This window comes from Mugil cephalus, chromosome 18 (assembly GCF_022458985.1).
Source record: "Mugil cephalus isolate CIBA_MC_2020 chromosome 18, CIBA_Mcephalus_1.1, whole genome shotgun sequence".
Taxonomy (NCBI): domain Eukaryota; kingdom Metazoa; phylum Chordata; class Actinopteri; order Mugiliformes; family Mugilidae; genus Mugil; species Mugil cephalus.
In genome coordinates, this window is record NC_061787.1 from 16,433,395 (window position 1) to 16,505,483 (window position 72,089).

General features: G+C 44.7%; 1 protein-coding gene and 2 long non-coding RNA genes across 5 annotated transcripts; 2 read left to right on the top strand and 1 right to left on the bottom strand.

Annotated features, from left to right (window-relative positions):
* Nucleotides 1-5,506: 5,506 nt before the first annotated feature.
* LOC124995882 lies at nucleotides 5,507-38,520 on the bottom strand. 2 transcript variants are annotated; one of them, XR_007110769.1, is made up of 4 exons: nucleotides 38,463-38,520; nucleotides 28,879-28,989; nucleotides 27,186-27,291; nucleotides 5,507-6,084 (listed from the first exon to the last, which is right to left on the bottom strand). It is a non-coding gene; the product is annotated as an uncharacterized LOC124995882 (long non-coding RNA). The 2 variants fall into 2 exon arrangements; XR_007110768.1 differs by lacking the exon at nucleotides 38,463-38,520 and adding an exon at nucleotides 38,294-38,430.
* slc35b3 (solute carrier family 35 member B3) lies at nucleotides 38,177-46,778 on the top strand. 2 transcript variants are annotated; one of them, XM_047568615.1, is made up of 10 exons: nucleotides 38,177-38,328; nucleotides 39,833-40,069; nucleotides 40,177-40,298; nucleotides 40,385-40,539; nucleotides 42,343-42,450; nucleotides 43,279-43,376; nucleotides 43,472-43,564; nucleotides 44,260-44,371; nucleotides 44,888-44,957; nucleotides 45,827-46,778. In XM_047568615.1, exons 1-10 carry the CDS (start codon nucleotides 38,311-38,313, stop codon nucleotides 45,975-45,977), a joined length of 1,164 nt encoding a protein of 387 aa, XP_047424571.1. In that variant the 5' UTR covers nucleotides 38,177-38,310; the 3' UTR covers nucleotides 45,978-46,778. The 2 variants fall into 2 exon arrangements, with proteins under 2 accessions (XP_047424571.1, XP_047424572.1); XM_047568616.1 differs by lacking the exon at nucleotides 38,177-38,328 and adding an exon at nucleotides 38,547-38,777.
* Nucleotides 46,779-63,485: 16,707 nt separating this feature from the next.
* LOC124995910 lies at nucleotides 63,486-66,538 on the top strand. Its single transcript, XR_007110771.1, has 3 exons — nucleotides 63,486-63,702; nucleotides 66,035-66,302; nucleotides 66,430-66,538. It is a non-coding gene; the product is annotated as an uncharacterized LOC124995910 (long non-coding RNA).
* The last annotated feature ends 5,551 nt before the right edge of the window (nucleotides 66,539-72,089 follow it).

Here is a 72,089-nt window from a genome sequence, read left to right on the forward strand (position 1 = left end):
AGACATACCCGCCTCCATGTGGCGCTATATATAGATAGATGAATGACATCATCTCTGTGTGATGACACTGCCGCTGACTGACACCTCGCTTCTGAAGATTTACTAGGGTGGGGGGGGTTGAAAACCAAAAAAGGCCACAGGGCCATGTTTTGAGACTCATATTGTTCGTCATCCCTCCTTCTTTCCATCTTTATTACTCTAACTGCTAAGTTTGGGGAGCTAATAACATCAGCTCATCTATTTTAGGTTCATATTTAGTCGGAGAAATCTGCTTTTTAGAAACTGATTAAACAAACGGCAGAAAATCAAGCTTTCGGCCACAGAAAGATGCACAGGAACACGAACTACACAGAAGTAGCAGCATAAAGTCTGATAGTTCTTGTCGTTTTTTAACGCTAAATTAATGAGCCAACCCTGGACCAAGTTTGCCTTCTGGAGGAAACTATTAATTTGCGGAGTTGGCCTGTAAATGTTTTTTTTTTCCTTTAGCTTTTTCTTTCTTTTTTTTTTTTAAACACAGCTTGTCACAGTGGCTGGCTTGAAGCTCGCTAAACCTAGCGCCGGAGCCTGTTTTTATCATGGCGCTAATCCAGAGCCCCTGGGTCCCCTTGCCACATTGACCAGATGAAAGGCCTTGCCCAGATGTTTACAGCCTGTGAAAGTGGCAGGGAGCTGGTGTCGGATGCTGGCACAGCGCGCCAACAGACAGAAAACAAGGCAGTAAAGCCCCATGCTGTTTATGTAGAGTTTAGGAAAAAAGGAGCAAAGAAACCGTGTCAAGGGGAAATGATGGAGTCGTAAAATTTGAAGAGCGCGCAGGTATGTGTGATCTGTGTAGGCGCACATGCGGAACTGGTATTTTCCCGCATTGTAAACCGGGATACAAAGCAAATAAAGAGCAGGCGATATGTAAATCCAAAGGACCGTGCTATAAAATCTGCTCTAGACAAACACGGTTTAGTGAATGAGCAGAGTTGCTCCAGGTCACAACTCCCGAGCGCGTAACCTTGACCCCGGCTCGCCAGATGGCTCTCACAGTGGCACCGCCATACTTAGCGCACTGACCTCTGTGACACTGTCGGGGATGCGTGCATGTACCTGCTCGAGTGGGCACGTGCGTGCGCGCATGTATACGTGAATGTGACACTGAGGGGTCTGTCCATCCATGCCAGTCTGTCGAAAGCCCAGGCCATCTGGTGCCCTCTGTCAGAGCGCTTTTATTTTAGCTTTCCCAGATAAAGCCTCGGCAGCGCCGCGCGTAGGAGGGCCAGGGCTCTCGCTGCCAAGGTCGGGTCACGTGCGATGCAGGCTGCAGTGCTGAGTTAATCGTCATTTCGACCTGCGACGTATGACTCGAGCATCAAGTTATATTCAGCGAAATCACGAAGACGAGTTGCCAGATGCATTCTTCAGCATTGTCAAGGGAGATACATATGAGCGGACTAAAGAGACACGGGGGACGAGTAAACATTTCGCGCAATACAAAGATCCTGGATTTATCGGATCCTGCTCCAATAAATCATTCCCTGCTTTGTTCAGAAACTTACAGCAGAACTTTTTGGTACATAATTACGGTATATATCACTTACTGCTATTTCCATTGGGTTTTAAGAATTAAATCAATGTATTAAGGATAAAAATCTCCTTCCTTAATTGCTGCTGAGGGGTTTCAATTGTGCTGTTTCTAAGCAAGAATTCCAAACAGACAAGAAGTCTACCGCCCTATTAACCTCAGAACAATTGACCCGATCTTGCGTTTAAATATTTGAGTAAAGTTTGGCCTCGGGGTGCCTCTGTTAAGCGTGGAATTATGTAGATGTTACCTGATTATTGCAATACTGTCTTGTGTACACCCGGGTGCTAATAAACAAATGAATAAATGGTTTTAGGGAAGGGTTTCTATAACTCGGGAAACAAAGCAGCATTTGCACCTCTCGCCTCGTCTCCGGCTAACCCCAATTAGAGGGCCTCTTTAAATGAATGCGCCGCGTGTTTCTGGGGCCGCGCTGTCTCGTGACTTAATCTGGATTGAGCAGAGCGCTCTCTTATTAGGTTACGAGCGGCCGCAATGTGTCTTGTCACTTTGCGGAGACAGCGGCCGATAAAATCCGCTGAACGGAATTAGATTGTCATTGATGTGTCGGGAAGATCGTGAGAACAACAGATCGATGGCCGAATCACCGAGCGATATTTGAAGATGCAGACGATGGATAAGTGAACAAAAGGAATTCAGCAGGGAAAGTTTGAGCGCCCGTCAGCCCGTGTCTGCGCCTCGCTCTCTCCCTCTCCCTCGCGCACACACATGTGGGGAAACATACGCGCGCTTGCGCACACGCGCACATAAACAGGTCTTTTCTCACACTTTAGCTTGGAGCAATCTCACAACGCTGAACAACAGAGTCAGTGGGAAAGGGAGAGAGAAGCCAAACCAATTCCAATACAGCACTAATGGGCCACATCATGCCAATACAATAAATAATGGCCCTTTCAGCTCAGTCAATAGTGAGTAAATGAAAATTTAACCTTTCATTAAATGTGGTCGTATTATTTCCCCCACTTGCTTCCCGGCTCTATTTCCCTCCGACACTTTTTCTTCCAGTGCAAAAGAAACATGCGCAAATGTTATGATGTAGGCCTGTGCAATGGTGTTAAGTGCTGTATTGTAATATAGTTTACCGCAGTCATATGTTGGAGTACATACTGTGAGATCAGAGGATCAAAGAGGTGTATTGTTTCCTCGCTAATAAACTACAGGCGGTGGAAGTGCGCAGCTAGTGAGCTGACAAGACATTTAAAAGTACTGTCTATCTAGAGCTAATTCCCCGTGTGCTACAGTATTCATGTGTAGCCCGCCCGTGCCTAAATCTCCACTGATTTCTGCCGGCGGTGGGGTGGAATTATTGGGAATAGAGGTGATAAGTCTCTAGGCATCCTGTCTGGTAGTTCCAGGTAGATGAAAAGGCTCTGGGCCCGCTCTCCACTGTGGCCAACCTGCCCTCTTAATTAATTAGCGCTAGCAGGAAGTGCTGGTCCACAGGGGAGAGGAGGGCCCCCCAGAGGACTGGACAAGGTGATAATGTCCTAAAGGGGAGACCAAGTCCTGTGTGCTTGGGTAGCTAGCGGTCGCTATCTAGTTTTAAATGCGGAGAAGCGATCGTGGCTGGCGTCTCTTGTCGAGCATGTATCCTCTATTTGCTCGGTAGGCCTTCAGTTCAAGATTTATTTTGAGAAAGATGATTTTGCTTTCATATCAGCACGTGACAAAAGAAGCAGGGCTAAGCGGGCAGTTAGCTTAGCGCTATCGAGAGTCGCCCAACCTTTTTGGATAAAACAATCCCATGCACAGAGCACACATAAAGAGAAACACCGGAACCAACAGATTTGCTGAAGGATATCGGCATAGTTGGTTGCACCAACAATACATCCAAACAAAAGAGGTCGGCAGCTAACATGTGTTTGCAGCTCTGGTGCTTATTTGCCGCTGTTCCAACTGTGTGCTAATCTGCCATGTAGAATCAAGATGGATTATACAAGTACAAAAATCCCACCTCCTGTAACTAATTTTTGTCAAGAATAGGTTGTAGAGGGACCTGGGTTCTTTGTAGGCTGCTAACAATTAAAAGACTGACTGAGCTGCCGTTCAGGCTGCAACTTTGCAACCTAGCATACTCATTGTAACTGAAACATTTTTCTAGTAATTTGGGAAAAAGTCCAAAAGGCAAATATAGATGATGTCTAGGACACCTTTAGCCATTAACTGGAGCTGTTGCATCATCTTGATTCTGGAAGACTTTTTAATACGATTGCATTGTTTCATTCTGCTATGAAAATCATTGCTGAGTGTGGAGCAGAGATGCAGAGATGTTTCCCAGATGGGGCCAGTCAGATTAATCATTTTCATCAACAGCTTTAGCACATTACTACCTGGTAAAACCGCAAACTGCCACTTTTAATTCACATTAAAATTAAAATATATTACATGTCAGCGAGCTTCAGATTCAACTTTGAAGATTAGCAGTCTTTACACAATTTATGTCTGAAAGTTGTACTTAATGTTTCGTGTTTTTTTTAATGACTTTCTTTATTGGAAGCAATTACACAACATAAGCAGCAACATAGCTGCACATAAGGACAATGTTTGACAGAAGACTTCCATTCAATAATTTCCCTTTCATCCATCCCACAATCCCCACCACACCTGAGATTTTCAATGTGCCACGTTTACAGAACGCACACAACACACAAACAAAAAAAAAAAATCAAAACAAGCAAGCAAACCAAACAAATAGCCGTCGTCACAATCTCACAAAGATGTCGGAAAAGTAAATTCTATATGATGGCGGTTGAGGGTGTTTCCAGTTGAGGAGAATGAGTTGTCTGGCCAACAGGCTGGCAAAGGCAAAGACAGTCCGCATGAATTTAGAGGTAAGAGGCTGCAGGAGGACGCCAAACGAGGCCAGAAGAGGTTCGGGAGAAACAGTAGCATGTGTAAGACTTGGATTTGTTTGTAGGCCTGCGCCAAGGTATAAAAGTTTACTACGTTTGATAAGAACATTAACCTGTGCAGTAGGTTTAGAAAATAATGGAAAGTCTTACATTTCGAAAAACCTCTCAAATATCGCTACACGTTTACTTCTACACTTTACACTCTCAGGAGCTGGTTTTGCAGACGTATCCATATAAAAGTGCATCTCAAAAGGGCAATGGCGACGCTTTTTTTTTTTTTTTTTGCATTTCCTAAATTGCCGGGCCACTGGATATGATGCAGGGGGTCATGTGACCGGTTCATTTGATGAACTGGCATGATGGGCTTTATCAGAGTTACAGCTCATTCGCAAAACACCTTTCAGAGGAAACACGTACAAAGCTCTACCGAACTTTCATAAATATCGCTTTTATGTTGCGAAAAACTGTAACGGAAACACAGCTACAGTGTGATTCTTTCCACTGCATGGTGCCACAGAGGCCTCCACTCAAACTAATGCGGCTAGCTGATTGAATACGCTTTGTATCCGCGCTTATTGTAACAACAGTTCTGTTATGTTACGCTTAAGAGGAATAAAATATCACCAAATAAGTTCTCTGCTGATTTGCGTGTATCAAAGCCAAACACACAAATCGAGCCGGTGGGAGAAGCATTTACACGGATCCTCATGACCTGTGTACTCTTAGCATATAAGTGGTGTTGCGGTTTATCCCTGTTTTGTTTGAGTGTGTACGCGTGCGTGTGCTCGAGCGCGCGTGTGCGCAAACTTCACTCTCTTTCTCTCTGTGTCTCCAATAATGAGCATGTGCACCTTTTTCCGCCCGGGGCCTTCATACACAATTTAGCCAGAAAGCCATAGCTGATCATGATTTAGCTTTTGACACAGCTCGCCCCGAGGCGGGGAGGGTGGGGGTGGGGTGGGGGGGACTAATACAGATATCTGACTCCCAGACCGCGATGGAGGGAAGGAGAGAGAGAAAGTGAGAGGCCTTTTATTGACTAAATGATAAAGAGGTTGGTAATGATAAATAACAGTCATTTTATTGTGGAATTCCCAGAAAAGACACATTCTACACAATATATAAAAAGAGAAATAATAGACGGGGCAAGTCGCTCGCCGGGGTCTCGCCGCGCTCGCTCCCTACCGAGGCGGCCATTGTTAAACTTCAATATTCCTCTGCTGGGGTGGAGGTCACAAATTGTGTTAGAAGGACCTGCTGCTATGAATACTACATAAGGCTGATGCAGAGTGGCAGCGTCATCCCTGTCTCTGGCACTAGGAGGAGGGCCAAGGCAAGGCAGAGCCAGTCTTGCCCATGGGCATCGCTCGCTCGGCCCTCTCTCTTCCCCCGTGCGCTTAATCTCGCTCTCTCCCTCTCTTTCTTCCCCTCTTTTTCATTTGCTCCCTTTCTGTCTCTCAGCATGGTCCTTCCACTGTTTTCCCAGCACATCAGGGTGGCAGGGGAGCCTGTCTCTGCCGCTTTCGCTCTCCGCCGCCTCCGAGTCTCCGGGCCTCGGCCATCAGTGAGACAAGATGGCTGACCCTCTGAGGACAGATGCCCGCGTTAATGTAATTTTTCCGAGGAGCGATTCCTCTGCTTCGGCGTAAAATATAGAGGGGGGAAAAAAACAAATAAAAATACAGCTTTAAAACATATTAGGCTCTTATTACCTCATATCTGTGATAGATTATAATCTGTCGTGACCATCTGAATTAAATATCTTAACCTTTTGTTTCAGTCACGTTAAACGCATCTCAAGATCTACTCGTCCACGGTCCGATCCAGCTGTTCTGAAGTCTGTTGGTGTGAGAAACTGGTGGCAGCTAGTGTGTGTGTGCGTGCACGTGTGTGTGTGTGTGTGTGTGTGTGTGTGTGTGTTTGCCTCAGGATAACTCCGCAGCTCTGCAGTTCTTGGATACTGAGTGGAGAGTGGCCCAGAAATGAGCAGTCAAATCCAATTAAATTACTCAAATTAAATTGTACAATGGTTATGGAATACCTGATCGAATTACTCACATTCAGGGGATTTCGACAGCAACCAATTAGTTCAAAGTATAAAGTTCACACGCTCAAATTAACACCAAGAGAGGACAGGGCCTTTATTTGAGGGAAATGATACATCATAATTACATCACGTTGGGAAAAATCACAAATTATACAGCGTGCATTTAATAAGAAAATGGAAACGGTTAATAGGTCTTGATAAGACAAATCTAGCCCTGTCAATGGAGCGGCGTGTCTTGGTTGGCTAAATTAAAGAGGAGAAGTTATTATTGTTTCAAAGGAGCTTAAGGGCCGATGCCGATGTTGCACATTCAAAACACGGGCGCCCAGACAACGGTCCCCTTGTCAAATACAACAGTTCAAACCAACGTGAAAGGGGGGAAAAAACTCGGAGGAAATCGGAGTTAGATCCTCTGGTAACTCAAGAGGCTGGTCCGACAGTTAACAAGATTTCATTTTGCAGGAAGAAGGTCTTTCTCCTTAAATTGGCCAAAATAGACACTCTGTCATTCCCTCACATTGATGGGATCCTTTAGCAACTCCTGGCTTAATTGTGCAAGGGACTTCCTGACCTTTTTTACATTTTAAATTTAGCTCCTCAAGGTGCCTTTCCAAGGTGATACACGTGAGTAATGAGATACAAAATCAGCCCGTTAATTGACTTTCAGCAAATTTAGATCCACACGACCAACGTATACATTTTCCCTCTTTTAAAAGTGAACCATTTTAGCTAATAAAGTTATTAATCTTGTCCATACAGTAATTATCTCTCCAATTATGCTGTAATTGCACATACATCAAGGCCACCTCATATAGCGGGCAGCCCTGAGCTCACTCCTGATCATTTTCCTCGTATCGTGTAAAGACATTACTCTTTCTAACTGGATGGATGGAATTGACATTTCTATTCAAACCAGCACTGTTTTGGATTTGTTTTTATGTTTTTTGTTTTTTTGTGATATGTCGACACACACACACACATATATATATTTATATATATATACATATATATAATTTGTACTAAAATAGACCATAGTCTGAAGTTTAACTGGCACTAAGTGAAAAAAGAGGATGATTACAATCCTCTTAAACACTTTTTGGATTCATTAAAGGTTTGACTATCTAAAGCAAACACCTTGACCGAGGCTCCTTTCCTGCATCTACTGTCTTACTTGTTGCTAGTGGCTGCTTGAATGGACAGCATAGGGCCACAGAAGTACCATAAACGGCGTAACATGATAATGCTGCTTTAATTACCCCTTGGTCAGCCCACTTACAAACCTATTGCCGCAGCAGTCAATATCCCCAAAGATCCATTCATGCCTCGGCTGATGGTTAACTTGGGAGCCTTTGCTGAGTGCTTTAGCCTAATTGATATCCTTATTTAGCAATGAGCCAGTGGGAGTCGGAGGGGAGTTAAATGGAGCAGTTTACCAGGCAGCGAGCACGCTAAACCAGATCCCTGACACCACCAGCCACGGCTTGCTGCAGCCCAGACCATGATTTATGCCGGCCAATTTACAGTCTCAAACTGATTAACGCCACTTTTGTTTTGTTCAGCGTTCACCATTTGTCCCTTTTCTTCTCCCCCCTAATAATCACCACCCGGAACAATTTTAGCCATAAACATTGTTTTTTTCTTTTTAACCAAATTACGCAATTTATGACAGCTGACTGCTCCCCAGCCACTAACTAAGACCGAGGGCCAGGTCACAGGAGAGACTCCTTAATGCGTTTAGGCCCACCGAGCACAGACACGCGCGCGGAGCAACAGATTACAATAGCGAACGTAATCAACGGGACCGCCTCCATTTCCGCACGTTGTCTCATTTATTTAGGCATGATGCAATATTAGAGGCACGGTTGCAAACGCCTCGCGGAGAGCTCCGCAGAGGATCCCGCTCTGGTCAGTTCGGGAAAACATGAGGCGTAACCCAACCTAGACTCGTCCGAGAAAGAACAATGCATGCCCAACAGGTCAAACAAAGCCACCGGGAGCAATGGGAAAATCAGATTCTTCTTTTAAACTGGGTTTGTAGGTCTCTCCCTCCTGCCTGTCTCCCCAGATATGTCTCCCTTAACAGCTCAAAGTAATTAGCAACGACCACATGCCAAAGGTAGGGTAGCTACTGTACACAGAGTAGGCAGACCTTATCTTTAATTTGAGACATTGAGATGCTCTGTGGGGGCTTGTGGAGAGCTGGGAGCTATAAGGTAGGCAGGCTCCCCCTCCCAAGGTCGCTTCAGCGAGACAAAATAGTCTAGGGACAAAGGATACCCACTGTATGCGAGCGTGCATCGTGACAGTTTAATTATATTTTTTTTGTTTGAATCCAGCAAAACCAAAATGTGAATCATTTTAAAACTTTAAAAGATCTGCTGCCAGGGCGCATCTGTAAACACAGCTCCCTTCCTGTTTCAAACTTTGTTTTTGAGTGATGCCACCGACAGTCCTCCAGGGCCTCCCATTAGTCACAATGTTGAGCACAGAGCTCAGCCACAAAATGGCCTCCACTCTCGGAAGAACGTCGCCAGCCCATTCTTTATGCTGTCAGGATGAGGAAGCGCGTAAAAACTTGGGAGTCAATAAAGTCACATGAAATGCTTGGTATCGAAACGCGGCGCGCCACGGTGACTGATTAAGCGGCCAGGTCCTGTTGAGGTGCTCTCGCTCTCGGAGCGGAGAGGAAAATAATACCGGAGCCGCATAAACTGCTCTGCAAAAATCTGCTGTTTCTGAGGTGTTGTTTTTTTTGTGTTATACTTGATATTTGACTGGAACATTATTATTTTGCTTGATTACGGTAATTGGTGTAGTCGACTGGCATCTTTGAAATAACATCCAAGTGAGAAGGAAGTACATTTGGCCAAGTTCACACTCTCTGGTTATAACATACCAATTACTTCAGCCTCGCTTCCTTTGTCTGAAAAATGTCTGGGAACGGAGGTTGCAGTACTGTTTTTTTTTTCTTTTCCCCCCCTCTCCCCTAGCAGTGAAGTCAATACCGACTCAGACAAAGACGGAGAGATGAGAAAAAAGGGAATGACAGAGATTAAAAATGAAAGAGAGTGCCACTTTTTTTTTTTTTTTTTTTTTTTGGGCCCAGATAGCGTTTTTTAGCCCAGAGCACCTGAGTGGCTGAAATACTACCCGAGCTACTCTTGCAGGCATTTGTTCAAACTGAAGGGTTCTTCAGACAGATCACGTAAGTAAAAAAAAACAAATAAATAAAAAATCTTCCAAATAAATGCCTAAACCAGGGGTCTTTAACATTTTTCAGGCCAAGGACCCCCAAACTGATGGAGAGATTAAGTAGGGACCCCCTACCTACTATATGTGTTCTATATTAAACGCTAATGCTATTTATAAATATACATTATTATAATTTTGCATTGACTATTAAGCTGTCCCTTTACTAAAATATTTTGGATTCATGTTAATGTGTATTTAAAGAAATTTAATTATGGGGGAAAATTCAAAAAAATGCATAAAAATTATATATAATCAACCAAAGATTTAGCGACCCCCATGCAAAGCCTCTGCAGACCCCCTAGAGGTCGCGGACCCCCTGTTGAAGACCTATCGCCTAAACTTAAGTAAAAAAGGCTGACGCTGGCACATATTTGCTCCTCTGTTATTACTAAAATAAACTGACATTTTTGTTGGGCCCAAACATGACAGGAATTTTACTGTTTTAATGAGCCCGAGCCCAGTTCAATTTCCACCCCAGAAAGTTGGAAACCGCAGCTGTAATTTATTTCAACACCGATGCTACGAGGCGATAGCTGAGAACTCGGTATCACCTTTTGCTGTTCCCCACAGAGTATTTGGACGGCATTAAACCTCTCGCAGTATTGTATACAAACACTCTCTGTCAGGCTGCGGCTCCGGTTTGACATTAACACACAGAAACATTCCTGACTTGAGCAAACCACCAACTTGACATGAATGTTTTTTGCACATGCAGGAGGAATGGGGGAGAGGACGGGAGGGAGGGAGAGAGAGGGGGAGAGAGCGGTGCGGTTTTGGACAGACCGTGTTAAGATCAGTGCTCGGGGCTAGGCAGGTTGCTATGCGCTGAAATGCTAATAAGCTTCCTGGCTCTCGGTGCAGGTCGACTAGCCTGTGCCGACTCGTCTTGACACTTCACACACATGCTGTCTTCCACCCTTTTTAATCATTTTTGATAGGCCTCCCCGGGATGCCATCCATTTAATTTGAAAGGGTTGAGCCACCCAAACATTTTCACCATCTTTAAATAGAGGTCTGCCTCGACTTGCCTGCTACACTGTGACCTGACAAGGCGAATTGCAGCGCAGAGTAAAATGCTGTTTGGGTTTGGGAGGATAATATTAGGGCCGATGCTAGTAGTGACTCGTACGAAAGGCAGGTCGAGAGGGGGGTAAATGAAAGGAACAATTCACAAACCCAGAAGTGGATGCACGGCACTTTGGTATCACTTCATTAAAAAAAAAAAAAAAAAAAAATCACAAGAAATGTTACATAAAAAATAAACTCTGCCCTAAACCCTCGTAATCCAAGAGGAAATAAATACAACATGAGTCAAATATAATAAAGGCAGCATGAGGTATCGGTTAAGCTTCCAAATCGGTTTGCAAAATAGTTTTTGTTTTAGATGAACAGTCCGATAATGTGAATTCCCTAACAGAGTTTTACAACCGCTGTCCTTACTCTGTGTATCTTATAATTCTCTCTGAAAAATCTCAGAGCCTCCAGCCAGCGGCGCACGGTCAGAAACGGAGCCCTGGCCGTGCTCCATGATTCATAGGGAAGAAATCACATATTTTATTGGAGTCTGAGAGATTTATTTACTGGGGCCGCGTTGGATATGTAAGGGACACAATCACCGGGGGATTTCACCGTCCAATCTACCGGCGTGCTCGTCTGCGGACATCAGTCAGTGGGAATGGGCCGGATTCTGCGGGAAAATAATCATAAACAAACCATTACGTCGCATTTTGGGAGCTGTCGGGAGACGCTCTCGACTGTCCGCTCAGAGCGGGGAAAAGCCCAAAAGGCAAGCGGGGATGTCTGCGTGCTGTGTGATATTACCGTGACTCTCAAGATAAAGACGTCGTGCATTATTGGTTTAGGTTGGCAAAGGAGGCGCGAGGGTGAGAGCGATGTAAATGGATGGAGGGGGTCAGGGGCAGACACGTATAGACGGAGAGCGTTCGAGATATATTGCCTCTCAGCGAAGGCGCAGACAGCTCTGAGCCACGGCGGGAGCTTCTATGCGAAACAGCTGGAGCCCTCGATGAAAACCACACTCGACTCCACAACAAGCCCGCTTGTTAGTTCCTAACAGCGGCCGATCAGCAGCTGCATACCCCTCCGCCCCTCCGTGCAGCACGCACGGCAAACCGTCGTTTTCTCCGGTCTAATTCGTCCGCGTGCATTTTCATGCGGAGAGGTATGTTTTTAAGACGCAGCAAACCGACTTGTTGTGCGCGCTTTGATCGAAAAAGGGAGAAGAAAAAAAAAAAACAAGAAAAAACTTGGTTCTGATCATGGCCACAAACCAGCATGTAACCAAAAGCTGGAAAGGGGGAACTGACATAATTATTAATTAGTCAATATTACTGAATGGAAAAAGTCTGCCTTTGGTTTCCTCCCTGGAGCTTAATCGAACGCAGCCAAGATGAAGCTAAGCTAAACAACACCAGGCAGTTAATCTCCACTACCATACACTTCAGATGCTGATAATGTCCACGGGTTTTAAGTGAGCGAGCGGGGCCCACGTTTTTTAGATTTACTTGTTTGCTGTTGTTTGCCGTCTTTAAGTGGTCCTTTATTAAAGCCAGCCATCTTCCATAGAGCCCCGATGCGTTTCACTATTCCGATGCTAATGACGCCCTAAGAACACATTATTCAGCATTAGTTTCATTTCCCTTTGAGCCTCAAATGGCGACAAACTGTCTTGTAACCATTAGAGTTTTAACTGGCGCAAGGCACGCCACCCGCAACCCTCTGGACAACGCGCCGCGGAGTACGGCGGGACTACTCCGACTCACTCGACAGGACGGCTTTAGGGGGCATAACGGTGATAGGGTCAGAGGTAAACCGTCATAAAACTATGAAAAGCTTGCTGCCCGTCTACCTGACGTGAACGCTCGCGCGTTTTTTGCGTGCTCAAGCGCGTACGCAGAAAACGTTGTGAACGCGAATATGTGATCTGTGTTGGTACACGGTGTGCTTTTGTGCTCCGGTGTGTCTGAACGCGAAAAAGTTTAGGAGACGAGGCTGCGCTGGATGTCTTTTCTGTGTGTGTATCGCTTCCGTTTTGAGCCCGTCTCCCTTTGTGTGTGTGTGTGTGTGTGTGTGTGTGTGTGTGTAGTCTGAGGACTCCCCACTGACCTGCTGTTTGGCTACAGACAGACAGAGTGGAACTGGTCATATTACTGTTCTTACCCTGCCATCTGCTGGCTCACATCATTCTAGGCTCCGCATCCATTCCCATCATAACTGAACCCCCCCTTTCCTCCTCACACACATCACTCCCTCTCCGTGCCTCGCTTTTTCTTTTTTTCTTTCTTTTTTTTTTTTTACAACCCTCTCTCTCACTTTCTCCCTGTGTTTTTCTTCCTCTGCTTTACCTCCAAGTTTATCTTTGTCTCTTCCATCTCCCTGGTTTCATTTTTTTTCTGTGCACAGGAGCGATCGGCTGACCTCCGCATCCCTGTACATCACTCCTCCTCGGAGAGGCGGAAAAAAAGGGGAGAGAGCACAGGTAGGAAGGGGAGCGGCGGACAGTTGTTATCGAAAAATAAGCATGGCGTCTGAAAGGGATTTTAATTGAGGCATTCGTTATATTTGAAAAGGTGATCTCCTGAGGGGATGGAGGGAGAGGAGCTGCGACCCTATTCATATCCTCAGACATTCATAAAGAATGGCATCTTTTGACTTTCCCTCTTAAAACCGTGCAACCTTTAATGGCCTAAATATAGAGGAGGGGAGGTAGACGCGGTAATTCCCTGCACCTTGGGGGGCGCCACTAGAGTACGGGACGGTGGGATGTAGCCGAGGATTCCAATTAACAATGAGGGAGGGTCCAGCCACCCAAAATAGAGGGAAAACGTCCTCTCTACAAACCCTGAAGGGGATGTCAATCCATCTCTTCTACCTTCTAAAACCATCCTCTACCTGCCAAATTTTCTCCCTTTTTCTTTGTTTCCATCACGCACTCCCTTCTTTTCCGTCTTCAACTTCTGTCTGCCTCTCTCATTCCGTCTCCGCGCAGTAATTGTGACATTAATAAAGCGAGGGCGCAGTGATTGTCCCGCTAAGACCAGTTGTCCGGTCTGTATTTCTACAGCTTAACTCCGGAGGAAGTCGACAGAGCGCTCATTTGTTGTTGTTTGGTAAGGTCAGCTCTTTACGAGCCCCGCTTCCAGTGGAGCAGACGGCCCCTGGGGTTTTCTTTACTATATTCTGTCTGCGACCACTGAGTTTAACTTTGACTGTTAGTTTATTGTAAAGTTATTGTACACGGAAAACATCTCCGGGGCAACAAAGCGCCGGCTTTGTAGGTTTTTGTCTCCCCGGTTCTCATCTCGCCGGAAGATCCCGCGTCCTTTTCCCGGGGAGACGTTGCCCACGTCTGCAGCCTCTTTATTGACAACAACAATCACACTTTGTGCATCAGACGTCTCCGTCTCGTCAATTGATGCCTTCTGCGGAGTGAGCGATGAATTCTTCCCGTTTTATTAGTGAAAACTTTCATCCTCACGCTTTGGGAAATACCCGCAGGCGCCGCTCTGTGTGAGCATCCTTGATGATTTATGCAATGCAACTCGCAAACCAAAGCGGCATCCGCGATGATGAAGTTAGGAAACTTTGCTGGTAGTGGCGCACTCACCGACGGTATTCATCATCGGCCTTCACTTTTCATCATTTCAGCATCTGCGAATGCTGCTGAAGAACATGGAAGAGCTTGTGACAGACACTTGTTGATAAGATGAGGGCCAGTCGGTCATTTGTGTCTATTCCTGATGAGGGTAAAGACAGTGACGGCCACTACATGAAAGAGCTCGACTGCCGCGGTAATTGTTGCTGCTCGGGTGAAAGAAGCGGTTCAGTCGATGTGCGTGTGTGCCGTTGTCAGTAATCTCTGGCGAGATTGTTTAGCTTCAGAACTCCTATTTGACGTTTGGATGGGATAAGGCATGTTCATGACTGGGGCTTGAGTGGTTAAGTGGAACGGTGTCAAACAGAGGGTGAATGAAATAATGACAGACAGATTAGAGAACCCGCAGAGGATTTTGGAGACAAAAGCGCGCAAAGTACACATAAATGAGAAAGTAGCGCGTCGCGTCCGCGCGCGCGTGCAGACACGAGACACACGCGCGTGTTTATGTGCACGTCGGTGGATATATTTCTAAAAAATCCTTGATAACAATGTTGGTAATAATCACAGCTCAGTCCTAATCACTCGGAAAATCCAGCCTCGGTCCTTTTATTTAGATCCATGCCAAAGAAAATCCTCCCTTTGTTGCATTTCATTTTGACTTTTACAGTGAGTCATAAAAATCTCTAGTTAGAATCGGAGGCTGGCTGGCCAAATCTGACATCCACTGCTAATGAGCAGAGTGTTTGTCTTCAGCCTAGTGGGATGTGCGCGGTTTAAATACATAAGGAGCAGATTATTGCTTAAGACTTAAATTAATGTGATTCGAGTTTTATTTGACCAAAATCTAGTTTGGGTTGTGCAGTCACCAACAATCTGTCTAAGCCTGTAGCACATACAAACGCACTTCATGCAGTCTGACATCATGCACAAAGCCACATGCATGAAAAAAAAAGTGTGGATGCATTGAGGAACAAAGGGGATTTATGTGCATGACCTGCACACAACAATGAGAACCTTTAACCACTGCATGCATGCTGGGACATGAGCGCGCACACCCAAACACACAACAACTACTCTGCAATTAATTTGTCATATTATTATGCAAATGGGGCACACTTACAAAACCTCAAAGCAGAAACTGAGAAACAATACAAGCATCTGTTTTACCTCTTCTTTATATATATATATATACAAAATTTTGGTATTTTAACATATTATTTTAAATTTCCAGCACTATAGTGTAACCTAAGTCTGCCTATAGTTCCAATGTTATTTTCCAACAAAAACAAGCACGCACAGCAGCGCTCATTTGCAATAAAGGCACATTTCTAATATCGGAGCGCACGTTCTGAGCAAGTGACCAAGTTGAGGTGTGATCTGTTATTTAGACAGGTTGGATGCACTTCCTCACAGCCTGAAATTTCCCCTGGGGGCTCTCCTCCATTTCTCACTGTCATGGATTTGAATCTTTTTACCACTGCACTCTTACAATTACTGAACATTCATCACCTGTCTACCTTCTTAGCTACCCAGATACAGTATGGAGGCCAGAGATATGGGGCAAACCGGCGTGGTCGGGAATACCAAGTGACGCCGCCGCTGATACGGTAATGAATCCTCATATCCAAGGATAGCAGGGATTTTTTTTTTTTTTTTTTTTGGTGTATATGTATGTATTCTCAGCTGTGTTGCTTTGTCCTAACAAACGTGACTTATTAGTTTAAAGACAGTTAAAGTAAAAGTGACAAATGAATATTAAAGCATATACAACTGTGTTGTAGTACACTGTGGCCCAAATGAGATCAGTCTGGACCACAGACGGTACGTCACCACTTCCTTGTAATGGCCAAAGCTGCATTATTTTGTCAGGGATACGGGCAGCGCCATCTTGCGCCATCTTGCCCACCCTTCCACCAGACTCACATTTTCATTTACCTAATATTGTGCGCTCTGCTCTACCTCAAACAGTTACAAGAAAATGTTGGATTTTATATTGCACTTATTTTTTATTTTATTTTATTTCTTACAAATTTGATTTTACAGAGAGGTTGGCATGGTATCTGGGAGTTGCTATGGTGTCACATCCCGTTTCTATAGCAACAAATAACTAACTAAAACAAACGTTATCCAAAGAAATGAGACATGAATCAATGTTATGTTAACCACCTAAAATGACAGAAACAATCTTTGAAAAAAAAATTATTTCAGTGTTTTAATTAGGCCCCATCCACTAACATGGAGGAGGTGGAGCTTATACTTATACTGCAGTCAGCCACCAGGGGGAGCTGTACTTGCTTTGGTTTCCGCGTCCATATCTATACAGTCTACGCTCTTCACACGTCGTGCACACCTTTCTCATGCGAGTGTCTTTTATTCTGTTGTTTCCAAGTATCCTCAGATGCTATTTGCTCTCACACAGACCTCAATATAACCACAACGACTTATTGTCAAGTTCAGCTGTGTACCTGCGCCGCTTCACCTTCATGAATAAAAGGCCCGATCCGTGAGGTGAGAGGATTTGCCCCCTTGGCACCCCCTCCGGTTCCTTGTGCTACTCACGCTCACTTGTAGAAGTCCCTTAACACTAACCCAGAAAGCATAAATATGTTATAATCTCATCACCTGTCCATTTATACAGGTGTCACCCTGCCACGCAACTTGATTTCCAGGAGGGCGGCAGTTTTTCCTGTGGCGGCGATTGAAGTCGCAGCATTATTATCAGGCAAAATGTATTCATGATAGCAGAGGTCCGAGTGCCCTGTGGGCTTTGTAATATAATACCAGACCTCTTTATCAAATTTAACAGTTTATTGGAAACAGCTTGTACACATGATTTAGGCACCGGGGCGCTACGGCAAGGCTCCGGGTGCCCTCCTGACACACACTCCACACACACACACCGTCGCGCACGTGCACATCACGAGGACCCACAAAACACACGGCGTACACCGGCTCGCAGTGACAGTCAAACACGCACGCATTTAATCACACATCTCCCCGTTTCTCTGCAGAGCCTCCTCCTCCTCCTCCTCCTCCACCTCCTCCTCTTCTTCATATCTAAATGTAAGAAGCCTCTCGCTGGATGAGGCAGCGTTTTTGCCGCGGCGCTCTTTTGTGCACCGCCGTTGTTTGTTTTCTCCGAAGAGCGCCGCGATAACGAAAGCGTGACGTGACAAATGGACTTTGTGCCCCGCGGCCAGATTTAAGTGATAGGTTACTGAACGGGAGATGTCTCATTTATACGTGCACACACATAGGGACGCGCGCGTGTGCGTCAAGATTTTAAAAACGCTTCCTTTATTCGTAATGTTTCCAGCGTAATCTTTTCCGCATCCATCAGTGACCCTGTACACATGGTAGAGCCACCTCATGAGATATATGGAAACAAATATCCACGTACGTATGGATTAAGTTAGTCACCAAAACACCATTTGCCAAATTTCACTTTTGTAGCATGGGTGCAGCTCCTTCTTCAACCCCATGTTGGATTAAGTGCGTTTTACATATTTTCATTCATTTGACTATAAAAATTTAAGCTGATAATGTATCTGCAGTTTGATTTTAAAGGAACTAAATGAATGCGAAACTGTGAAGCCTTCCTCTCCTCCTCCTCCGAGATCTCCTATGAGGACGGCAAATAGAAACCATCAGTTGACTAATGATTTAAAGGGACGGTCAGAGGTCGCGGGCCAGCTATTAATGATGCCTCCTAACGAAAAGCATGCGCTGGATCCGTCCAATCGCGAGGAGTCTAGACGTCATCTGGGGCCTCCACGGGATCCTCCTGGTCGAGATTACGCTGAGGAAGAACAGGAGCGGAGGAATCTCACGTCTGTGTGTGTGTGCATACGTGAGCATGTTTAAGAAAAAGGTCAGTCAGCTGCTTATGAAATGAGTGCAGTGGTGTGTTCACTGGGTAAATCTATCGTGTGATGCTGTAATTTTAAAAACGAACGCAACGAAGCTCCTCGGCGCTTGCGTATTTTAGGCTGCGATGAAATCATCCGTTTACCTCGCCTGACACTTTCAAATTTGAAAGCTCTCTTCTTTAAAAGAAAAAATAAATAAATAAAAAAAATCATCTGAAAGAAAATATCACTGGGGCTCCAGAGACTCTAGCCCCTGGACACGTGCGTTAACATTCTACCCTGCCCGAATTTGTTGGCAAAATTGCCACATCCAGAATACTGGCTTAAAATGTTGCCGCGGCTTAAAGGTTTTCCACGGAGCCGCGCAGCTTTAAGTATCAACATTCATTAATCCTTTCAGCCAGTTCTGCCCTCAACAGGAGCTCGCCGTGTGACGGAGGTTATCTGCACAACAAGGAATGAGCTTCAAGCTCGACTGACCCAGGACCTCTGTCTGTCAAACATAATCTCTGTCTGTATCCCTCGAGTCTCTTTGTTCCGTCCGTCTTTTCGTCGTCCACTTTTTTCCCCCACCTCTTCTACTTTTATTTTACTCTGTTCCTGTTGGAGGCTCCCAATCAGTTCCGGGGAAGTTAATTATGAGCGCCAAGCTGTTGAGAGGTTGAGGAGTTTTTTTTTTTTTTGCCCCAATACTGGATATACACCAAGTCTGGCAACGCCACCGAGCATTGTCTGCCGTGATAAAATACGGACGGAAGTGCTGCTAGGCAAATCGTTTATCAGCCAGGTTTAGCATGCACATGTTAAAATGAAAGACTGTGCTATCTGCATAGGTTGTGTGAGCTTAGTTTAGTGTAGCCAACACCGTTTGTTGTGTATAAATGGCATGCTGGCTGTCGCCCCTGTGGGACGTGATCAATCACACGTTGCCGGCTTTGCTCTCTAACAGCTATGGGCGAATCTACACAAAATATTCAAACTAACATTTCATCCACACCTTAACCGCACGCTTTGTTGCTTTGTGCCTTCTGCGCCTTTGTTTGGAGCCGGTGTGACGACGTTTAAAAAGGTTCTGTCTTTTCGCTTAAAATTCAAACAATCAGCCCAACTTATCTCTGAACTCCCGTGGCACACACTCTGCAAGACCTGACCCATTTGGTACCTCAGCGCTAATGGTCTGTTATGATAATTAAATCCAACATATTTCTTCGACACCGGACAAGCCATTACACGAAGCGCGGGGCTGGCATGTTTGCTCCGCTACAAAAGCGGCCTTTAAAATAACTGCATGCTCAGTTTAGTCTCCCATTCCCCAATTTGCCTTAATGAGCCAGTTGAAGCTGTCAGACGCCGGGAGAAAGGGAGCTCTGATAACTGTCAAGACTGCGGTGAGTGGAGGGGAAGACGGGGATGAAGGGATAAATGGAAGCAGGGAGGGACGGAGAGAAGAAAGAAGCTTAAGGAGGTGCAGAGAGGTCAGGCGCGGATTTCACGAGCAGTCACAAAGAGCTTCAGGCCAAAAAGAGGCAGAGAAAACCTACCGTTAATCACTTCTGTTTGTCTTTTTTTTATTATTATTATTATTATTATTATTACAAATCAGACATTACGCAATCACTTCTAGGTCCTATTGAAGGTTTCTGTACACAGAGAGTCGGCGAGGAAGGACAAAGCCGGCGAGACGTCCGTGTGTCACTTCAAACTCACTTCAACATTTCTTAACGACATAATCGCTGACCGAAACAATGTCATTCTCATTAAAAAAAGCTAAATTCCCAGTGTTTTTGTCAATTTAAAAACAGGGGGACCTTTAGTGCACGGCTATTAACGAGTAATCACAAGAGGTGCAATAATGAAGAATGCCCTTCATTTTTGCAGAGGGCAAGGTAGACACCGGTGTCCAGCCCCCGTCTTCAGAGGAAACTACGGCGGGAACTTAGGTGTTTGATGATGCGTTTAATTCACACAGGAATACATTAATATGATAGTCAGTGGAGCGGCAAAGCCCTCAAGTAAGGTTCTCTCATTAGTATGTTTCTCTATTTCTTTTTTTAATTATTCAACAAAAAAATGAGGAGCCGCGTGACAGATGTATTGGCTGTGTCAAGAAGGAATGATTTGAATTTGAATTGTGCATAAAATCGGGCAATTACGGGGGCTCATTTGTGTGTGCGAACAAAAATATTTGCCTCTAATGAGTATTGGCTCCGAAGCGCGAGCCAAATCGCGGGGTATGTTTCAATGCAACATTTATTCTCCTTTTCAAGGATCCAGTCACTTTTTCTTATAAGGCGCGCGCGTTTGAACGTCGCCAATATCCGAGTGTTGGCACCGCGTAGGACAAACAGCGGCCTGATCACGCCCCGGCGCGGTCAAGACACACCTCTCGGCTCCTCCGGCTTCAAAAAGCACGCCGTTCGGAGCTCGACGGGCACCCCCGCGCGCGCGTCGTCCTCGGTTCGTCTCGGCGGGGCCATTATCTCACTCCGCCACTGTCACGAGCGGCCCACGAGGCTTTCATCGTCGACGCTGATCCGCGCACAGTGGGGGCATTGTCTTCTGGGCTCCGCTTCGACAGAACACAGGAGCCAACTGCACGACAACGCCGCACTTAATCACGCAAGACTGTGTATCTGAAATGTCAACACCGCGGCGACCGAGAGGCTTTCTTCAGCGTCGTCTGACTAGTTCTGAAATCTTTTATAAATCAACACGTGAAAAGAAAAAAAAGAAAAAAAAAGAGAAGAAAAGAAAACAGCTCTTGTATGCGCACGCAAGGAACAAAGCCAGATCAGTGTTTAGGTTAGACAAAGCCTGAGGTTTCTTGAGCAATTCGCCACCTTTGACCTACAAATGTGTGTTCGTCTCGAGAAATATTTTACACGGGCCTTCTCAGGTGATCGATTACGGCGCGCGCGCCTTTCCCCCCCCAAACTTTCGCTCTCGTTATTGTCTCTTCTTAATTTTCCTCGACACAGTTAACCACCCTGGGTTCCGCCGCCGCGACTCGGGGGTTAACGTCAACCTCCTGCAAAAGGTTAGGCAGGTAATTCGCCGCTTGATTAGGCCCGCGCCGCAAAATTAATCATGCTTAAACGCGCGGCCTCGCCGAGTGATCATTTAGGAATGGTGATTAATGAAGGCGTCAAATGATTCGCGCGCCTCCTCCCGACGCTGGGCAGCTGCATTAACGCGGTGGTTTGCAGCTACGGAGAAGGCACCGAGACGCCGGGCTGCTTTTACTGAGATAGGCACCGAAACTGTGTTGTAAGTTGATTCTTTCTTATTCCTCTTCTTCTTTTTTTTTTTTTTTTGTCTTCGTTGGACTTTGAAAAGCCAGCTGCGGTGCAGAGGAAACAGTTTCTGGGAAGCGGCACGCATCAAAATACAGGTGCAAGGTCGGGAGGACGAGCGGCGCACCTCGTGGGCACGACGACGTGTGAGATAGCTGCGTGTCAGTGATCGTTGAGTCAATTAATTATTGAACTTGGCATGAGATCAATCGTTCCAGTAAGGTGATCCCATTTCCAACCGGCAGCATATTGAGACAGTAACCTATGACAATATTAATCACTAGCACAACAGCAGGCTTATTCCCACATGTAATTAGTCTACATTTTAATTCATTGAAAACTAGCACTTTTCTAAACTCGCTTAATTATGTACTTACACTTAATTATAGTCACACACACACACACACATGCGTTTATATGTATCGCCCTCCCCAGTTTGTTTTCAGTGGCACAGATGGAAAAACATATTTATTTTAGGGAGGAAGAGATAAAATAAAAACTCCACCTGGGAAAGGAGCGGCGGGTCTCTGCTGAGTTGTGCTGCGTCTGGTAGGAATTTACTGGATTAGCTCAGTCACAAAATGTGAGATGAACCACATTGTCAATCACCCTCGGGGCAGAGCGGGAGAGGAAGAGCTGTCAATCAAAGCGGGTCTTCAATCGTCCCATTCACATCGCCTCCTGGAATCAGTCTCTCCCGCTGACTGCTCTTTGACATTTAACGCACTGGGGCCACGAGGATGGAGAGAGGGAAAAAAAACATCCTCAGATCTTCCCTCTCTCTCCCTCTTTTCTCTCTCGTCTGCCTGTCCTCAATCTCTGGCGCGTCGGCAGAGGTGTGTGTTTAAAGTAATGACACTGTGCGTTTAGTGGGAGGACAGCGCAATAGCTGTGAGAAATAACCGCGGGAGCGGGCGGAAAAGTTGGCGGCCAACTCCGGAGCACCCCGGCGACGGGGCAGCGCTGCGGAACGACACGACGAAGGCCGAACAGATTGGACCCGGACGCAGGAGTGATGCACTGGTTTTATTCGAAATAAACAAGTTAGATTGTGTAACAGCATCTCTTCTGCTTTTCGTGAGATGCATTATGAAATTCACACGGAGCTCATCAATAAAATAACATTTGCTCGAGCGATAAGCATTTACCAACAGAGTCCGTAAAAAAAAACAAAAAAAAAAACAAAAAAACAACATCTTCTAAAAGAGAGATGCTGCGGGATGAAAAATCCCACTGCAGTTTGTTGTCGCCCTTTATGCGTTTCCTCTCCTCTTGTTTGTATTCCGGGGCAGTCGCCTGGCTCCGAGTGAGGTATACAGAGTCATTGCTCTTTTGGCTCCAGCCCTGACACCTCGTGCCCTCAAGTGAGGACTCCTTAGCCGCGATCTGATCAGCATCTTTATAGTTTATCAGCCTTGGGGTTCAATTTTGGCTTGGATGCTTTTACAAATGAACGCAATCACTGGTGAGCCTTCGCATCCTGATTGCATTGAGGGGAGCGGGCGGAGGAAAGTTTAGTGGATTACCGTGCCACTTGAGGATGGAGCACAAACACACAGAGGCAGCCGCAGAGGGGGCCCGCCCGTGCCTCTCTCTCTCCCCCCCTCCCCGCCCGGGCTATTGGCACTCGCTGCTTGTACTCTGTCTTATTTCACTAAAATAATATAATTGTCTCCCATCTTATTGCTTGTAAAGCCATCTTCTGTCCGCGGGCGGTGTGTGTGATCAATGTACTATCTAACAGAATCAATTCTTCCAGGAATACCTTGTGTTCGTGAAATGATCCCAGGCAGCTGCAGCAGAAGACGCGGGCTGAGAGCGGGATCCTATGGTACCGGGATTAGTTTAGCGACTTGGACCCTCCAGTTCACACTGAATAGTATGGCTCTCCGCCCATTCCTCATGTTGTCGCGCCGCGTGTGCGCGTGCACGTGCGCTAAATGGGCTTCCCGGGGAATTCGCATTCATATCGCCAGTTACGTGCATCATCCCCCCTTGAACATCTCCTAAGCAGTTTATTCCACTTGTAACCGCTGCAGCACTGGGCCCCTCGAGATGCGTTTCGACTGCGCTGGAAAATGGTAATAAATGTTGTGTCATGTGTTGGGTGCGTAAAATGGATTTCCCGAATTTTCCTCGGAAAAAAAAAAAGGCATTTGTTCTTATCACTGCCAGTGTTTATGCGCTGGTGCGTCTCCAGGTATTTATTTCATTCATCAACAATGTCGCGCTTGACACCGCTGAATATTGTACTGTCAAATACACAAGAAAAATCTATTTAAAAAAAAAAAAAAAAAAAGACTTTATAAGTTAATAATAAGACTGCTCACGGCCAGAAAATAAAATTGCATTATAATTATAAAATAGCCAAAATGCAACGGGCTCGTTGCGCAGCCCGCGCCATTTTAATCTGTACAAATTTTGGGCTAAACACGAACACATGATTTTACGGCCACAGTAAAAAAAAAAGGGGATCCTATCAGATCGCAGCAGAGTGAATGAATTAATGTCCCGCTGCCAATCCTGATTACCTGTTCCCAGCGCGCACCCCTCCTCTGATTCCACGGCGAAACAGTGATATCACAAGAGAAATACTGGGAGTGGATCGGGCCGGAGCAAAACACGCCAAAAAAAACTATTACAGATGGGAAACTATGGGAATAGATCCCTCTGGAGGAGCGAACGCAAGGAAAGAGGGGAGAGAGAACTGGGGAGTGGAACAGAGCCAATGGGAACCATTTTGGCCGGTCGGGTTGTTAGCGACCGCCGCTGGAAACCTCGGTAATGGTGGCAGAGTTTCGACCTTTTCGCTGAAATCTGATGGGCTTTTTTTTTTGCAGGTTTACTGACACGTAGAGGGAAAGTTTGAGGGAAAAAAAAAACTGATAAAAGAGCCTTATTGATATTTTGAGCATGTTGTTGCATTACGGTGTAAACTACTGGCTTGGCAAGCCTTTAGCAAAAGCAGTATCTGGGTTAATAAGCGTGGAGAATTTCCCAGGAAGTACCATAGCAAATTGAGTTACTTCTACGTGCCGGAGAAGAAAAAAAAAAAAGGACACTTTATGCAAATTCAGGTGTGCCTCAGCAATTGTCATTCGGTTGTTTGGTCCTGTGGTTTGATTCGATTTAGGGGGGGAAACAGCAATACCAAATTGTGTCTTTCGATAACATCGCTGCAGTGATTGAGTTATGCGTTATTGCATTTGTGACTCGAGTTCAGGCCGCGCTGCTCCGCTCAGTTTGAGCCCTTTACCTGAGAACAGCTCAACCAGCGAGAGAGAGGAGTCGGGTCCAAAAAAAAAAAAAAAAATCCTTTCATTTCCTCTGTAAACTGCATGTCATGTCCTATATTGGGTGGATAAAGGACGCATGTGCCTTCGTGTCTCTGCACCTTAGATCAGGGCCGGAGATTATTTCACCCTCCCTTATTTCTTTTTTTCCCCCTTTCTGTCTTCTGTTTACTTTCCTGCAGTCTCATCTTCATGTGTCTTGTTTTGAACCCCCCCTCCCACACACACACACACCCCCATCTCTTCTCTCCCCATGTCCTACGAGGCTCAGTCCATTCTTTGGGTAGCACAGGAAGTGAAACTGTAACACAGAGTTCACTGGTAATTGGCCACGGTCACGCTAACCAAACAGGAAGGAATCTGCAACTGATTAGAATTCTTCCTCCTGCAATAATATCCCCCCCACCACCACCACCGCCGACCCCCTCTCACCCCCCCGACTCCCACCCCTCTGCCCCCACCAAAATTAATTACATTCGGGGGTCCCACTATTGGTTTTCCTGTTTTGAAGCTGCATTATAAAGGGACAAATCCCAAGACAACACAGTCGAGCTAGTTTTTTCAATTACGGAGACGCAGGATAAGTCATGAAGGGCCGAGGAAGCACAGACAGCTATCCGTCTATCCATCTCTTCACCCAGACAGCGAGTCACTGGCTGGTCTGATCAGTCAGCGACGCAGACTGCTGAATAATCTCAACATGACTCACTCACACACACACACACAGGCCTCTCTTCTCCTGCTGAAAAAGTTTTCCAAATGTCTAAATATTTCCCATTGATTACTTTTGATTGATCATCTGTTTGGGGAAAAGTGAGGATTTTAAAATTAGACAAACATCTAGGGGGCCTGGCCGCGTTTCCCAACTCGAAATTTTTTATTTTTAAATTAACAGGAAATACAAATGAAAAAATAAAAAACTTTGAAAATCAAATTCCCCGAGTCTTTGGGTGAGTTATTGCAGCTGCAGAGTGTAAACTGTTGCTTTTGCAACGCTGCGCAGCGGACGGTGAAATGTATTCAGTGATTTCAGCAATAAAACACTCACAATGTTCGGTATATTTTATTGCATCTGCAATATAAACACATCTCCTACAACAGCCTGTGATGAATGCAATTTTCCACTGTAACATTGAAGTACAAGATGGGATCGATACGTCGGAGCCAAAAGTCATTTTTTATTGTCCGTTTCTGCAGGAATGTCCAAAAGCTTCGGTTTCACGTGCACCGCTTGATGCGACACAAAGAAACAAGAGGTTAAGGCTGCGAGGGCGCACGTGAAACGCTGAAACGCAGCGGCCTTTCAAAATAAAATGAGAAAGATGCATTTTCATCCGGTCTCCGCGGGGCGACACGGGGAGCCAGGGCGGCTTCGAACACAAACGGATGCCTAACAATGTTTTTGATGTCCTATATTTAAATTTGTATGGTTACTTACATCACTCCTACTTCCCTGGTCTCGGAACTAATCCGATTGATATGGAAATGGGGTGCTCTGTTTCATGACAGACTTGGAGGGAAAGAGGAGGGGAGAAAATTCCCAGGTTCGTTCCTGCTCCTGAACGGGCTGAAAACACATTTTCAGTATCCCTTGGCTTCGTGGTGCAGGTTATAGGGGATTACACAAACCACTTAAAGCTCGACAACGGGCCGCTCTATTCAAGCAACAGAAAAGTCCTTCATGCTGGAAGCATTCTCCACACCCGCACGGTTAATAAGGAGCAAATTAAGTAAATATTGTGCTTGTGACGGGCGCCACCGACGTGAGCTTATGCGTAAGGATCCTCCAGCTTTTGTTTTTTAATTTCATAGATTTAAGGCGAGTTAATGTCGAGGTCTTGGTAGAAAAATAAATGTTAGAGTCCGAGGAAAATAGTTATACTTACAATGTGTAAATTATAAAACTTTAAAACTGCAAAACCTGACTTTGAAGTAATAGATAAATGGGAAAAAGATCTTTTGCATATTAATGTATGTAATATTTTTGCATATTAATTATGTTGGATTTTTTTCCCCCAACTATTAGGAACAATAGTTGACAGGCATCATATCATATCATATACCAGTTTTAAGGCGACAATAAAATAAAAAAAATGTTTTACAAAGTTGAAGAAACATTTTTATATTATATGTAAAGAAATAACATTTAAAAAAAACTCTAAATCTGCTTTCTACTGCAGTGTTTTCTAAAGCTCAATACTATAAATCCAACATGTGGTATGCAGCTTCTGTCACAGCGCATTCAAGCCTTTATCGCTGAGCTTCCTGCTCTCAACCCAGGCAAATCCTTATCTGCTGCAAACTCCCCCTCTCCTCTCTTCTTTTTTTTTTTTTTTATCTTAAACAGCATTTAAAATCATCACTTACCAAATTCCCTTCTTTAGCTAAACAGCCATCGCGGCGTGTGTTGTCTGTCATTGGGGTTGAAAATTGGGGAATGGGGCTGGAAATTGGAACCATCGAGGATGCCGTCCTGGAAAAAGAGGAAATCAAAGTTAAATGAGATCATGCATGCCAGGAGAACGTTTAACCAAAGGGCAAAAAGGAAGCTGGAGATAACAGAGAAGAGAAACCCGCTTAATGTTGTGTTGCTGCAGTCTGTTTCGGAGTCGTGCGCGCTCGCGTGTGTGTGTTCGGAGGAGGGGGGGAGAGGTGTCGCTTGTCATCACATGTTTAGCTATCATTTTATACATCTGTAAACGCAGGAGCAGCTGCTCCTACATTTACATTTCTAATAAACAAAATGACGTTTATGTGATGTTTTTAAAAAAAAAAAAAAAAAAAAAGCCACACAGGAATGTGAGCATTCCATTTTTACTGAGTGTGTGCAGGTGTGTGTGCGTGTGTGTGTGCAGGTGGTGACGGGCGTTGCAGAAGATCACGGCGTGACCCGGCGTCTGAAGAACGAAACGCTTGAAGTGGCTCACCGCAGACAATTAATCTTGAGCCCGTGATTGCGCCGAGCCCCAGTGATGCAGATTTCTCCTGACAAGTTCACTTCAAAAGGCTGGAATCCTGCCCCACCCAGAGCGCCTATGGTTAGGTGACGGACAGGTCCATGCTTTGTTTTAACATGAGACGACGCACGGAGCATCTGGAGCATAAATGGAGAAGCGGGGGTGTCCTCTTAACTCCGTGTTTATATAATTTTGACGTCGATGAAACGCTTTTATGAGCCATAACGCTGATGGGTGGGGGGGGGGGTGAAAAGGTGCAGGGCCAAGAAGACATACATTCATTAGCATTGTCAAGCTAGCGTAAGGCACAAAGTTAATATTTACTAGCAAACAAAAGGAAAGTGTGACAGAAATATAAAGGAAACGCTGCTATCTGTCATCACGCGATAACAAAGGAAGCTATGAGACAGTAAAATCACTGATTATCTGATGTTTGATTAGCGCAAGAGCCGTGAATATTCTTTCATCTGACAGCGGCCTTTCAGCTGACATCTAATCTGAGCTCCTTCTCCGCCGATGGAATCACGGATCCCTGCGCAACTCGTCCATAACAGGCAGACAGAAAGACAGACAGACAGAGAGACAGGCCGGCAAGGAGCACGTCTGGATTATGTTTATCAAATTTAACCGAGCATTTGTCCTCCCAGGTATTATCGCCGGTGTGCGCGCAAGTTAAAAAACAGCGCGGTGATCATGAGAAAGGGAGAGAAAGATGACATGGGGGGGAAGAAGTTTTCCAGTTCACGAGCCGGGCCGAGAGCGCACCGAGAGGGAAGCACGCAGCCAGCCCGCACATGCCAAGGTCAGAAGACACGTCCTTCCACGCAGCGGAGATAGAGATCTTGTTCGCATGCGCCTTCATGTGGCTCTCATGTGTTGGCGAACAAAAGGCTCAAAATGTGTAATGAAAGAAAAATCAGGAGTATGCTTAAATCCGACAGCTTTATTGTTTTTGTCTGCGGCTCCGCTTTCATGTGCAGCAGCTGCTGCTGAGGTTTTTCTGAACTCCGTTTTGGAGGGAAAAAAAAAAGAAAAAAGAAAAAGGGTTAAAAAAACATGAAGTTGTCAATTTTACACAGGGTGATGTCATGTGAACAGAATACCTGTGGGTGTGTGCCATCCTTTCACTGAATCATTTGGCGCTGCGCTTTATTCCTTAATTCTCATCGCCATGAAACACTTCAGAAGGAATATCAACCCAGAAGCGATGTTTTCTGCAAGCAAAAACTAGTTCAAAGACTTTTTTTTTTCCTCCTCACTCCAACCCCCAAATCCTCAACTTACTGTCCTGGCATCTCGTCAATTTCCAATTTGCAATGACTTTTACAAGATTCTATTTTTTTTTTTTTTAACTGACTTTGTTGCTGCACTCAAGCCCCCCGGGCCCAGTGGGTCATATAATTATTATGTGCGGGAAATGATAAGCGTGTTTTAAAAGTGAAAATTAGCTTTAATTGCGGTGTGCTGCTGCTGTTGCTGCTGCTGCTGCTGTGCAGGCATGAAATCACAAAAGTCAAACTTAAGAGACTTTTGCATTATTTAAACAATTTAGCCCAGCTGATTTATGCGTCGTATGAATTCCGGTGACTCATGTTGTTTCAGTAAAACCGGATGGTGGAGGTGGTAATCTGGATCTATTTTAGAACTGCCTTTACATCCATCTTGGATATATTATTTTATATATATATATATATATATATATATATATATATATATACACACACACACACACATATATATATAAAGAACTTCCACAATTTATTACGCAAATACATGCGTGTGAATCAGGAAAATCTTTGGAAAAAGGTCAATTTATTTCCTTGTCAAGAGTCCAAATCACATGGACAATTCGTATCACCTTCAAATATATTCAAGTGTGATGTAAAATACATTGCCCTGCCAAAACATTAGGTACCCTGGTGAAACTGAGTGCGTTCTATTGTGAAAGTCCTACACTAATTCCCCTTTAATGACTGACACAATGTTGAGACAGCATCAGAAAGGTGGCACTTCAAGGTGGATGATGGTTCATTGTGATGCCGTTAAACTGGATTAAGCACAATAATATACCCATGAGTACAAGATGACACAATCCAACGGTACGATGAGGCTCGGCCTCCAAAATGAAAACACAGTCGAATCAACAGCTCTCTCGGTTATTTTAAACACATGCTTAACGCCGTGGCCCTCATGAAGACAAGACGTATTGTTTTATTTCAACGCGTTCATTTTCTCCAGTGCACCTAATGAACTGGGAAGTAAGTGTATTAGTCTAAAGTGACTCATTACATACATTTTTGAAGGGGCTTTCTTTGGAAATACCTTGGACCGTAGATCATGCCGCCACACATGACCTCCATGTCCTTAATGCAAATTGCGGCAACACTCGTGTGACAGGTAAAGATAAGCTCACACCGGCGTTAGCCCCTGACGAATTCCACCTACAGTCTCCGACCCGTGCGTCAGCTCCAATCAGAAAGACAGGAAATGGAAACGAATGTGCGAGGTGTCCTTGGAGTAACCAAAACAACCGTGAGTCCAATTTCCTCCTTTGTCACTTTTTGTGGGTTTTACGCCCGACCGCAGAGCGAGCCGAGAAAAGAACGTTTTGTCGGGCCGACTCTAACATTGGCAGCTTCTCCTGCCGGTGTGCGGAGCTGACATCCAGTTTCCTGAGTGAAGTCATTTCCTCAGCAGACGTTCTGCACAAACACACGACTAATATCCAAGCTGCGAGGAGGGCGGGAGGGGGTGGTGTGGGCGGGAGGGGGCGGTGGGACTGACGGCAAACATTCACCTTTAAATTTAATTTCATTTCATCACTGAGCACAGATAAAGAGATTCAGAAGCCAGGGCTAACTGGGGAAATATTATGATAAATGGGCTTTATTACTATTTTTTCCCCCCATTATTCATGACAATAACAATACAACAGCCGCTCGTGGTGCATGTGTCTGGCTGATTCACTGACAAAAGCAGGGGTACTTATTATGGAAACGGCACCTTGATAAATGCGTTAAAGCAACTCAAACTTAATCTAAACTGCATTACATGTTGTTTTGAATATACCTTCCTGATGTGCCCATCTTTAATGTACTAGTCAAGTGCAGCGAGCAGAATTGCTTTAGTCTCCAAATTCAGAGCGGCGGCGGCAGCGGCGAGCGAGCGAGAGAGAGGCTTTAAAATACTGTCTGTGAGAAATGCAAAATTTATGAATACCCCCCTCACATCTCAGCTTGATTTATGTGAAATAATAATACACTATTTAATGCTTAAACATAGCTAGGAGCGATCCCTGGCTATCAAGATGTACAATGGAGTAATGGGGCTGGAAGACAAATCACCTCGTGGACTTGTGATGCTTATTTAAAGGTGCTCAGGCAGATATATTAAACTATATGTAATTGTACACTAACTCTGTGCTGTAGGCAGAGGCGGCAAACACAGGAGGAGGCCGGTCGTGATGCAGATGGAGTGGTGTAATCAATTTGACTCAAGCATCCACAGCGGAGAGGAGAGAGGAGAGAGGAGAGGAGAGGAGACTCCTCGACCTGCAGTATCGCTGTCTTATTTGGGATTTCGTTTGTGCACCTCGAACGTTTTTTTAGGAAAGGGTCCAAAAAACTTAAAGGAGTTACAAGATATTTATGATCATTGTTCAGTAAACACTAGAAAGTAATCTAATTTTGCTCCTTGTGATAATGAATAAACCACATACGCTGGTTTAGAGGTTAGCTTGCAGAGGCTTATCAGACAGTGTCTATTTTAGCACGAGGTGTGTCATCTTTAAAGACGGAGGCCGTGTTCAGACAGAGCCAGTGGTCACACCGACTGTGATTTACGATTCTCTGATTGCCCCATTTAATTAAAGTAAATGGCAAAGCCAAAGCCGGGGCCAGATTGCCCTGATCTGATGAATTGGCCCCCCATTTTACCACCAAAAGCATGTAGGGTAAATAAACAGGGTAATTACAATGGTAAATGAAGCCTCTGTGAGCTAGCCGTGTGGGCTGTGGGCGGCTCACCCAGGATGTGCCGGAGAAGTGAACAACAGGCGTTCCCGTAACTTTCTTTTATCATCTCACCCCTGTCTCTAAAAGTCTGCCGCGCCAACGAAAACATTCTTGCAGTCGAACAAACACCTACCACGCGCACGCACTCTCACTATCATATCCAGTGACACACACACACACACACACACACACACAAACCGCAACTCTCCTCCCACCTCCATCCCGGTGCGTTCGTGTACAATTATAGTTACGGTGATCCACAGGTGTTGAATTCTTCTGGCAAGCCATAAAACATGATATGCATGATTTGTGCAGTCAGCCAGGTCTGTAATTTCATTCTCCTTTTCTTTCATTTTCCCTTCCTGGGCCACACGATCCATTTTCCTGCTTTATGAGAGTGCAGACACCCAGAGAGACTTTCAGGATGATTACATGCCCCGTGCCATGGGGGGTCTGAGGAGCCAACATGCCAGCCTAAGAGCCGTGTCAAACCTGGGTGAAAACATCCATTTGAATAAGGCTGGGGATATTTGAACTGCTCGAGGTGGGTTTCATTTATCCTCCCAGACATTAGCACGAGTGAAACTATCCGGAAAAGGCGTCTAACGCACGTCTAACGCACGTCGTGGATCTCCTTCGGTTTTCGCCCGCTCACATGGCCCCCCCGTGAGTGCCTGGCAGAATAAATCAAACGCACCTCACGTGGCTCGCGTATTTAAGGCGACATCCGCGCACGCGGCCCGGGCCTAGTGTCACAGTATGTGGGTTGGCCTGTTGGCAGAGAGCGGCGATGTCCTCCAGGGGAAACTAAACAAACTCTGTCTGCTACTTTCACTGCGTTGACTAAACGCGATCAGGGCGAGAGGTAGTTCCTGCACACACACACACACACACACACACACACACACACACACACACCGTGGATTATATTTTTACCATTGCACACCTACAGTATAAACGCCAAAGGAGGAAAACTATAAATTGAGTTTGTACATATTAAAACTGAGTCATTATTATAATCCAATCCAAGATTCACATAGGCGTGTTTCTAATATTACTCTGAGGTTTACCATGGCTCGCTGCTATCATAAACATAATTATAATATCTATGTAAATAATGGCTTCTCGTGGATTTAGAGTTAGTAAAAGAGTGTATAGGGATAAATGAATGCGAGATGCTAAGCAGGCCACAGAGCAGACTTTTTTTTGCATATGCGCACGTGTCGGTTGTTTCTGCAAACCTGTCAGCCAGAAGAACTCCTCCAGCTGCAACGCACAAGTAAATAATATTCATCCGTGAGCGGCCGCATTAATCCTGGCGCGTGATTGACATTTCATATCTGTGACAATACTCCAAATAATTAAAAACAGAAATCTTGAAAGGTAATAGCTTCTCAAATCCATTAAGTAGTTAAAGGTTATGAGGAGAGAGGAAAAAAAAAAAAGAAACACACACACACACACACACAGGATTATTGCTCACAGCCAAACTCCTAATTAAATGACACTACGTAATTTGTTTCTCAATCCCTTTCTCTTGGTAAGCACAGCGCAGGTTAAATGAATGGGCAATGAAACACGTGTGTCATTTACCGTCACTCTGAGGAGACAAAAAAACAATCTTTCTCCCCCCCCTCCTCCTCTATGTTCTGTCTGTATGTATTAGAGCAAGAGCGAGTATGCTAGATTGGATAAGCAGACACACAATTCCTGGCAAATTGTTTGCTTAATTACTTTTTCTTTCCTTTTCTTCTGAGCACACTTTGCAAAGAGGGATGCTTCCCCCTCCTGGCTGCTCGGAAGAAAGTCAAAGAGTCACTGGTCTCCTGTGGCTGCCTTCGGTGCCACCTACTCACTCTGTTATCGCCACTTGTTTATGACCTGTGTGCGGACAAATTAGTGTAATAAACCCTGTATGGGTTGGACGCAAGCGTCCTCCGAACAATTGCCAAAACACAACAAGTGCTGGGCGGACTTTTACTAATAAAGTTTGTGCTTCTAGTGCTGCTTCTGCGACTGCTTGACGTAAAAGACAGATTCCACTTGACTAAGGAGTTGAAATTTGCAAAAAATAGTCGCAGTGGCTTTGGCGGACAGCTGCCTCAAGGGGCAAGCTCCTGGCCTGGAGCTAATAATCTTGAAAATCTGTTTATCATTTATCTATCTTTCACCCCGTGTTTCATGTTTCTTCCCCCGTCTGCTGTCGAATAAATATAAAGAAACAGTGCACGTTCAAATCCTGACCCGTGGCAAAGACATTCCTTGTAATCTAAACCCCTATACACGCAAGGTTTAACAAGAAGGTGCCTTTCATAACCTGCGTTTTCCGGCATTTATGTGAAGTCCGAATCGATGAAACACACTCCAACGGGTCGGACATTTGTGGTCAAACTATGGTGCGTTAAGTTGCGAGGACTGAATTAACATCTGCGACGGGATCAAATAAAATCTACTCGACAATTCTCTTTCTATTTTAGAAAATATACTGAAAAATGAAACGCATTAATACGTATAAATCACACCTTGCTGAAGACAAGGTATACACAAAACATTATGTACACTGGTACAAACGGACTCATTCTACTGTAATAGTCCTGTACAAGTATGGACAGAAACTATTCAAGTGTATGATCATTTTTGAGGATGTAGTTTGTGGTTGTGGTTTGCTACCAGGTCACTGATTCATGTTTCTGTCAGAATAACAGAAACATGTGTCAGTGCAACACAATACAATAGAGCTATAAACCACATGAAAAAAATTAAACACAGTTGAATACCATAACATTCATGGAGCTGAAATTTCGCGCAGGTCTGTTAGGTTATAATGCATTCGTTTACGCTATCTGTACCTAATGAAGTGGCAAGTGAATGCATGTCAAACACATTGATGAATAAGAGTCCTAACCCATCATCAAAACTTTTTCGACAACTAAGACATAGAAACCAAATGAACCAGGGTTGATTTAGCTCCATTTCAATGCAAAGTATTTATAAAATGGATTTTCCTTCCCCGATAAGGGAAAGCTTATAAGCAGCTTCGGTTTTGGATTTAACTACAATGGACCGTGCGCTGAAAGTAAACTGACACTCGACCCTGAAGTGAAGTTACCCCTCTGAAGGTAAAGGCATATTAAATGGAGAATCTAAGAGGTCCGACCCGCCGTGCACCTCTTGCCCTCTGATGACAGGGAACAGATGAGCCGAATTTACGAAATGTCCGCAGCTACCGTGAACCAGCCTGGCCGGTCCGCCTCTGCTCTCTAGCAGGGAGGATAGAGGATGGAGCGGAGGGGGGAGGAGGGCCTGAGAGGGGGAGGGGGAGGAGGAGGAGGAGGAGGGAGAGGGAGAAGAAAAATGTAAGAGCAGCGAGCCTCGCAGATCAAAGAAAATAACATGGGAGAGGATATGAGTGCTTTGAGAAGTAATATAGCCGAGATAGCATCTGTTTTCCGTAGCATGCAGGAGGCTTGAGACAAGCCCAGGAAAAAGACAACGGAGAGTGAGTGCACTTTAGCCGAGGATAAGACCAAACACAAATGGGTTATTAAGAAGCCCTCAATGTAATATCTGGCTGACATTAAGTGTCTCTTTTGAAATGATCCACGGCTGGGGATAGCAGGGCTTTTTATGACGGCGAATAATAAATATTATGAGGGATTATTATAAGGCCGGGGTGTTTGTATGAGCGGATCTGTATTTTCTTTTACAGAAAAAGGAGATAATGTCATCACTCGTACGCTGCTGGAAAGTTTAATAAACCCCGGGAAGACCGTCTTTTTGTAACAGAGGACTCCAAAACAAACACTTTAGAGGCCTGTTAACGATTAAATGGGCATTATTAGCCTCAACACTAACTTTTTATCATGTGCTTTGCTGTTCTACCGTGGCGTTCGGCGCACTCTGAAGAGCTTCGATTATTCCCGTCGAGGAAAACAGATGCCGTGCTTCGAGGACGGACGTTGTCAGGCTAAAGAAACGGTAAAAATCTGTAATACAAACTCTGTCCGGGAGATCCAGTTGTCTAATTTCTATGGTTCATTAGGAATATTAAAACCACACACAGGTCACACTCCCATGTGAGCCTGATCGAATAATGTCCTTCCTGATCCATTCCGTAAGAGGCCATATTGGATCCAGATTTCACTGGTTCAAAAGTCATTTCATCCCCCCCTTCATTCTCCCCCCCCCATTCGTTCTCCCTCGGCTTTATTCCTCTCCGTCTCTCTCAAGCCCTCTCGCTGCCGGTTTTATTTATTGCAGGTCCAGTGGTGTGGTACAAAGCCATTACCCGCGCATATGTACCTTTTTGAATAATCAATAAATAATTATTTTATTATTTAATAGGATCGTATGGGAGAAGGAAATGGGTTTCATTACATAAATCCATCACGCGTGATGAATGGCTCCACTTGTAAAGTTGGACAGGGGAGAAGGGAAAGTGGTTGGACAGGCCCGCGCCCCGGCTGCCGCGCACGGCTCGACACTTTTCGCCGCGCGAGGTTGTAAATATGACATTTTTTTGTCTCTCTGGGACTGTCAATTGGAGTGCGTGGGGAATGAGGGAGAGGGGATTGTAAATTCAGGGAGATTAATTAACCTTTTGCATTTGCGATTCAGCCCTGCATCTTTTTTTTTCCCCCACCGCACGCCGTGACCCCTGCGAGCGGAGAGGTGAGGGACCTGGCCGCAGACGGCCCTGGGAGTCTCGACGGCTCATTCCAAATGAGTTATTAACAGAATTTTTTGAATAGATGGAAAAATTGTAGCCTGGCCATTTAGTGTCATAAAGGCTGGGCTGGCGAGGCAGCAGGGGCCTCCCAGGGACAGGAGGCAATACCATTACAATCAAATCTGAGATGGAAGAGGGATTGAGCTGTCCATTCTGAATTTTTATATTGTCGCAGGGCTGGGGAGGAAATAATGCCATCCTGGAGTGTATTAACCTCTGGCTGGGGAAAGAGGACAGAGAGAGAGAGAAAGAGAGAGAGAGAGAGAGAGAGAGAAGGCAGGCAAAGGGAGGGATTTAAGATTGGACAGTGGGGAGAAAGGAAGGCTGGAGGAGGGGAATGAAGGGGACATTAGAGAGTTTTGCGCCTTACACCGGGGAAGCCAAAGAGGGAGAGGCAGGGATATGAGATGGCCGAGAGACAGAGCCAGGACAGACAAGCCCGGGAAGGGAATAATGCAATAAGTGGAGGGAAGAGTGAATGAAACGTAACGGCGAGGATATTTCATCTGGACGCGGAAGCACGGTGAAGGGAGAGGAGAGTAGATGAGGAGGAGAAATGAGGGTAAAGGTGGAAAATTAGGGAGGTTTGGAAGGAATGTGGGAATGACAGGAAAGAAGTTGAGCCAGACAACAGAAACCAATCATACGAGTAGTGGCGCTGACCAGCGCTGTATATACTGCATAAGGCGACAATATGAGTATGATAATGAGAGTATTATTGTGTTGCACAGCTTGGATATTTCCCTCATTAACTGCCCCCTATGGCCCATTTACAGGAAGAACATGCTTTACTGAAGTTACAGTAGCAACAAGGCAATATAAAAATACCGGTAATAGATCTCTGCATTCAATATTTCACTCCAGTAAAAGTATGTAATCGGCAAAACACTTTTAAAAAGACTACAACTAAAAAAAAATTATTACTAATGCACTTACATTTCCATTTTCTCAAGTTGTAGCTATTTAATATAGAGGATAGTTTGTGCTGCAACGGTATAAACACTGTAAGAATGTTTTATGGTTCCTGCAATAAAGTGTCTTAGACTATCAATTACACGTGTCTTTAAAAAAAAATGTTTGTTTATTTTAAGGTATACGACACACAGACATAACATTATGACCACCTTCCTCATATTGTGTAGGTCTCCCTTGTGGCTCCAAAACAGTTGTGACTTATCACAGAATGAACACGGTCCTTCTGAGGGTGTCCTGTGGTGTCTGGCAACGGGATAATGTTATTGGGGGGATTTTTTGGGTCTTATGGGTTGAGGGGAGGGGTCTCCCCCTGTGGATCATCCCACAGATACTTGATCAGTTTGGGACCTAGTGAACACCTTGTGCTGTTTTTTTTTTTAGTTGTTCTTAAACATTTTGTGTGTGTGTGTGTGTGTGTGGGCCAGTCTGCATCCTGCTGGAAATGGCTGCTGCCATCAAGGAGTGTCATTGCTGTGGGGTGGGGTGGCCTGGTCTGGTCTAGGTGGTTCATGTCTAAGTAGCAAGTATGAGTCCGAAGGTTTCCCAGCAGAACATTGCTTTCTCACAAGATGGTCAGTGTTATTAACTTGTCAGTGGTTTTAATGTTTCTGTACCACGTGCTCTTTCTTCTTCTCCTCTCTTCTTTCAGTACTCTACACCTGCCTGTCTCTTCGCATTTCCGTGACTTGGGGAATCCTGCCACAACAGCAATTTGTGCCACTAAACCGGATACACCAGAGGGACTTGTATTTGTCAGAGGATGCAAATTGCAGCAGCCTAGTGGCAGCCTGGCAAACTCACCGTTCTGCCACTTCAGGATGGACTCTTCTGCACAGGTAAGGCGGCCTGTCCGGTTTAGTCTGACGCAAACGCAACGGCTAATTTGCCTTTTCTACCCCCTGTCTACAATAACATGTGACGCTGTAGTTTTACATAGCCACGGTCGAGTTTCTTCCTCGTGTGTTTTTACCTTTATCGATGTGAGGCGATTCACCTGCGTGGAGCGCGTGTCCCCGTCGACCAATTGCGTCACGGTTCAGAGGTCGAACCGGAGCGGAAGTTGTTGGCCGCTCCAGGACAGACGCCGCAGCGAATGCAGTTAGCTTCTAGCAGGCTACCTCGCCTCCCAGCGCCTCCCGTCTTTTTGTCACCTCAAGGTAACGACATGAAGAGGTGCGACTTGTAGCAAAGATGACGCTGGCGCACGGAGGAGAATGATTTCCCCCGCAACGCCTCTGGCAGAGAGGATAAGCACACGTAAAGAAACCCGGAAGTGTCGTTGAAGGTAACAGGCTTGCTACCGAGGCTAACTTGTTTGACTGAGAAAGCAATGCTAGGGACAAAACATACCGCCAGAAATGGTCCCCTGATGAGATTATATTGATTGTTGTGATTACGCCCGATGTTTAATATGTGACATTTGATCAGTCGGTAGCCTCGGTGTAGGTTGTTAGAGCCCGGTTGCTTCATAGCATAGCTAGCGTTACCAGCTATCATGCCTTTTTTTTGCAACACGTATAACACAGCCTTGGCATTTCATTCATAAATGCTGCAGACAATACAAAGGTACAGAGCGGAGGATGATTTAGAGAATATAATCAAGCGATCAGGGCCTTGCAGTAATATAATTTGTTCAGACTAAGGCTCGCTCGAAGGACACATCTGAAACTCATTTCCTTTTACATTTCTCTTAATAACAAGAGACAGTGTCATGGTTATCATACAAGATTCATACAACATGCAAAACATGAGGACAACAGCATTCATAATATTATGTTAGAATGAATGTTTGTCACATATCTTTTGGAGAACACATAGCACTGGCTGTACCTGCGTCCGACAAGCATCCCAGAACCTGCTTTGCAAAAAATCACTGGTATTTTTGGACAACAGATCTTTCTTTTTTTTGTGTAAGACGACCTGTGTTCTGGTATGTGGGCCAATAAATGTCACCTATGTTGAGTGTGAGCCTCTAGGTGCAAAAGGGTGGACTTACTTTAGGATACATTAAAAAAAAGTAAAAACAACCTTCAGCTGAATGTGGGTAAACCAAGAAACTGGTGGATTTATGCACACAGAAACGCACACCACACCCGCACCATTGAACATCGAGGGAGTGGACACAGATGTAACGAGCTCTTGACCACACTTTATTTAAAACAACAACAACAAAAAAGCATCTTTACACTTGTCTTAATTGTATAGTTTGAAAGACCTATCAGCCTGCTATCGGCCTACATTTCTGATCAACCAGTGCAGTGTAGTGTTTCTTTGAGCTGTGGAATACCACGGAGGAGGGGTGTCCTTAGGATCATTGCCTGAATCTGTTTTCTCTCGCAGCCTCCAGCAGCCACGGACAGGATGAGTGGCAAATATGGCCTGGTGGGCTACAACAGTTCCCGGAAGCACATTTCAATCTCCATCCCCTCGTCCACGGAGGTGATGTCACCCCACATAAAGTCTGTGGAGGAGCTGAGGGTTCTGGGGATCAACCTGAGCAGCTTCAGTGCTCCGACACAGTTCTTCATCTGCGTGGCCGGAGTGTTCGTCTTTTACCTTATCTACGGATACTTGCAGGTAACACCAGAGAAATTGCGCGCACTCAGACACACGTGTGGCAAAGCACCTTGAAATAATGTGTTATTTGTTAATGCTTGTCTTCCTTTGTTTGTCTCTCCACACAGGAGTTGATATTTTCCGTGGAGGGATTCAAACCTTTCGGTTGGTACCTCACTTTGGTCCAGTTCGGCTTCTATTCTCTGTTTGGACTTGTAGAGCTTCAGCTCACACAGGACAAACGCAGGAGGTACAGCTACAGATGATCTTGTGCTCCCACGTGACAGATTGACTCTTCCGTCACGTTTGAGCTTCATGTGTTTTCCTCTCCTCCAGGATTCCCGGAAAGACCTATATGATCATAGCTTTCCTAACTGTGGGCACTATGGGCCTTTCCAACACCTCTCTAGGCTACTTGAACTACCCCACGCAGGTCATCTTCAAGTGCTGTAAACTCATCCCAGTCATGATAGGAGGAGTGTTTATTCAAGGTCAGTTGTTCATCTGTTATGTACTTACATTTTTGTCACTACAGAATATCTACTTGCAGGTCGGCTCTGTGAGCGCCAGTGTCTCTGTAGACGTTTGTGAAATCGTTATGAAACAATTTGAACCGCGTTGGACTTCTTAGATTAAGTTGATTTTATGTTGTTTTTAACTCTTCATTTGACATTTCACGCCATTTAGATTTCCAATATAGAGAAGATAAATGCCTCTCCAAGCAATTGGATAGTCCTACAACCAATCAGAGTCATTTAGCTCAAGAGCCCTGAGATATGACCGTGTATGACTACATCACCGTTAATATTCTGTCTGCCATCCTTCAGTATTCATGCGTACTTGGTATCGATAAACACCCTTGGTCTGAAGTGGAACCGCCTTCAAAATGTCCATACCAGTTACCTCCCAGTGCTTCCTCTATAAAATGGGCGGGGCAAGTACGCGTGTAGGTGTCTGGGCTGTACTGGGTCGGATACGTACTTTGAATCGGGACGGTATCTGGGCAGTGACGTCCTGACACTGTGCATCAGTGTTGAGGCAATCTCTGTAATTCTGTGTCTTCCTCATAATAAAATAATTTACGTTGGTCTTTAAAGACATTTTATTGTTACTGTTGTTAAACCTTGATTTAGCTTAAACCCAAATCAACAGTTTGGATTGTGTGTAGACCAGGTTTTCTGTTTAATTGACCCAATAATAAACGTTTAATTGTGACTAATAGCTGTAGATAAACTGCAATTATAAAAGTGGATTTGACTCTGAAACAGTTTTTGTTCTTATCAAACATGAAACAGTTTAACGATAAGGTAGACTTTAGGAGCGGTACATTTTGGGCTTGGTTTCAGTCATCGCACGTTCCCTTTGAAGCGATGACCACCTTTCAACTTCCAGCACATCCTTTTTATCCACGTCTGTTGTTTCTGGTCGTCAGAGCCCGGGCCGGCTGCGCCTCGCAGTTTCTCCCCCTGCTCCTGCCTCCCTCTTTGTCCTTTCATCCTCACGTTGGCCTTCTCAAGGTTCCGTGTCCTGAACGTCAGACAAGTTTTGTGCATTTTCTCCCCCCCTCTCCTCTTTCCCGCGTCTTTCTGTGGACGGACGGATAGATGTGAGGACCGCGGTCCCTCAAGGGGTCGAGTGGAAAAACAGAATCCGTTCGCTTAGAATGCGAAGAGGAAAGAAAGTAGCTGAGAAAGGGGGGGGGGGTGGAGGGCGGGCGGGGTGCGGGCTCGTGTCTGATGAGGCCCTTCAAAGGCGAGTCAGGGAATCAAAGCCGACCACAGCCAACCTGATGCTACGTCCCCTTGTCAACCTGAAGGCATCCATCCGTCAGCCTGTTTTTGGAAGACTCCTTCATCCTTTTGTTTATTTCCTCCACTTTTTATTTTTCACACAGGTTTTTTTTTTTTTTTTTTTTTTTTTTTGCATTGTTACAACCTCAGAAACTTTGGATTGTGTGGAATAACCGTTGCAAAAACTTTCATCAGTTGCATTTCACAGCTGAGTCCAATGTCCGTGTCCTGTGTTTAATAAAGGTGGGTCATCCGTCAGAGAGATCTACGTCAGCTGTGCTTGAGGGACGTGACTCCTAGTGTCTCAGTTTGGTTTACTGCGTTTGTGTCTCTTAAAACGTTACAATTTCCTTATAGTCATTTCAGTTCGTCACTGATGTAGTTTCTGAAGCAGTTTCCTTATTTTTCGTTTGAGGCCAGTGTAAAATTCTGTCAATAGATTCTAAGGCGGTGGGAAGTAGGAGATCCATTCAGAGTGATCACTGCTGTGTGTTTGTGTTCCAGGTAAACGTTATAATGTGGCTGATGTGTCTGCTGCTGTCTGCATGAGTCTGGGACTCATCTGGTTTACCCTGGCTGACAGCAAGGTCGCACCCAACTTCAACGTCACAGGTAATTATTAAACAAACTTTACAGTTTTTTTTTTTGTTTTGTTTTTTTTTTTTACTGAAAGGCCCTAATACCGTGTTTGTCTGTAATATTATCCTTTTCAAGTACCTAAATTAATTTATAAATTGTTAGAATGTTTCTTCTGCATTTTGCTTATTATTTGCTGCAACTATGTATGCTTGTATAATAGCCTCATTTAAATTTTGATATATTTGCATTTTCTAGTATTTCTTGATGAACGTTTATTTTCCTTTACATATGCGAAATAAACTTTTCATTCATTCTTTTCATTCTTTTCATTCATTCACTATTGTGCAAATGCAGAGGTTTTGATGAGGTGTTGCTTCTGAACTGGACTTATTGCTGTTTGAGTCACTAATAATACTATAGATACACATAAATAAATGGTAATATTAGGACAGAACAGAGTGTCATTTATAAATGTACATTATCATTCTCCATTCAATTGTAAGCTATTCAAATAATACACAGGTTCAAGTATTATTATTTTTTAATTTCAATCTAAGCCTCTCTAAGCATCGCTCTTGCCTATCACAACATTGCATATTACACGCTGACCCTTTCAGATTCCCCTAATGACAAAACATTTCAATTTAAAGTTAAAACTGTCAATCTCTAATTTATTTTCTTTATCTGTCAATTATACAAATATTTATTTTCTTGACAGTTTTAACTTTAAACATAGCTAAATACTAACATGCTAACAGTACCTCTGCGGACCCCCTGTTGAAGACCTGTGCTCTAATACACTTTGTTTGCTCAGGTTCTCGTCCTAAATGTGTGTACTTTCTTGTTTGTGGCGGCACGCAGGCGTTCTCCTGATCTCCATGGCGCTGTGTGCGGACGCCGCCATTGGAAACGTGCAGGAGAAAGCCATGAAGCTCCACAACGGCTCCAACTCTGAAATGGTACACTGTCGATCTAAAGCACAGAAGAAGAACGTATGCATGTTAGGCGGCTGTGAGAAGTGTGTTCATTCTGTATGTGTGTGTTGCGTCGGCAGGTGCTGTACTCGTACTCTATTGGTTTTGTCTACATACTGACGGGCCTGCTCTGTGTGGGGGGCCTGGGACCAGCAGTGGCATTCTGCTCAGAGGTGACTATATTTATAATAGGAATATACACCCCTGATAACTGAAGTTGTTTACTGCACACATATCCTGCTTTATTTATTTATTTTATATATATTCAAATTAACCTCCTGAGACCTGAGCTGTTGTTTGCAATGCATTTTTCATTTCTCTAAGGTATTTGGTATTAGTAGGAACTAACAAGTATGGAAAATAAAGCATCATCTTTGAACACGAAGTAGTTTTTTGAAAAAAAAATATCATGTCCTCATATGTGGACATGGGGATTATTTCATTTTATACTACAATAAAGTCGCCACCGTGTAACAAAATATAAAACTGTTAATTTTAATACCTGAACATTGCTCTGCAAAGACAGAAATTATGAAATCTCAATGTCTTCAAATGAGTACTTGCTAAGTAGCGCTCATTAGTATTGACAGAATTAGACCAACTAGAAAAGTTAATGAGCAAACAAGTTTCAACAGTATAATTTGATGAGGTTTTGTACCTTGTCCACTTTTGTCCCATGATTGGCTGCAGAATGAAAAACTTAACGTCCCCCATATGTGGACACAGGGTCTCAGGAATGTGTCAGACTTCTGGTTTGTTATTCAGGCTGTATACATGACAATTTAATTTTACGCTTTATACGATTCTTTGATTGGACATTTTAACGTCAAGCTTGTTCATTGACTTGTTATCGTCTCCTCTCCTCCAGCATCCTGTGAAGACGTACGGTTATGCATTCTTCTTCTCTCTTACGGGTTATTTTGGGATCTCCTTTGTGCTGGCCTTAATCAAGCTCTTTGGTGCCCTCGTCGCAGTGACAGGTCAGAGTTTGTCAAACGTCTTCTGCATGATAATAGCGAATGTGGTCGTGTTCCTGAGGCAAAGGATTAACAGCATGTTAGCCACACAGCCAGCTCGAGGCCGATTACACGATATCAGTACAAGCGAGAACGTAGCCACCCAGAGTGGCTGCACTCTTTTCTCTGTGTATATGCAAATGTGTCCTGGGCTCCATTACATGACTACCTAGTCACTGGCAGCCTGAATTTGTATTTGTTTGTGCGCCATAGGCATCATGTGACTGCATAGGCTCTGTATAGATTTTACTTCCAATAGTCAAGCAGAAATGGTTTAGCTTGTGTGGAAATGCCAGGTGTGAACAGACATACTGTATTTGGAACTGTTCATTTTTTAAAAAAGTCACTTGTTCAACACATATCTTAATGCTACATGTGAACGGGATCATTAAATTTAATCCAGGAGAGAGAGTTACATGTTTAGATTTTGTTTCTGAAGATTTAACTGATGGCACCATGAGCATGTCGATTCTTTTGCAGTGACCACTGGAAGAAAGGCCATGACTATCATACTTTCCTTCATGTTCTTCACAAAACCATTCACTTTTCAGTAAGTACCGCCACCTTTTGACTTTACGCCGCTTCCTCCTTGTTTAAATCGAGCCTGTAGCGTGACCTCCGACCTCGCATTGGACTTGTAAAAGTTGATTTGGCTTCCCTGCCCCTGCGTTTTTTATGTCCGCAGTCCATGTTCGTGCTCTTTCTCCTCCTTCACTCTTCTGTCAAAAGGGGTCTCGTTTTCTGCTTACCTCTCCTCCCGTCCCTGACTTTCAACATGCGTGTTCTCGATGGGAAAAGAAAAAAAAAAAAAGGTTGCAGCCAAGTTCTTCATTCTCCCTCCAGCTGGTGTTTTGCCCTCCACCATGACTGAACTCTGAGTCCCGTTCAAGGATGCGATATAAAAAAAAGAATAAATAAACCAAAAAATTCTATAGTTAGTCTACATGTTGTCAGTAAATGGATGATTTAACTAAACAGCACATTTACAAATACTAACCTTATCTATCGCAATCTTATCAATAACATACAATGGTATGGTAGCACAGTAATGTTATTCCATCTCATTCATGATTAATTGGACAGTTTAAACCACAGTGAACTTCAGTTGAACTGTCAAGAGGAAACTAACGCTAACGGTGCCCTGTGGAGTTTACACAAGTTGTGCTCATTAAAACACATTGTGCGTCTCCTTGAGCTCTAGTAATTACACTTCTTTTCTCACCCATTTCTTTTCCGACTTTTCTTCAACCCCTACCACCACCAGTATAACAAAGGAACGGTGATGAAACTATAGATTGTCAACTGTGTGTGGTCATGCAAATGCACTAAAGAGCAACCCGAATCATGGTTGCAAACTCCACAGTTAACTCCATATTAGCGGCGATGATGTGCGTATCTAACCTTCCCCTCTCTCATTAGATACATCTGGGGCGGCCTCCTGGTGGTCTTCGGCATCTTCTTGAATGTTTACAGTAAAAACAAAGACAAAATGAAGCTTCCCTCCATCAAGGACCTCAGGAGCTGGCTGCTAACCGGAAAGAAAGTCAGATTCCTCTCACAGAACGTATAGGAGGCCCCCCACCTGTAAGTACAGCAGAACTTCTTCACGGGTGGACTTCTTCGGTCTGCCGCTTCAGGTGTAGAGCAGGCCCACATTTCTCAGGGGATATGCTGAAGCATGCGCCTGAGCTACAGGCCTCATCACCACCAACGTCGAGCCAAGGATGGGTATACAGGGTGTGACCTCTAAATCAGCCTTACAAAAACATTTGACGTGATTAAACTGTGGGTGAGGGAGTCGCTGTGTCCCATCTTTACCTACCAGCACACAGCTGGTTTACTGAAATTTCACCACCTGCAGCAAACTGAAGGAACTGTGACTACGTTTTTAAGGGGGAACAATGCCCCGCCGAATATTCCCAACGCGGAGTACAACACTGAGGACGCACACAAATCTCTAAAGGGAATCGGCTCCTTAGCTAACCAAATTGCGCAGTTTTGCACTGGTGGTCGCTCGAACACTTCAACCCCTCGAGTGGCTGGAACGAAAGAGAGACGGGAGACGTGTGTCACGTGAAATGCAACGATTGTCGCCAACCCCGAATTCATCAAAGAGAACATTCGTGCCTGCATGTGCCAGAAATATGGAAACTTTTACATAATCATCGTCTTTATAAAAGTGGCTTTCATAGTTCGTCGGTAATTCCTATCTAACTGTACCCTAATTCAAAATAAAATAAAGTGTGTGATCATGTGGTGAGATTTCGGGAGTCATTAGCTCCTCTGTACATCGACAACTGCCATAATTTGCTAACCATATGTTTGGGTGAAAGGGTACAACTCTTTTTACAATAAAGTATGTATTTAGTAATTGCGTCGTTTTGTGTTTGTGTGAGTGTGGTTTGTCAGACGGTCTTTACTCACTCTCCCCCTTGCGCCGCTCGAGAGGAGAGTTGAAATGTTGCCAAAATGTATGTGTGTGTTTATCCATCTAGTGGCCTTAGGCATGTTTGATTAGGAATCCTGAAAAAAAAAAAAAAGATAGCTCTGCTAGACAGAAAATAAACAGCAGTCTTCACTGTGCCTATCTCGTCCAATTCATTTGGATCCATCCTGTGTTTGCGTGAGTCAGTCACATACTGTAGATGCCAATTCACACTCTCTAATTGATGTTTCCTTTGCTTGTTGAACTGCTTTCCTCGCCGATATATTGTGCGTTTACACGACTGCGTTACAGTAGGTGAATGCTTAGTGGATTCTCACCCCTGTCACAGAGTTTCTGCTTTCAGTCTAAATGTTACTGTGCATCTGGTTTCAGTCCAGATTCACAATCCACCGGATAGATAGTCATTGCCCATGAGACCTGAGCCTTTCCAGTTCTGTTGACTGTTTCTTGTACCCTCACGTCTGTTTAACAGCAGACCTCTTTTGATGTGCAGGTCTAAATATGATGAGAACAATGCTGGTTACTCTTCCAGCTTAAGTCGGTTCAGAGATGGGTTTCCATTGTTGGTCTGCTAATCAGTGATTTTTATTTTCTGTATTCCTTCGGATTGAGGCAGCTCTTTCTTTTCCCGTGTTTCCGGTCTTTGTGCTAAGCTAAGCTAACCATATGCAGTTCCTCTAATGGCCACTTAAGGCTGACTTTAAACACAGAACCGTATATTGGTGGGAGTCATGGGCGCCATGTTTGATACATCGGAGGAAAGATACTACAGTGTAACCCTGCGGATGCGCTATGTTGAATAAATCGTTTATTTTCCACCATTAACAGGCCTATAAATGTTATTGCCAATGTCTGTCGATATGTAAAAGGCCCTCACTTAAATATCCGAATGTCTACTTACTTTAAATATCTTTAATGAACCTGTAAAATGCTTTGTAGCCCAATCACCTCATCAGTCAGGCAGCTGTGTTTATCTCCTCACTCCCCCGTGTTCATCCATCGCAGAGAAAACTTTGAAATTACTCAGAAAATGTGTAAATACTCAGAAATAGTGAAAATTAAACTACTTTTTCTATTATTTAGTTTATTCACTATAACGTTAGCACACTAGCCATAATAACCGGGGAAACAATGAAGTTTTCCCCATGTTTTGCTGAGCACTGTGGCATATTTTTAATCCAATGTTATTCTGTTATTGCCACTCCTCTCCAGGTGAATATTGGTTAGATGTATCTAACATAGTGCCCATGAAACACGTGACCAACTCAAAACCAGTCAGCATAGCGAGATCGCTCAGAAGGTCCATTCCCTAGTTGGCCAAACTCTCTCTAATATACGGCTCCGGTGAGTCAATCTCTGTGGTCAGGAACAAGCACATTTACATCCTGGTGTGGAAAACTCTTATTACATATACACCTATCAGGCATAACATTAGGACTACTGACAGAAGAAGTAAATAACATGAACCATCTTGTGACAGTACAATGCTGTAGATCGGACCAGACGTCCCCCACCGCAGAGCAATGACACTCCTTGATGGCAGCAGTTTGCAGCCTGACACGGGCACAAACGTTGAGGAACAACTCAAAAAAACATGAAGAACAGCACAAGGTGTTGGCCTGGCCTCCAGACTGAAGGTCTCTCGCGCCTCCAGTTGGGTGGCCTCACAGGCTTCTTGCTGTTTGCCTTGGCGTCACCCGCCCGTATCAGCCCCGCTCACGCTCCATTTCTTTGCCCACGTTTGAACGGGCCACATGTGAGTCAGTCTAGTGCTGCCGAGATGGCGGCAGCCTGGTGCCACCCGCATTGAGTTTTTAAACCGGTCCTTCAAGGTTCCATACGGGTGACGTCATGGAGGGTTTCGTCTATATGTACAGTGAATGACGGGAACATAATTGGGGAAGGCGCTTACTAACCGTGGATCTCGACTCCAGCCAAGTTTCAGTGCATTGAATCCAGCACATTTGTCCTGTCATGTAATTTTACCTCTCACATTAAAAAAAAAAAATACAAAAAAAGATTGCTTTTTATTTCATTAGGATGTCCGGTACTGATACTCAAATCCGGCGAAATGAAGTAGACAAGAATACGCTGGAAATGCTTGAGAAGTCTTTTGTCCTTCATTTTCATTTTGTGCATACGTGTGTGTGTGTGTCTCGCTGCCACGCTGTGAAATGACAGAGTCTTGCCAGCTCAGCAGGAGACGGGCTGAGCGTGGCTCTCTCTGTGATCCTAATAGAGGCCCAGATATTACAGTCTCACTTCCAGGCGGGAAACCTAACGCTGGGCCAATTAGTAATTTGGTATTTCATAAAATTTGGCAGCTTGTGTGTGATGACAAACTGACAGAGATCTTCCCTCCTCCGGGGAACCTTTGGCAGTGTAGCGGCACACACACACACACACACGCAGAGCAAGTTTCCTTCCGTAGCAAAGTGGCAAGTGCTGCACAGATTGCGCGCCTGTAAGTCGCTTGAAATCGGAAAATGACTTTGGGTGCCCGCTTGTTTGGCTATAGAGACAAAGGGACAAACTGGGGTGGGAGGAAAAAAAATGTTGTTCAACGGTCCACCTTGCTTAACTACAGCTTTTGTATGATTGATGGTCAGTGAAACGGTCCATTAGAGGTTGGGAGGTCACGTTGCTGTGTTAAAAATGTTAGGTTGCCGTTACACATGTTTGATGTGCAGCGCGCGGCCGGCGCCGCTCCACCGCTGTGGGAGCGGCAGTTCTCTTCCAGCTCCCTGAAAGGTCATTATGGGATGGGAAAGCCCAGTTGACCCAAGGCAAAGTACATCATTTGTCTTTTAGCACCTGGAGAACACACCTAACAAAGCAAGCTGACCCCTGTTAGAACACTGAGGATTTGGGCCATTTTTCAAAGCCACAAAGGAATCCACTGAAGTCAGCTGTTTTTTTTTTTTATTTATTGTTTTAGGTAAACATTTTGTTTTGAACTCGTAAGGTGTTTCCTCTTTGGTCAAGGTGAAGGAACAATTGCACACTTTATTTAAATGCAGTCAGACAGACGTTTGTCTTCACCTCTTACCTTTTCTGTTCCTTCTCTTCTTGCTTATTCGTCTTCCGCCCCCCGACCCCCTACCTACCTCCTAGCGCACACACACACACGCACACACACACTTTGTAACCTAGTCCAGCCAACTTCTGGTTTCACACGGCTGCGGCCCTTCCTAATAAATAATGGGAGGTGTCCGGAGCTCATCATTCTAGCAAATAGGCTGCTATATAATACGCGGTCCACTTCAGATAGGTTGCCATATAATATGTGGCCAGGCCTCGGACGGCCACAGCGGGGAGGGCTGGCAGCCCATTCATTACGGGTGCAATCGGTTCAGTGGGGGCAGCGAGGGGGCGAGTTGAGGGATATGCAGCCGCTCTCGCAGAGGCACGTACGGACACACACACAGATGTGCAACCACTGGAGATGGATACTGCGCAATACCAATGCCACAATACCTCTTAATGCAAAAACAATAAGAATAACTTGCAGCCAATTAGCTTAGCTTAGCATGACGACTGAATCAGGTTAACAGCACCTTAAGCTAGCACACATTAAGGCAACATTAAGACCACTGACTTGAGTAGTGAGTTGCATTGACCATCTTGTTTCTAGTGATGTGCGTGTCGATACTGCAATAACGATACTTTGACGACACCAGGTCTTTATGCTCTAAAATCGATACTTTTGATACTTCACTATTTCTTAACTTATCAGTTGTGGCAACACGACAAACCCTGTAGAAAACCTGAGGTCAAACCACAGCATACGATACGAGGCTCAGTGTCGAACATAACAACTTGTGATAGCAGTGACCCTCCTCGACAGTTCCTCTGTGTCAGATTAAACACGCCCCCTAATAAAATCTGAATATTTCACTCCACATACTTTTATTTTTGTATTTGTTGCCGACTAATTCTCCTGTCTTTGTGTAATGATGCCACTGGATACCAAATTTCCCACGGGATAAATGAAATATCTATTTATCTGTCTTAACCTTAACCTATAGTAATCCGTTTTACCACCAGGCTAATGCAAGCTATCTCTCAGCAACCGTAGGCTACACATTTAAATGAGTTTATGTTTACTTAATATGATAATTACTAATAATAATTAATGAATGATTGTGACCTGGAAATGTTTTAACGACGTGCTAGGTGTTCCTCCTCTATTTTCTTGAACGTATCCACGTTTATCCTTTAATTATGCGCTCCTATCTCCATGCTTTCCATCTGTTCTTTTGTCTCTCCTTCCCTTTCGTTTCTCCATCTCCCTTCCTTTCCTTTCCCTCTTCAGCCCCGCTCTGCAACTCTTCCTCCTCCTCCTCCTCCTCCTCCTACCTCAGACTCATTACACCCCGCCCACCCGTACCTCAGCCTCTCTCTCCGCGAAGCTCTCCCCATATAATATGATGGCCATCTGCTAGGCTGAGCCACGCTTCCCAAAAGCCCCGGGGCTGGATGTTTATCTGTCGTCCCTCTCTCAAACTCCTTTAAGGATGCAAAACATATCAGCAATCATCGCGGCTACAATTAGCACAGGTGCTGCCGAGCTGTAAAGTGATCAGGAGAAATGGGAGGGAACATAATTGAAGTGGATTAGAGCGGAGAGGTGGGAGGGGAAAAAGAAAAAAAAAAAATGAAATGAAAATTCTTGAGGCTTGGACAGCAGCCCCTTTTTCTATACCGCTGTTTGAAATTCACTGTGCTGTGATTAAAGCTGGTGCAGAGCGGCGGAGGTGGCGGAGGACCTGGCAGGGAGTTTTGGTTTTTAACAGCTGCCTAGCGTTTTCCTGGCCCGCCGTTTCCTCCGAATGTGGTCCCGTCAGGGTGAAATATGGAACTGAGAGAGTGTGATGATGCATTGTGTAACCAAAATCTGGTCTTTTTATTTATTTATTAATTTTTTTTCATATATGCATGCATTTTTCAGTCTTACCTGAGGAGTTTGCACTGTGGCAGCGCGTGTGGTCTGCGCGTGTGCAAAGAGGCTAACGCGTGACAAACCGAGCCTTCCCGTTGTCATCGTCCGCTGACAGCGTGGCAGCAAACATTTGCACACCGTGCTGTTCAAACACACACCTACGCACACACACAGGCGCACACACACACACACGCCGTTTGGCTGCTCGAGCGGGGTCGAAATATTCCGCAGCAGTCACTCATGAAGAGAAATTCTTAATAATAAATATCCAGCCAATAATGAATGTGCTGCTGGCTGCAGTTGTCTTGGGGGCATAATATCTAATTTCCTCCCAATGTTTCATATCCCTACTCCTGCATGTCGACACAGTCCATCATTACACCCCAATGCAGGTTCCTATCACTTTTATTTATTTTTCAAATCAATATATAAATCAAAGCCCGGACAGATGAGATCCAATAAATTACAGAGTGCCGGACAAATGCGGAATGTTAACCGTGCGCCAGGAGAGGAGATTCCCATGGGTGGTGCTGGGTCTATGTTATGTTCTAGGGCAAAATCTACTAAATGTCATATTAAATCACAGCTAACTTGAATATTACTCAGAGCTGTTTTTAATACAAGTGGAAAAACTCCTCCAAGGCCTGATATGAATAAGTTTGGAGGAATTTCTTGCACCTGCACTGATGGTCCTTACATTTTACATCAAACCTTCCTGAGCTGGTAATATTATTTTTACTACTAAAAAAACAAAAACAAGGATAAGACAAACAAGTTAGGGAAGGTTTAGCAGCTTTGGGTTAAGCTACGCATACAGAGCCACAACACAGCATTTGCGAAAGAATTGTCCAGGGGAAAGCGATACCATTTTGCATCCCTATCCACCATGGCGCTCAGGAGGATGCAGAATGGAGCAGCGGAGCAGTGATCTTCTGCACGCCGGCCCTGCTGTGCGAGTCACCCCTCTCCGTTCCAAACTCAGCCACTCGGAAAAGTAGGAGGGTTAGCGCAAGGAGGGAGAGAAACGGGGGCGAGAGGATGGTGAACCCGGTGAAGTAGAGCATAGAGAACGGTGGAGGAGGCGCGGCAGCCTCGTGAACCTGCAACTGCCGCCCTCACTGAGGATTCGCGTGGGTACAGAGGGCTGACCAGTCAGCTCGGGCGCGGACCCGTAACGTGAAGGGCGGGCTCGCAGGACACACACACACACACCTGAGCGAAGCAATCATCGCTATCAGCAGGGAATATGCTGCCATCAGGCCCCATAACGTCAGAGCGCACCTTGGCGCTGACACCGCATGACATGCATATGTGCGGAGGCAGCGCGGGGCGATGCCAGGCCAGGCAGCAGCAGGGGTTTGAGGGAGATTCCCACTGACAGTGGTCCGGTGGGGGGTGTGTGGGGGTGGGCAGGGGGGGAGAGATCCCCCCTGCAAAGTATAACAGCAAGCCGTCTTCACTGCATAGCAGGAGTGCAAAGAAAGCAGAGCCACACGGCCGCTGAGAACGAGGGAAAAGGCTGTAACAATAATGCTCCTTAATAAGTATTCATATCTCCGGCCACAGTATTAGTCAGTTACAGTGAGACTGGAGGACTGTGACTAACGATTATTTTCATTATATATTATTTTTGGTTCATTTCTGCTCCCATAAAACCCACCAACCGGTGAAGTGAAGGACATTGTTCTGAGGAAACCTGGCTCCTGGTATTCGCGTGGGACTCACCTGAACATCGCGGCCCTTTTTCACATACCTGTTGTGGGCACAAACGACGAAATCTGACCTCCGTTGTGCGTCCTGACACCTTTCACTGAGAACCAGTGTTCATTTTTTCAGCAGTTAAAAACGCCTGCTTTGAGGGTTTACATCCCACCCACTGACAAAGAGCATAACAACGAGGTAATGATCTGACGACATTTGCGGATTGATGCCATTAATAATACTTAAACATTCATTCTGAACCTTTACCTCACTTCTCGGCATCTCATGGAAACATTTCTCTTGGCCGCCGTCGTCTGTAATTTAACTCTAAGCATTTGGACATTCCGCCAGTTTGTCGTCGAACCACTGGAGCGTCCGTTTCCCATTTTAATTTCCCGCTTTAACTCATATTCCAACCGCGCTTTTATTCGAACGGGGAGCCTCGTGAAAGGGCAAAGCAAAGTCTCAGATCAAACATTAAGAGACAAAATACCAAACCTCCACCCGTGTGACGGTTGGAAGCGATTACATACAGTATCTTTTAACGCTACACTGGGAAACAAGATCTCATTTAAAAACAATAGCGAAGCAGAAGGCAGCCGTCCTAATATGGAGCGTATAAAGAATAAATAATCCAGTTGTCTGCGGTGCCCAACGCAAAGCAATTTAACGCATCAGTGGCAGCTGCCTATTAATTTCCTGTAGAAGGGGAGAAGGGGGGCTGGGAGCACTGATTGGAGGGACAACGCAGTAGCATCATGTATCACTTCGGAGCCGAACAAGATACACGCATGCAAATAAACGCTCCCACGCACATATACTTCCACACAAGCGGGGCGCATGCGTGCCGTGATTGCAATCACGCTGCCGCTTCCCACAACGTCGGCGCTTGCATGGGAGCGAGGTGGCACTACATGTCTAATGATAGTGAATTAATAAGGAGAGCCTACAGATACAGAGGCCCATATGTGACTTGTGTCCTTAGGGTGTTGCATCAATAATGCCCTCCGCCCTCCCCCACCCCTTCAAGGCCGACGGCACTCGCTTATTCTGCGCATTTCGCCGAAAATCCCCGTCCGCTTTAATTAGCCGCTCGGCTTCCGATCCCTTACCCTGTTTCCCAAATAACCGAAGAGGGCGTGGCAGCGCCGATGTCTCCATTTGGCGCTGGGCCGAACGACAACACCTCTTTCATGATGGGGGAGGAAAAAGGGGTGCTATAAATCCAGAGGTATTTGGACATGGGCCACGGCCGGTCCCAAACCACCACTGTGGTGCCAATAAGGAACGCAGGGGCCGCGGCTAGGGAAACCCCAAATCTATAAAGTAAAAAATACAACCGCAAACTGTAACGACAACTGTAATAAATCAGGGACACGTGTGTTTCCCAATCCGTAAGCTGTCGCTAGGATTAAAAAAAAAAAAAAAGAAAAGTTTTAAATATTTGCCTACAAACAAATTCAGTTTGTCTGGAACGCACACATCTTTCACGGACCCCGTTTCTGCCACTCTGCTTCCTATTCATTTGACCTGTCTCCTAGAATCAGCGCGTTTTGTTTGATGCATGGTTTTTCATTATCACTATGGCCCATCATTACTTTCCTCTTATTATAGTCTGGGGGACATTGGAGACAGTTCAGAAGAGCTGTGGATGAGGGACAACACACACACACACACCACACACACACACGGTTGTTTCTTTCTTTTGGGGAGAGAAAACTGTGCCCCACAGACATAATGTCTGTGTTTTCCTGCAATTAATTAATGGGTCCCCAGCTAGTTAGCAGTAGGCAGCACTTGTTTTACCGTGGCGACTGGGACAGGGCGAAAGGGGCTGGAGCCAGGCTCGCCTCGGTAGCTGCAGGCCTTTAGTTGTGAGCCACTGGATTTGGACTATTTTTAACGAAATCCTTTTATGGATAGATAAATCTGATTTTATGCAAGAAGAGTCTCCTGGGTTTCAATTAACTGGGGGTCACGCTGCAGATCTATCACAAAAAGAAGGAGGGGAGAAAGAAAGGGAGAGGAAAAGATGGGAAAGAAAGTGAAAGGGAAGAGGGAAGCCTTTAATTAATACGGTCTAATTAAACATTTGTGAAATGCATTATCTGCACTGTTTTTTTTTTGTTTTTTTTTTCCCGATGATGAGCCGCGGTTTCCTAATTGTGTTCCCGCGCCCACCTCCCTCCTGAAAGTTGTTTTGTGATTACATCACGGTTGTTAATAATGCAAAACGCGCTTTGGAGTCCCTTTCAACCGCGGTTTGTCTTTCCACAATTCAAGATTCGAAGGAAATCTGTAATTGGGAATGGTGGATTTCTCTGGGTGTGAGTCCTCTGGGTGCCTGTTGAAAAATATTTCACTTACTGCGAAGATTTGGAGGCGGAGGGGGCGGGAGAGCCTTCCCCGGAATCTAATTTGATTCCTAAAACATGCAAGGTGACAGCTTCCCGCTGCACGGCGAAAGGTAGATTTGACTTTGAATCATGCCGCTCGCGTTTAATCACGGGCCACGAGGCACGGCAAGTCGCTAGACCCGAGGAGAGCCGCATAAAGAGTGTCAAGCACGCGGGGCGAGAGATAGAGGGAGACGGAGAGAGGGCAAGAAAATCCATAACAGATTAAACAGTGTTTGGTCAAAACGCGCAGCGTGATATGGGCGTCTATCACCTTGGCGCTCTCTCTGTCTCACTGAGATGCATATTTCTTCCCAGCCAGCCCTGCTCTCTCATTGTTAAACTACCCACGGGGCACTTCTTAATGTGAAGTTGATCTCAGGTTGGAGTCGCTTAAACATGCACGCGCACGCACACACGTGCACACACAAAGAAAATCCAACGCGCACACTCCACCCCCCACGGCTGCCGTGACATTTTTCTCCCCATTCAATTCACTGCATGTGCAGTGTATTACGTCCTGCATGGTGGAGGAATGATTCAGTTCACCAGAGCACAGAAATGCACTGAAACACACACACACACACACACACACACAAACTCGCACACAATATATATCTGATGATAGAAGACAAACAGCTGAGCTGACGCAGGTATGTGCAGTCTGACATATACACGGGTGTTACGCTTAGTATCCAACAGTATTCAAAATGCAGGTATCCACGGCCATTACTACCAGTCGAGTCTCCTTTAAATGCTTCTGAAATAGGAAAAGGGATCTGTGTCATTGTCACTGAATCAAAGAAACAAAGAAACTTCTAGTCCATTTCTGTTGGTTATTTACCTTTAAAAACGGTGCCATGTTTTAGCATGCTTGTTATATGGGCATGTATGCGGTACTCACACCGATCACCCACAACATTAGAACCACTGAAAGGAGAAGTAAATGACATTAACCATCTTGTGTTCTGTTGGGAAACTTTTGGACCTGACACTCCTTGCTGCCAGCAGCCACCCCTGGCAGCATGAAGCCAACCCAAAAAGATATGAAGAACAGCACATGGTGTTGACCTGGCCTCCAAATTCACCAGATCCCAAACTGATCAAGCACCTGTTACCAGTCATGTCCATTCTCAGATGAGTGATTATGTGCGGATCGATACTGAAATATCGATACCTCCAATACCAGGTCTTTATGCTCTAAAATAGATTCTCAAATCAAAATATCGCTACTTTTGATACTTCAGTTGTTTGAGGTAGTTAACAGGAACACAGTGGAAAGTAACTAAACTGCTTAGTTGTGGCAACACAACTAACCTTGTGAAACACCTCAGGTTAAATCATAACACAGAATACGAGGTGGACAGCAGAGAACACAGTGTCAAACTTAAGATGCAAGTTTTCATTTCAATTGCAGTTCTTAATAATTAAACAATAACGTATTTTAATGGTCTTATTATTTTTGTGTACTTTTCTTTTTAGCATTGTAACACCATTGTCACGTATTTTGTATTATTTATGAAACTATGATTTTGAAATACACTACTTTTTCAGATTTACCAGACACATTAGATGTATTTGTATCTGTAAGCATCTGTAAGTATCGCTGATACCGGCCTGAATTTTACTCGGTATCGGATTGGAAAGGAAACAGGTATCGAACATCACCAGTGATGAGTCACAGCTGTTTTGGAGGCACAAGGGAGACTTACATAATATTAGGAAGGTGGTCATAATGTTATGCCTGATGGGTGATTCAAGAAGCTTCTTCAGCTCTAAATTGTTTTAATAGAATAAAACCACAACACTACACGAGTCACATGGAACCAAAGAGGTTACTTGGAGGACTGGTAAAACGTGTTCAAGAAACCAAACAGGTCCAGTTGCCCTTATCTGGGCTTTGTCGCTGTTTTGAGTTTTAGTCTTTGAGGAGAGTGATACAGTGTAACAGCTTCAGTTGTCTGTGGACAGGGCTGGAGAGTACGACAGTGAGAACATTCGATGTTGTGTGATTAACAGGGAATATACATTTCACTGTCAGAAGTTCATTGCTTGGTTTCTGTGTCGGCATCTTTATCCAGAATGGGGTCATGCTGTCCATCATCTACTTTTCTTAATACCGACTACGGATAAGTACTTCACATAATACACCAATCAGATACGTCCAGGCCAGTGTTCATATTAACCAGCAACACCCACAGTGACTTGTCTGTTTTTTGAGTTCAGGGTTACTTTTTTTTAATCTCCCCTTCACCTCTCTCTCTTTTTTTGTCTCCAGGTCTTTCTGTCGCGCCCTCACCTCCTCCCCCTCCCCGCCCCCCTCTTCTCCACCCTCTACTATATTAAGCCTGTCATCTCTGGTTCCAAGGTGCTCTAAGTGGCAGCAGTGCTAAGGTGACAGCAGGGTTCTCGTTCTCGCAAGGTCTGCACTGAGCATGCCCAGAGAGCCAACCTAACTAATTAGAGATCCAACCTTGATGAGCATGTTCTCCCTCTCTCTCCCTCTCTCTCCCTCTCTCTCCCTCTCTCTCTCTCTCTCTCTCTCTCTCTATAAGCATGTGTATCTGGGCCCAGAAATTACTTAATATGATATATTAACATATTTCTGGCAGGAGCGGCAGGAGGAGGGCGCTCGTTGGAGACAAATTATCCAAATTAATTTCTAATTTAAAATCCTATGCCTTTTATTATAAGCTGTGGGCGCCCTTGGTGCCAGGGAGCAAGTGAGGGAACGGGAATAAAGGCACGTAAGGAAGAGGAAATAAAGGCAGATAAGGAGAGTGAAGGGTGAAGTCAAAGATGGAAGGATGCTTTAATAACCTAGGCTGGTTTATGCCCACAAACCAATAAATCGAGGGGAATATGAAGACACAGAAAGGATTTAACTGTACATGGCTGGCTGATCTCAGCCCGGCTTAATTCAGCCATGAGAGAACTTCCCCAGAGAGGAAGAAGAGAAAAATGAAAATGGGTCCAAAAGTTTGAGGCGTACTTGGATCTCCACTTTGCCCTAATTAGTGGCCTCACATCCCGGCAAAGCCTGAGAGGGAGGAGAAGCCAACAGCCATGACCATGGGTCAGTCTTTCAGAAATTGTTATGAATCTGCACACAATAGCCCCAGGTGCTCATGGGAAATGTAGGCCCGGAAGCAAGTCCACGTGGAATGGTACTAGAAGTCTTCAGATGCTCAAAATGACCAATTAGGCCGTGTTATTTTGGCCACAGATAACGACGCTGTCGGACATCCTCTGTTCATAATTCATGCCTATTACCGAGGATTAGCCGCATCTCATCCTTTCAAGGGCTTTGCAGCTCCAAACATTTAAATGATTCATTAAATCACAAGGCTTGAATTGAGATTAATGCCCCGGTTTGTCAAGAAATACCCAGACACGTCACGGCAAATGCGCTGAACGTACTTTCGCGCTATAAGATATAGGTCAACAGGCATGTGTTGTGCTTTGATTTTAATGAAAGAAAGCTCAGGTCTGGAAATCAAGTTACATTCTGAAAACTGACAGGATTGTCTTGCCTCCACTAGATGCATTATTAAGCATTGCGGTATATTCTTCTGACTCAACCTCCTTCACTGTCATATAAGTGTCAGCACGCATTTGTTTTACAGCGCGTTCCCTCCCAAATCAAGCGGAAAGCAGAAGCTCTGGATGATGAGGTTCTTGTCGGAAGCCGCGGCGTTCTATGAAAACCAGTTTAACTCACCCTAAGAGAAGACGCGGAGCGTTATTAAACTAAAGATAATTGCAGCATCATTTCGACACACAGTGGCGACACTCGCATCTATCTTAATTGGTTACTGCACTGCGTTTTTTTTTCACTTTTTGAAGGCCCCGCTGCAAACACTTCCCCTTCGGAGAGTACATTACGGGAAAACTTTGTTTGCTGTACAGTAAAAACAGGCTGTTCCTTAGCGGGTTGCATCAGCTTGTAAACAGAAAGTGCATCAGTCATTATGTTCCTTGTTAAGCTATTATCCAGTGACGCACCGAACGTCACAGCCGCGCCTGTAACCGCGTGTTTAATCACCAATCTACCCAGGAGCCTACAGCTTGTTTCGGCTGATATCAAATAATGGCACAGCTCACCGTGTAATGAACAAACACCCGCTTCCCTACACAAAGACACGCGTGCACGGCCTCGCTGCTACGCCCTCCAAACATGTCGCGGCGGCAGCGGCGGACATGTGTCTTCTGTTTCGGCTCTTGGGGACGAAGGGGTTCGTGGCGCTTGTGTTTCGTTCGCGGAGGGTGGGGGGGGTTGTTGCGAGGGATCCTCTTGCAATTCTCGGTGCCGTGTTGGCTCGAGGAGAGGCACGGCGCTGTAATTAAGGACAGAGGGAGGAGGATGTTCGTTAGATGTAGTGTCCTCATTAGTGTAAGTTCCACCCGGAGGTGGTGCTGAGCAACGGACACCTAATGAGACGCATATTGTAATGAGAGTGGGGGAACCAACAATCGCCCGAGCACAGTCACGGGCCTTTAAATTGGGGTGTGTGGTCGGACTCCTCACGCCTTCACAGGGTACTTAACATGTGCCTTGAAAGGGGAGCGCTCGTGGAGGCCCTCGTTTCTTACGGCGCCGCGTCTCACGTGCGGCGCGCAAGTTCTCCGCTACTCGGCCACTTATCGTTTCCTCTTTCTCTTTAATCTATTCATTTAGGCCTCGGATGATGAGCGCCGCATTTGCATGGCAGGCCACAAATCACGGTTACATACTGTAAGCAGTCATCCAGCCGTACAAACACTGTAGGAGCTCACCTGCCCTGTGGCTAAAGACGACTGTAGCTACTGTATCCTGCACACACACACACACACACACACACACACAGACACACAGATATACGTAGACTAACTATCTCACAGCAGGCCTCTCACACAAGTACTGTACAGGTAATCTCACTTAATCATCTCAGAGGTCACCGCGAAGCGAGGTGGGGCGATAATTGCCGTGCCGAGCAGCGAGAAGTGAGGGATTGCAGGGGGAGAGAAGGAGGGAGAGGGGAACGGAGGAAAGAAAGAGAGGGAGGACGAGAGAGCAAGCAAAGATGGTGTGTGAGCGTGCGCGTGTGTGTGTGTTCGCCTGAGGGCAGGTTCAGAGACAAAGCCTATCGGTGCTGCAAGGACAATTGTTGGCCCTGGTGCATAGATGGCAAATGCTCTACTATAACTATTAAAACGTGGTTATTATTCTGTTATTTTGGTGAAAATCTCAGCAAACCACTTGGTCGTTTCTACGCGCAGGTTTTGCGCAGCTAAGAAGCAAGAAAGCCAGAAAGACATGCAACAAGAGGGATGAGTGATGTGTAGGAATAGGAGTGGAGGCGGGGAGAGAAACAGAGGGAGGGAGAGTGACAGCTCTGTATCCCCCCCCCCCCCCAGGGGCTAACAGGGCCAGGCCTCCGTCGGCCTGTGACAGCCAGCCAAACAGGTAGACTGTGAGATGATTTAAGGTGATAATAACCTCCACTTTGGCGGACGGATGGTGTCTCTCCCGTGGCCGCTGAAGCTTAATGAATGAAACATTAGTAAATACCACTAAAAAACATGATTAGAGCGGCCCCCTGCCGACAGCAGGCGTCGAGGGGAGGAAAAAAAGATGAGTACGCAAATGTGTCTCCAGCACCATCACCACCCACTGACACACACACACACACACAAACACACCACCTTCCTCTCCTGCGCTTCGCTGTGACTCGGGCGTCCGATTTATTTTTTTATTTTTTATTGTTTTTTTTGTTTTTTTTTCTGCTCAGCACTTTTGAATAAAAGATGAAAGAAGGGAGAGGGGACCTCAGGAGGCAAATATGTATCTGCCTGTGTGCATCTGTCGGAGAGTGTGATTTCTGGGTCTGTTGCCACTAGACCAAATGATATGTGTACAGCAAGGTGTGCCGCCCGCAGATATGCGCAATCCATACAAAGAGGCTTCTTTATATAGACGATGAGACAAAATGCTCCAGATGGAGGGTGAAAAGAGGCAAGGTCTCACTAAAATAGAGATTCACTGTCGCTCCCCTGCCTACTCGTCAGCGACGGTGACGCAGTAATGGACTCTACCAAAAGCTTAGGGCTGGGCGGTATACTGGTTCATACCGAATACTGGTATTTTTTCCTTAATGATATGAATATGAATTTGATACGCTGGAATACTGCTGTATTTCATTACACAGCATTTGGAATGCTGCGCTCAATCATTTTCAATGTAGCACATGGTGCAACTGTGTTACTGCAAGGCGTGGTGAAGATGGAAAGGTACGAAAAATTAATAATCAGTTTGAGAAGACCTCTGCCAAAAAACGTGCTGTTGTTTTTTTTTTTTTGTTTTTTTTTAGGGTGATCAGACGTCCCCGATTTCTGGATGACCTGTCTCCCGGCTAAAGCTGTAACCAATAATCTCCCGAATTTTTGCTATATGAAAAAAGGTTGTGCACAGGCTACAGTTATTACGGTAGTCAGTCGTGCTGATATTGACATTACAGACATAGCAGTTTAAATATGAATAAATATGTCAAATTAAATGTCAAAGTCATTAGCTGCGTTTCCATTACAGATTTTGCAAAATAAAATGCGATATTTCGATAAAGTGCGCTTTGTACGCGTTTCCATTGAAAGGTGTTTTGCAAATGAGCTGCGACTCTCGTAAAGTCTTGTCTCGCTTCACCGTATCCCATAATTCTCTTAAATTTTCATCACGTGAGTCTTCTCTTTGAGGAAGGTGGAACACAGATGACCGCCTGCGTCACCTCCAGTGACGAGGAAATGTGGAAAAATTGTTTCCATTGCACTGTTGCAATAAGTGTAAAACTGTTTTAGCAATATTTGAGAGGTTTTTCAAAATGTAGGTGTTTCCATTACCTTTTTTTTTTTTACCTTTTTTATTTAGGTTTTGCACATTTCTAGGGCAGGCCACCAGTGAAGTACAACTGATCACTTGTCATTTGTTTTCAGAAAGTTTAGCTTCTGGACGGTCCCCACCGTCTGTATGCTCCGGCATGGCTAATGCAGCTGCAGCCTCAGGTTCTCTCAACTGCATTAAAAAAAATAGCGTGACTCTAAATGATGTTAAAAAGATGCTATTATTGATGTTAGAAACTTTTAGACATCGGTGCTAGCAGGCAGAAAAGTTTGGTCACCCTCTGAAGAGGCAGAAACTAGAAACCAAGCTGCCAGCTTGTAGTTCTCCAAAGAACCAAAGACAGATTCCCACAATAGCAGATTTAAAAGATGAAACCCAGTGAAAAAAGTTTTCCACACTATATCTACTAATTTTGTTAAATACAGACAAAAAAGAGCAAAGTGTTCCGAAAACACAGCGGATGTTTTCCACAGGATGACAGTGTTCAAGGTGCATTACTGGATCACTATGAGGATTTTTTTTTACTGTGTCACTGTGTTGTACACTCGCATACGCAAACATCCAGTAACCTCGATGCCTCCTCCTCTGCACAGACACACAAACACAGGGGGGCACGTCCACAGCAGACCCAACAATAAACTGCAGTCCGGCTCAATGTGCAACAAGGTCGGCGGAAAACAGCAGTTTAGTGGCACCAAGGGGAAACGCCAGAGTGATATCGTTGGCTAACACTAACACTAAATAGGACAACAGCAAATCAGAGGGGACACAACCAGAGGAAGTGCTCACTCACCTATTTCTAATCATGGACATGTCTTTGGTAGAGACGGAGGGACACACAAGGACACGCAAACAGGCCAGACCTAGCTTTGACTCTGGAAGGGACGATGAAAACAAACAAGGGCAGAGAGAAGAGCGGCTGTGGAACAGAGTTTGGTAAGCCAAAAATAATATTGATACTTCATTTGCCTCTTTTTGCGCTTAAGTAGTGAAGAGTTTCAGTCAGCAAAGACCAACGCTGACACTACTACAGTTCGCGGAAGATGTTGCGAAATTTTCTAATGTCCACTCATCACTCAAGTGTTTTTATACGTATTTTTTTGTTGTGTAGCCACACACTGATGTGCAAGTCAGGAGCAGAGCTGAATTAACATGAAATCCATTAATGGCTGAGATCAAGGATGTAAGATAAGTTCCCACCGAACCCTGATGGTTACCGTAATGTTCATATGTATAACACAGTGTGACTTCAGAGTGAAATTAAGTTCACTGGGCTAAATTATGCCAGGCTGAATTTACCCATTTATATGACTCTTTTTATGGCTGATTCAAAGCCGCCTAGCTAATCAACGCTCTATTACAAAGCTCCTCCATGGCAGCAGTTTGATTGGCTTCAATTTACATAATGGCGGAACGCTGAGAAAGTGAGGCCTCAACTGCTTTCCATTTCGCCGTTGAGACGATTAGATGGGTTTATGGATTTGAAACATGCGCGAGGCATTGATTTTATTTATTTCATTATTCATTCATTGGTCTATTGCACCCGGGAACAAGCGAGCTGTCGGCCTGCGACAATCACGGAGGGAACATTTCTCCTGTCCTGGACTCCGCTCAGCGCCGCAAAACCAATTTGTGTTTGGAATGAGAAAACAGTTTCATCTGCAGGTGTAGACCTGTGGAAGTCTAACCGGTACACACATACACACACATACGCGCAAGCCTGCGTTCACGCGCACCGTCAGTATTGTGACAGCTTTGTGAGTTCAGGTGACAAATAACGAATTTACATCGCAGCTTCCCACTTGTTATCAGTCTCTTCTTTTTGTCCGTCCTCGAAATTATATTGATGTAGCCGTTATCACCTGCTGTTGTGTCATTATGCTACTGAGAAACAGCAAGAGTTAAGAGCTACCCCGGCAGCTGAAACTTGCATGCTCACATTGCTTGGAATTAATTAAGGAGTATCATTGCTATGGGGTGGATGTCCACACTAATGCCAGGTCCAAAGGTTTCCCAGCAGAACATTGCATTGTCACAAAATGACCAAAGTTATTTACTTCTCCTGTCAGTGGTTTTAATGATATGGGTGATCAGTGTATACTCAATATTGAAGCACTACTTTAGTACTTAAACCTTGCCTGTACTTGACTCCAGTCTTTCTCTAAGCCCTTGCCAGTCATCTCACCGGTTCTATGTCTACATTTGCCTCTTTCCTGGACTTTTGACCAGTCAGTGTATTAAGCCATGCAGATTTTGGATTCTCCCAGCATCTCCTGTTTCTCCTCTTTCTGTATTTGAGTTGTTACCCTCATATTTGTGAACCAACAAACCTATGCTAACATGGCTATGGCTAAAAACAATGTACCTCCGCCTGCTCAAGCGAAAGATTTATATACTGTAGAGTGAAGGGTTAGATAGTAACTACGTGACATTTGCTGCTCACATGTAACAGTGTTTCGTATCTGTGTGAAATCAAATAAGAAATCAAGCGTTTTACTGCTGCTCGAACCTCACAGCAACATGCTATTTTTTTTTTTTTTTTTTTATCAGCCAGAAAGCACATGGAGGGGTCTCACAAGACGTTGAACTCACTACTTACATGTCCTAATGTGCCTTTTGGACTTTATAGCTATTGAGAAAAGAGATAAGGGGCTGTATTTTTTTTTTCTTCAAGATATGGAGTTTCCACACCAGCTGTTACTGTAGTGTATATTATGGACTATCAGAGAAAACTGGGTTAGAGAGATAATATTTCAATAACACAGTGGTCCGAACTTAAAATACAGTGTGTGTGTGTGTGTGTGTGTGCGTGTGTGTGTGTGTGTGTGTGTGTGCGGGTGTGACGAGCTGCCAGAGGCACCCCAGCAGGAATCTCTGCAGTCAAATGATTTCCCTTTTCTCCTTGGCTGCCTGTGCTGCCATTTACAAAGAGCACCAACAGAGGACGGTCATACGTGCCGAGAGCACATGCACACATGCACAAACACACACACGCACACACACATGCACAAACAAAACTTGTGGTGTCATGGGCTGAAGATACCTCATGGCAATCCATCCGTTTCCACTTTCACAGTTGAGCTAATGGAAATTGACCATATTAAGTGGTTAGTTTTTGTTTAGATCTTTTTTTTTTTCTTAAAGTAAAAATTATGAATGTTGTAATCATAAATTCCTTGCCTGGTCTGACATGAACCTGTGAGCCGGTAAATCTTTTATCTTCTATCTGTTCAGATGTTTGTTTGACCAGTTTAATCTCTTTCATTAGGGTTGTTGCCTTTCACCACAGCGCACGCGCACACGCGCGCACAGACACACATGTAGCATCAAAGAGGGACGCCCCGAACGCCGCACCTCTCCTTTGGTCTCTGTGTCATGAGCAAGCCCGAAGTCAAGTGGAGGAGGATATTAAAACAGGAGAAGAAGAGCGAGAAGATCAAAATTACCAGAGCAGCAAAGCTGGAGGCGCAAAGCCCCAATGCGTTTCCACTCTTTCCTCCTCTCTCTCATCTGACGCCACATGAAGCCTGGCTCAGGTAACTGCACTTTTTAATGATGCCATTTGCCTAATGCCTTCTTGTGCTTGTCAATCTATCTCACATTATCCCTCATCTTGGCTGTCTCGCTGTATCACCCGCACCCCTTGACTTCGGCACACCAAAGAGCCTCGCCTGAAACGTCGCTGCAGCGGCCCATTAGGAGCCTCCTCCGGATTAATTGGTGGGAGACACCGCGTAAGAAGACGAGGCGAAAACAACAACAACAGAAACCGGGGGTGGGGGGGGGAGTGAAGAGGACGGTGATGGGCATATCTTTTATCCTGCCTCTTCCCCTTTGCCTCTCATTTCTGCTGATCCAGGAGGTTCCACGAGGGCGCAAATTGGGATGAAAGAGGAAGTCAAAGGGGAAAATGTGTTCAGCCATAAGTTGACAGCTCCTGTTGAAACTCTCTTTCCCTATACGTTGCTTAGTCTCCTTTTCTGTCAGTGTAGCGTATGTGTTCTTGTCAATCTCGCCTGGATTCTCACGCTTTACCTTAACCTTTGGACTCACCTCCTTCCGCCATGCCTCTCTCTATCGATCCCTCCAGGGTGTCTGCTGAAACGTGTCTTCTATTGCCTCATGTCTGCCTCGTACTCCAAACGATGGCAGGGTAACTTTCCTCACGACAGGTTGATAATTGGTACCCTGCCACATATGAAGTATCCTAAATATCGCTATTGCAGCATGTTTAGTGCTTTCCTCCAGTGCTTCATCTGCATTTTTTTGTGTTTGTCAGGATGAAGGCACACAAAAGGCCAGCTGCTGTAAAGTTAAGGTGGAACTAAATCTCTCGTTGTACGGGTCTGAATTTGCGTTTGCACACCTGGATACCGCTCTCTGCAACACACAAATGTCCACGCACACATACGTACGTGCTCTTTGTTTCCAACAAGCGGACTCCTACATGTCTACCATACACAATCCCATATCCGCACCACACGGGCAAACACACACACACACACATAGCTGGTTGCACATATCCCAACAGAGGCTTTTATGACAGGGGCCGGGTGACATGAAGTCCGCTGGATGAATAGTTTGATAGCCCCCGGCGAGCGAGGGGAAAGGATAGGCCGTAAATAGGATTGAAGTTTAAATGGAATAATGCGGCCTGGAAAAGAGCTAGGGCCCGGAGTGGGGGCAAACCCAGAGGTAACGCAGAGGTGACGAGTTCGCCTCGAGAGCGACTGAGGCAATAATAAGGCTCCTTTTGGATGGATGGAAGTGAGGAAAAAAAGTGGTGTTTGAGACAAAGTTAGAATATGATACAACGGCTCAGACAGGGGAGATGATGAGGAATGTTGGTTTTAGGGGCGAAGCAAACAATAGTCGACGGTAGCTGGTTAACACTTCAAGTGGTTTGATCAATAGACACGTGGCAGAGAAGAGAAAAAAAAAGACAAAGAGAGATAACAGCGGCACATCTGAAGAGGAAAGGGAAGGTTGTCCTTTGGAAGTGATGAGTGGACAGCCTGGTGCTGGAGTATGGAGGTGATCCCAGTAGGCCCACATTAAGAACAGAGCACTCCCTTCGTCACGAGTCATTAGACAGACTTAAAGCTGATGGCACGGCCACAGAGAAGATTAATAAGTATCCGACAAGAAGGGCCATTTGCAGGATGTTTGCGTAGCGTGTGCAGTTCGCTCGAGTAAACATGCACGCGGATATCACGTATGACTGTGCTGTTTGTGCCGTGTGCTTCATTATTGCGCAGCCCTCATCAAATGAGCTAGACGTGTTTGAAGAACAGAAGAAAAAATGCTCTCACTTGCCAAGGCATTCTAATATTACAGTCCTGCATTAAATCTTAGCCTCATGAAGCTTCAAATAACTAAGAGAGCTATTGATTTAGCTGTGTTTTTATTTTGGAGGCTGTAATTTGTAGTGCTATTAAATTGCACTGTGTTATTCCAACACATGTTTCTATTGTTTTGACAACCCGATAGGCTAAATATTACAAACACTTAATTAAATATTAACATAAACTGAGGATTATAACATTCATGAGGGGTAACTTAGTGTAAGACTGTTATATTAGAATAGATTTCTGTTCAGTAGTGTACCTAATGAACTGGCAAGTGAGTGTTTTCACACTCATTACATTACTTTTCTCAAATCACCGTATTTTTTGTGTTGAATCATTCCGTTGCACATTAGATCTGAGTGTTAGATTCATATCATTTGCAAGATTTTAAATACAGTTTAAAATCAACAACCAAACGCAGTTTAATTTAATTATAAACTCAAACGTTTCAACGAAATCTAACTAATCTGGATCTTCTTCCTCTGCTCGCTCTCCCTACTTACATTGATAAAAAAAAAAATAAATAAGCAGGCCCTAATGGTTCCTCCCCCAGCTCGGGAGAAGCTTCACAGTAAATTAGCTACAATTAGCGCTGCGGCAGACATCAACAAGACCATCCCCCGAATGCCATTAAATGCCCACCCAATCATATCTGAGTTAGTACAGTCCACTGGATCATTTCTCAAATCAATGATCGCAGTAAGTACTTGGTAAAAAGGCCTCCTATGCCTGATCAGCTGGATGTGGACAATTAGATTGGAGTAAGGGGACAGCCTTGATTAGCACTTTGCTCCAGGGCAATGCAAGTCATTTATTATGCGGTGCTGCACTGCGCCACCTTGGTACCCGGCGACAGCAGGGACTCTGAGGCATGCAGGTTAAATGTTGTTAGTTTTTTTTTCTTCCCCCTTTAATAAAGTGATTACATTACTTTGAGTCTCGTCAAGGAATGTTATTTTTCTCAGTCATATCATGATTTAGGATTTGTCACCTCGTAGTAGCTCTCCTCCTCTTCTTAGTGTACTTTTTTTAAAAAAAAACATATAGTTTTTATGCTAAAGGTGTCAGAAAGAAGCTAGAAAAACAAGGAAAATCTGTGAAACGTCGAGGTCAAGCCACAGTTTCAGGCAATGTGAACTGCAATTAAACTTAGGCAATTGTGCAATTAATTTTGTCCATTTTTAAAGAATGGTTTCACAGCTTTTATTTCCTCAGTCTTAGCTCGTAAATCCAGCCTTAAATGGCATCTGTTGTCCCCAGTGGTACGTTAATGTCCCCTTAACTTTACGTAATCTGTTTTATACAATATGCATACAAGTTACTGTATCACTCATTTTCCGAGTGATGTGTCTGCAGCATCACACTTTGCGTTCAGCTTCAACTCTGCACTACGCTCGCTCAGGCATACCGCTCGATGCCACCGACCGCTACCAGGTAATAGTTCTGGTGCCCTGGCAGCATCAGCCAGTACTCGCCTCCATGAAATTAAGCATAAAACATTAATAGAGGCAGATTAAGTCTTAAAACCAGGCTAATGTAGCATGAAATGCTGTGGCCATGCTCTAGCAAACAGGAACTCTGAGGGCTGACCTATTTTATACCGTCTATCCAAAGTCTCTTGGTGTTTAATTCAACAGAAATAAAATTTGCACATGCTACACAGAGACAGTAATCTATTCAGAGTCCATTATCTTATAATTCTTTGTTATTATTGTTTTTCAGACATGGTCCTAGTGCACACGTTCCTGTGCTGTGTAATACTGCCTAGATGCACAGACACTTGCTGGCACAGTTGTGACAAAAATCAATGAGTCAAGTCAGTTTATTTATGGATGTGCTTTAAAGACTTTGTGCCACAGTTTGGTGAATTCAGTCAAGTATAAAGAAAAGAATGATCAAATAAAAACACACATAAATAAGTACATTAAACTCCAGTGATGGAGAAATCGTTATGCAGCCGCAATGACCAGTGAAAGGTTAAAGAAAGGTGTTTTAAAATATATCAGATAATGGTTTATGAATATCGGCTCGACAACAGAAAACGCTTCATGATCAGAGTCTGAAAAACGGGGGTTTTGTTTGCATATCTGAAGGGCCAGAGGATGAGATGGGAGATGAGAAGTTCAGAGATGTAACCCAGTCCCACGCCATGCAGTGTTTCTGAGACAAACAAAGAAATCTCTAGATCTATTCTGATCTATTACTGTTAACTAGTGAACAAAGGACAGTGTGGGTGTGCCTATTAAGGAGTTTTGCTGCTGGATTTTTTTTTCTGGTGAGATAACGCTGACTGACTGATTCCTCTGTTGCAAGAGCTGCGATAGCTAAGAAGAAAAGGTATGAAGTGTGGTCTCCATGTCTTTAATAGACAGCCCCTCTCTCTTTTAAACCAAATACATTAAGTAAAATCAAATAAAAATAGTTATGACATTGTTAACATCCAGTGTTTATTGTTATAAAGTACTTTATATTTGAGATTCTTTATTCTGGTTTAGCAGAACAAAGGATTTTGCTATAAGTAATAGGATTTTACATTTAAAAAACGTGAGATATACAGTATGGAAATTGAAGAAGGGTCTAATATGGAGCCTTGTGGTACTCCACAAGGGATGTGTCCAAAGGAAGAGGACATACAGTATTATCTATTCTAACAGATGCTTATTTATACAGTATATGAGACTGGCTCCAAACCAGTGAAGAGCTTTTTACCTTAATCCTAACAGACAGATTATTTTCCACCCTGGATTTAATGCGTCCTGAATCCTGATTTGTCTAGAAAGCTGGACACTAGAGAATGATCACAAATGAACGGAAACAGAATAATCTAGATTTTGATTGCAGGTTGCATAAAAAATGACCCTCAACACTTCAGTGAGATGTTTAAATACTCCTTGAGGTTGCCCTGCTCCTACAATCCACCAAAGTTAATGTAAATTTAGTTAATGATGAATATTCACCGGTGTCAGGTGTTGCTTCCAGACAATTTGTTTCCGTAGGTTTAGGTGTTAAATAAAACCTTTTTTTTTCACAGACATTTTTAAATGTATTTAGACAGAGAGGAGCTTTAAACCAGGAATCATCCTTGAATTTATCTAATAACATAAGGCTTTTACAATTGAATGAATTTGACAGGGGGCTCCTTGAATTCTCACATGATAACTTAGATAGTTTGCAGATAAGTCGAGACCCATCTCACGTAGTGTGCTTTTTGATTGTAGAGTAGGAACAAAAATCATGCTGACATAGATTACAGCATTATGTGAGTTAATGATGAAAATCCATTAGTAACTATACACGATACAGAAATCCTGTGAATGTCAGGTGCCGACTCAGGGAATAAACTCTCTGGTTCATATCAAAGAAGTCATGGTTTACAGATTGGTTAAGACTCCAAAGGGGAACAGTTAGCTTGAAAAGGTCAAGGGTTATTGATTTAGATGTTTTTATTTGTCAAGTGGTTCTTCGCTGCGCTTTACTTGAGAACGGAGTCAGCCCCATGAAGGGAAACTGAACAAAGACAGAGAGGCAGCGAAGCAGGCAACAGCACAGTCGGATGTTGCTGTTTATGCTCCCCATCACGCACGCACAAAACGCACACGTGCACCGCAAGCACAGCAACACACAAGCTGAATAAGTGGAACACACACACACGCTGTGACACAGGCCCACACACACCCTCACACAGCAGACAGCAGGGCCCTGTCTCCGATCACGGCGGAGCATGGATCTGCAGCGTGGTGAGAGCAAACGATTTGAGGCATATGTCAAGTCCTTGCGGATTCAAAACAAAGCACTGTCAAGAACGCTCTGCCTTGGCCCGGGCAGCCTGCTCCCTGGCTCCGCTGTGCTCTGCATGCAGCGGGCGACGCGATCCTCCAAGTCCAAGACGAAACCCATCATCGTCCTTTCACATCGCTCTGTTCTTTGCCCCTGCAGACTGCTGCGGACTCCGTGTGTGCTGCTCCCATCTGAGCG

What these genes read in the sequence shown, in the direction of transcription:
- slc35b3 (XM_047568615.1), top strand. An exon ending in TGCCCTCGTCGCAGTGACAG is followed by an intron (nt 44,372 to 44,887) that starts GTCAGAGTTTGT and finishes ATTCTTTTGCAG; the next exon opens with TGACCACTGGAAGAAAGGCC. An exon ending in ACAAAACCATTCACTTTTCA is followed by an intron (nt 44,958 to 45,826) that starts GTAAGTACCGCC and finishes CTCTCTCATTAG; the next exon opens with ATACATCTGGGGCGGCCTCC.